Here is a 72,089-nt window from a genome sequence, read left to right on the forward strand (position 1 = left end):
TCTATAACCTAAGAAATGGCTCTCTGCTGTCCCAATTTTCACATGCCATTCTTTCCTTTCATATAAAATATCACTTGCAGTAGGTTTTATTTGTTTAAGACTGTTTATTTTTTGTGCAGTAGTCAAATAGCATTGGCTTCTTGAAAACAAACACACATAATATTTTTCCAGGGCGACTCTTCTCTAAATGATGGTGGCAAGGTCCCACCTCCCATCTTGTGTTTTCTCCAATTCAGCCTTTGGTTTCCAGCTTCATGAACAGGGAACACAGCAGGAGCTGTGGATCTCTAAGGATATTTTAGGACTACATATTCCCTTAGAAGACCTAGTCATATGCCCCTAACAAGCTGGAGAACTGTTCTTACTGTTACTATGTATCCAGCAAGAGGAATGGAGAACACTGAAGATGCTGCCAGCCTGTTCCACTGCTCTATTCATGTTGATTGATAAAGTTTCTCTCTTCCAGGCTCACCTGGAAAAATTAGTGTAGACTAATTTTAAATTTCTGAATATACTCTTAATGTATTTAATTTTTGGATCTTAGTTTAAATAAATAAAATGGTAAAGATATCAGTCATATTAAGGGCTCAGAAAGGAAGGTAGTTAAAACATCAGATATTGGGTGCTTCCTTTTTTATATACGAAAGCTTTGAAGATGCATATTTTATTTTTATTTTGTTTTTTGTGTTCAAACTTTAACTCAGTGTAATAGTTTAAGCAAATAGTATTGAGCTTTAATCCTCTGAATACAAGGAAAGATTACTTTTTTCCTTCACACAGAGAAAAAAAAAGACCGAACCCCCCAGCACACACTGGCATCATTGTCAAAATACAAATTACACTCAGGAGGAAGGTTGCATGCACACAACAGTAATTATATTTGTTTTTCCCTTTAGACCTTTAGAAATACAAAATGACTTTTATTTTCCTTTTCCAAAACCTTGTTCCAGAGTCATTTATCCATATGATAATGTTCAAGGAGGCTATTTAATTCTTGGATTCTTCATTCAGATGGAATACATTATAGATCTTCAAAAAATCGGGCTTCCCTGGTGGCGCAGTGGTTGAGAGTCTGCCTGCCGATGCAGGGGACACGGGTTCGTGCCCCGGTCCGGTAAGATCCCACATGCCACAGAGCAGCTAGGCCCATGAGCCATGGCCGCTGAGCCTGTGCATCCAGAGCCTGTGCTCCGCAACGGGAGAGGTCACAGCAGTGAGAGGCCCGCGTACTGCAAAAAAAAAAAAAAAAAAGTAAAAAAAAAATATATATAGTGAAAGTTGAGGGAGACCTTCAAGATGGTGGAAGAGTAAGACGTGGAGATCAACTTTCTCCCCATAAATACATCAGAAATACAGTTACATGTGGAACAACTCCTACAGAACACCTACTGAATGCTGGCAGAAAACCTCAGACTTCCCAAAAGGCAAGAAACTTCCCACATAACTGGGTAGGGCAAAGAAAAAACAGAAACAAAAGAATAGGGATGGGACCTGCACCTCAGGGAGGGAGCTGTGAAGGAGGAATAGCTTCCACACACTAGGAAGCCCCTTCACTGGTGGAGATGGGGGGTCATGGGGTGGGGGAAGCTTCAGAGCCATGAAGGAGAGCGCAGCAACAGGGGTACAGAGGGCAAAGTGGAGAGATTGCCTCACAGAGGATTGCTGCCAACCAGCACTCACCAGCCTGAGAGGCTTGTCTGCTCACCTGTCAGGAAGCTTGTCTGCTCACCCACCTCGGTGAGTGGTGGCTGGGATCTGAGTCTCTGGCTTGGAGGTCGGATCCCAGGGAAAGGACTCGGGTTGGCTGTGTGAACACAGCCTGAAGGGGGCTAGTGTACCACAGCTAGCCGGGAGGGAGTTGGGAAAAAGTCTGAACCTGCCTAGGAGGCAAGAGAATATTATTTTGGTGTGTGTGAGGAGAGGGGATTCAGAGCACTGCCTAAACAAGCTCCAGATATGGGCAAGAGTCACAGTTATCAACACGGACCCCAGAGACAGGCATGAAATGCTAAGGCTGTTGCTGCAGCCACCAAGAAGCCTGAGTGCAAGCACAGGTCACTCTCCACGCCTCCTCTCCTGGGAGCATGTGCAGCCCATCACTACCTGGGTCCTGTGATCCAGGGACAGCTTTCCTGGGAGAACACCTGGTGACACTCCGGCTGTTGTGACATCATGCCGGCCTCTGCCACCGCAGGCTCAGCCCGCATTCTGTACTCCTTCCTCTCCCCGGATTGAGTGAGCCAGAGACCCCTAACAGCTGCTCCTTTAACTCCATCCTGTCTGGGCAGGAACAGACACCCTCAGGTGACCTACACACAGAGGCAGAGCCAATCCAAAATTGAACCCCAGGAGCTGTGCGAAAAAAGAAGAGAAAGGGAAATTTCTCCCAGCACCCTAAGGAGCAGCGGATTAAATCTCCACAATCAACTTGATGTACCCTGCATCTATGGAATATGTGAATAGAAAATGAATCATCCCAAAATTGAGGTAGTTGACTTTGGGAGCAACTGTAGACTTAGGGTTTGCTGCATATGACTAACTGGTTTCTGGTTTTATGTTTATCTTAGTTTAGTATTTAGAGTTTATTATCATTGGTAGATTTGTTTATTGATTTGGGTGTTCTCTTCCTTTTTTTAATATAGATATACATATTTTTTTTCCTTTTTCTCTTTTTGTGAGTGTTTATGGGCATGCTTCTTTGTGTGCTTTTGTCTGTATAGCTTTATTTTTACCATATGTCTTAGGGTTCTCTGTCCTTTTTTTTTTTTTCTTTTCTTTTTTAGTATAGTTTTTAGTGCTTGTTATCATTGGTGGATTTGATCTTTGGTTTGGTTTCTACCTTCTTTCTTTCTTCTTGCTTTCTTTATTATTACTTTTTAATTTTTAATAATTTTTAATTTTAATAACTATATTTCTTTTTATTTTCTTTCTTTTTTTATTGCTCCCTTTTCTTCTGAGCCGTGTGGCTGACAGGTTCTTTGTGCTCCAGGCAGGTGTCATGACTGCGTCTCTGAGGTGGGAGAGCAGAATTCAGGGCAGTAGTTCACCAGAGACCTCCGGCTCCACATAATATCAAACTGCAGAAGCTCTCCCAGAGATCTCGATCTCAACACTAGGACCCAGCCCCACTCAACAACCAGGAATATAGAGTGTGGACACCCAATACCAAACAACTAGCAAGACGGGAGCACAACCCCACCCATTAGCACAGAGGCTGCCTAAAATCATAATAAGGCCACAGACACCCCAAAACACACCACCAGACACAGTCCTGACCATCAGAAAGACAAGATCCAGCCTCACCCACCAGAATACTAGTCCCCTCCACCAAGAAGCCTACACAACCCACTGAACCAACCTTAGCCAATGGAGACAGACACCAAAAACAACGGAAACCTGCAGCCTGTGAAAAGGAGACCCCAGACACAGTATGTTAAGCAAAACGAGAAGGCAGAGAAACACACAGCAGATGAAGGACCAAGGTAAAAACCCACCAGACCAAACAAATGAAGAGAAATAGGTAGACTACCTGAAAAAGAATTCAGAGTAATGACACTAAAGATGATCCAAAATCTTGGAAATAGAATGGAGAAAATACAAGAAATGTTTAACAAGGACCTAGAAGAACTAAAAAGCAAACAAACAATGATCAACAACACAATAATTGAAATAAAATATTCTCTAGAAGGAATCAAGAGCAGAATAACTGAGGCAGAACAATAGATAAATGACCTGGAAGATAAAGTAGTGGAAATAACTACCGCAGAGCAGAATAAAGAAAAAAATAATTAAAAGAATTGAGGACAGTCTTAGAGACCTCTGGGACAACATTAAACACACCAACATTCAAATTATAAGTGTCCCAGAAGAAGAAGAGAAAAAGAAAGGGACTGTAAAAATATTTGAAGAGATTACAATTGAAAACTTCACTAATATGGGAAAAGAAATAGTCAATCAAGTCCAGGAAGTGCAGAGAGTCCTATACAGGATAAATACCAGGAGAAAAACACCAAGAAACATACTAAACAAACTATCAAAAATTAAATACAAAGAAAAAATAATAAAAGCTGTAAGGAAAAACAACAAATAACATACAAGAGAATCCCCATAAGGTTAACAGCTGATCTTTCAGCAGAAACTCTGCAAGCCAGAAGGGAGAGAAAGGACATATTTAAAGTGATGAAGGAGAAAACCTACAACCAAGATTACTCTACCCAGCAAGGATCTCATTCAGATTTGATGGAGAAATTAAAACCTTTACAGAGAAGCAAAAGCTAAAAGAATTCAGCACCACTAAACCAGCTTTACAACAAATGCTAAAGGAACTTCTCTAGACAGGAAACACAAGATAAAAAAAGACCTACAATAATAAACTCAAAACAATTAAAGAAAACGGTAATAGGAGCATACATATGAATAACTACCTTATATGTAAATTAAATGCTCCAACTAAAAGACATAGACTGGCTGAATGGATACAAATATAAGACCTGTATATATGCTGTCTACAAGATACCCACTTCACACCTAGGGACACATACATACTGAAAGTGAGAGAATGGAAACAGATATTCATTGCAAATGGAAATCAAAAGAAGCTGGAGTAGCAATTCCCATATCAGAAAACATAGACTTTAAAATAAAGACTATTACAAGAGAAAAAGAAGGACACTACATAATGATCAAGGGATTAATCCAAGAAGAAGATATAACAATTGTAAATATCTATGCACCCAACATAGGAGCACCCCAGTAAACAGGCAAATGTAAACAGCCATAAAAGGTGAAATTGACAGTAACACAATAATAGTAGGGGACAATGACACCTCACATACACCAATGGACAGATCTTCCAAAATGAAAATAAATAAGGAAACACAAGCTTTAAATGATACATTAAACAAGATGGACTTGATTGATATTTATAAGACATTACATCCAAAAGAAACAGAATACACTTTCTTCTCAAGTGCTCATGGAACATTCTCCAGAGTAGATCATATCCTGGGTCACAAGTCAAGCCTTGGTAAATTTAAGAAAATTGAAATCATATCAAGTATCTTTTCTGACCACAATGCTATTAGACTAGATGTCAATTACAGGAAAAAAGCTGTAAAATATACAAACACATGGAGGCTAAACAATACACTCCTCAATAACCAAGAAATCACTGAAGAAATCAAAGAGGAAATTAAAAAATATGTAGAAACAAATGACAATGAAAACACGATGACCCAAAACCTACAGGATGCAGCCATAGCAGTTCTAAGAGGGAAATTTATAAATTTAAATCTCCCAACAAACAAAAGCCCAGGACCAGATGGCTTCACATGTGAATTCTATCAAACATTTAGGGAAGAGCTAACACCTATCGTTCTCAAACACTTCCAACATATAACAGAGGGAGGAACATGCCAAAACTCATTCTATGAGGCCACCATCACCCTGATACCAAAACCAGACAAAGATGTCACAAAGAAAGAAAACTACAGGCCAATATCACTGATGAACACATATGCAAAAATCCTCAACAGAATACTAGCAACAGAATCCAACAGCATATTAAAAGGATCATACACCATGATCAAGTGGGGTTTATCCCAGGAATGCAAGGATTCTTCAATATGTGCAAATCAGTGTGGTACACCATATTAACAAGTTGAAGGATTAAAAACCATATGATCATCTCAACAGATGCAGAAAAATCTTTTGACAAAATTCAGAACCATTTATGATATATACCCTCCAGAAAGTAGGCATAGAAGGAACTTACCTCAACATAATAAAGGCCATATATGACAAACCCACAGCCAACATTTTTCTCAATGGTGAAAAACTGAAAGCATTTCCTCTAAGAGAAGGAACAAGACAAGGTTGTCCACTCTCATCACTATAATTCAACATAGTTTTGGAAGTTTTATCCACAGTAATCAGAGAAGAAAAAGAAATAAAAGGAATCCAAAACGGAAAAAAAGAAGTAAAGCTGTCACTGTTTGCAGATGACATGATACTATACATAGAGAATCCTAAAGATGCTACCAGAAAACTACGAGAGCTAATCAGTGAATTTGGTAAAGTAGAAGGGTACAATATTAATGCACAGAAATCTCTTGCATTCGTATACACTAATGATGAAAATTCTGAAAGAGAAATTAAAGAAACTTAAGGAAATCAAGAAAACACTCCCATTTATCATTGCAACAAAAAGAATAAAATGCTTAGGAATAAACCTACCTAAGGAGACAAAATACCTTTATGCAGAAAACTATAAGACACTCACAGGAGTCAGATTGGCCATCACCAAAAAACCTACAAACAACAAATGCTGGAGAGAGTGTGGAGAAAAGGGAACCCTCTTGCACTGTTGGTGAGAATGTAAATTGATATAGCCACTATGGTGAACAGTATGGAGGTTTCTTAAATAACTAAAAATAGAACTACCATATAAAAAATAAAAATAGAACTACCACAAATCCCACTACTGGGCATATATTCTGAGAAAACCATAATTCAAAAAGAGTCATGTACTACAACGTTCATTGCAGCTCTACTTACAATAGCCAGGACATGGAAGCAACCTAAGTGTCCACTGACAGATGAATGGATAAAAAAGATGTCGCACATATATGTGATGGAATGTTACTCAGCCATAAAAAATGAAATGAAATTGAGTTATTTGTAGTGAGGTGGATTGGCCTAGAGACTGTCATACAGAGTGAAGTAAGTCAGAAATAGAAAAATAAATACCGTATGCTGACACATATATATGGAATCTAAAATAATAATGGTTCTGAAGAACCTTAGGGACAGGACAGGAATAAAGACACAGACGTAGAGAATGGACTTGAGGACATTGGGAGGGGGAATGGCAAGCTGGGATGAAGTGAGAGATTGACATGGACTTATATATCTACCAAGTGTAAAATAGATAGCTTGGGGGGAGCAGCCATATAGCACAGGGAGATCAGCTCGGTGCTTTGTGACCACCTAGAGGGGTGGGATAGGGAGTATTGGAGGGAGACTCAAGAGGGAGGAGATATGGGGATATATGTATACGTATAGCTGATTCACTTGTTGTAAAGCAGAAACTAACACACCATTGCAAAACAGTTATACTCTAATAAAGGTGTTAAAAAATAAAATAAAATCCCTCAGTCTAAAAAAATTTTTTTAAATAGTGAAAGTTTATGTCTTTTCTCGGTAAACAAATGGAGTCACATATAAAAAATATTTAAATGGAGTTTCACAAAGTTCAAGGCAATTTGAGGACAGTCCATAACCCACGTATCTAAACTCAATAATTTTTGATTTAGGATGGGAAACTAAACAAGAATAATAACTTTAAATCTTAGTACAATGCATGAAAACAAAAGGAAGAAAATTGCGGAAGTAACCTGTAATCAAAATGTTCAAGCAGTGTTAGCATACATCTCTTGTTTTCAATTAGATCCATTTCTCTGCTCCCATAAATAATTGGGAGTATTCTTCCCACATACAGTCCTTAAAGAAAATAAATCATTGCTCCTTGGCTTCCAGACATATGCTGTATTTTATATCCAAATTTCTGTCCTGTAGTTGTCTGCCTTTCCAAATTTTGTGCTTATTTCTACAAATCCTTTTAACAGAAAAAAAAGTTACAATATTTTGTTTGTTTGTTTTGCTACAGGTTCCCTGATAGAACAATTTTAACAGCTATTTCTTCAGTCAACTTTAACTTTCATCAGTTTTGACATTCTGACTGCCCTGTTCTTGGGAAAGTTGATTACTTCATGCTCTTTGACCTAGAAGTGATATCTTGCTATATTTTTATACATCCATATCCCAGATTTTCTAAATTTTTCTTGGTGCTTTTTATTGTTTTGAACATTTCAGTAAAAACTAGATTGGAAAAAAATTAGCCTTCTTCAAAACACATTAATGAACCATACATTAGGATGATTTCTGTATACGGCAAAAATTGGGAACAGAATACCAGAATAATTTCAGGTATCCATCTTATTGCAGTAAAACATACATTTGTTTATGAAAGTAGTGTGTATGTACATATGTGTACATGTGTGTGTGTATAAGTATATATTTGTTTCCCATTGTTGCCATAACAAATTATCACAAACTTATAGAATTAAAAAAACAAATTTATTAACTGTAGTTCTGTAGGTCTAACTTGAGGCTAAAATCAAGCTGTGGGCAGAGCCATGTTCCTTTGGAGCCCCTATGGGAGAATCCTCTTTCTTGCCTTTTTCCAACCTCTAGAAGCTGTGTGTAGTCTCCTTCCTTCATCTGTAAAGGAAGCAGAGTTGCAGATCTCTGACCCTTCAGTATTACATCTTATTCTGACCACAACTGGGAAATGTTCTCCCGTTTTTAAGGATACATAAGATTAGGTTGGGCTCACTTCGATACTCCTGGATAACCTCCCCATCTCTGGTCCTTAACCTTAATCACAATTGCTAAATTCTTTTGGTCATGTAACATACTCACAGTTTTGTGCGATAATATGTCGACACTTTAGTGTTCATTAATCTACTTACCATATTATAATATTTTGTGATATATGACATACCATATCATATATATAATATGCATATTATATTTTTTATTTTGAAGCATGTCATACATACAAAAGTATATATATAGCTTATATAATAATCATTAAATGGAAACACATTTACCCACTACCTACACTTAAAAAAGGATGAAAAAAAGAATATTTCTGATAGCTTTGAAGCCTCCCCTCCCTGATTTGCTCCCCTCCCATATACATATCCCCTCCTCCTTCCCTACCTCTCCTTCTAGAGAACTTTTATGCTGGTTTTTGTGTTAATTGGTCTGGTAGACATTAATACTGCTCATCAATCCCTTGTGTACTTTTTCTACCTGGACCTTTGAGAGGGAAAATTTTCCATTCCCTTTCCCTATCCAACAGGTAGGCAAGGCTATGTACTACTAAAAACTGAGATATGACTGGCAGTGAAATTTCTTACTTCTCCATGAAGCCATGTTAAATTCTGTGTAGTACTCAATTCTCTTTTGTCTTCTGCTAAGAAAAACTGGTAGGGCACAAGATCAAACAACCTGGATTTGTATTTCACCATATAGATGATGCCCTCATTTGCATTGAACTTTGCATTAGCAAAAAATGGGCTTAAATTTTGTAAAGTTGTTGTGATTTTTTTGCAAGCAAGATACCTAACTTATTTGATTAAAATAATTATTCCTTAATTTTCTTTAGAGTTCTCTCAACTCTGAAAAAATTCCTAAACAATAGGTTATTTAGTTTCCATGTTTCTCAAATTAATACAAATGGCATAAAATTGTATTTCTTTGGTTTACATCTTTTACTCATTTTTTGGATATTTTTCCATGCAAATTTTCACCTATGTATAATATTTCATCATATTAATATACCACATTTTAAAATTTCCATTGCATTTAATGGACATTTGTGTTATAGTAAAAGTTTTGCTGGTATGAATGCCTTTGCATAAGTATTCTTATAAATATCTCCTGGTGCATATGTAACATAATTTCTTTAGAGTATATAGATAAAAAGGAAGGAATATATGATAAAAAGGAATGGTAGGGTATACAAGATACATTAAAATTTTTTTTAACTTCATCTAATTTGTAGTTTCCCCAGTTTTAGTGAGAGTTGACATTCCTATACATCCATAACAATATTTTGTACTGAGAAAACTTTGAATTGTTCCTAGTTTGGTAGATCTGATATTGTTTGTTATGGGCATTCTAATGTACATTTCATAACTAGTAAAGAGGTTGAATATCCTTTCAAATGTTATGGACCACTTGGGATGATTCTTTCTGTTACTTCCTGTCTTTTAACCATTTTCCAAATAGCTTGTTTGTTTCTTATTGATTTATTAGAGTTCTTTATAGATTTTAAATAAAAATCCTTTGTCAATTACATATGCTATAATTTGTTCCATTTTATGGCAGTTTTTATGTCATTAATATGCCTTTTAACTTACAGAATTTATCAATTTTAATGTATGAAACGATTGGCCTGCTTCAATATACATAGCAATTTTTTGTCTTGTCACAAAAATTGTTTCCCATGTCAAGGTCATAAGAATATTATTTCATATTTTCTCTGAAAACATTGTCTTTAATCCATCTGTAGTGCATTTTCAGATGTTGTATAATGTAGAGATCCAGTTTCACTTTTTCTCTTTCTTCGTACCCAAATGCCCTAGCACTAAATATTGAATACTTTCTATACATGTGTAGATCTCTTTCTGGTCTCTCTATTCCATTGGTGTGTCTTCCTGCACTATAACACATCAACTTAATTTCTCAATTTACCTTTTTAGGAATGTCTTGCTTTGGCCTATTTGTGGCTTTTAGCTCTTACATATAAATTTTAGAACCATCTCATTGAATTCCACATTAAACCCTATATCTGACTTTCATGGCTGGCTTTCAAAAATTACCTATGTGAAATCCACTGAATACTTCCCCTGTGGTGAATACAGTCACATGACAATGCCAACTAGACAGAAGTCTAATTGCTGTATCTAGAAATAAGAGGAAATAATTTATATGAACAGCTAGCCAATTTATACCACAATCTTCTCTTCTTGATACCAATTCTTTATTTTAACATTTTCCTGTACATAAAACAACATGCTCATCATTTCCCCAAGGAGACTTTTTAAGGTCCCCTCTACTTATTGCATTCAGCTTAATCTCAGGCTCTCCATCTGATGAAGTCCTCTCTATTACAACCTGACTTGCTTCCCTTGCTCTTGAAACACATGAACTAAAAAGACAAGGTTTCTACTGCCTCTTGACCAATTAACAATGGTGGGAGGGTCCAGGACAATTATAATAAAGACTCATTCATAAAAGGGAAGCATTTGAGATACACAGCAATCATTAGCCATAGTGATTATGAAATTAGGCTAGACTGGCCTTGTGAGATTCCTCTGTTCTGTTACTTCAAAGTACCAATTTCTTTATTTAGCAGGTAGAACAAACAAACCTCACAATCTATAAAAATTTAAATAGCAAAAGGTGTTAGTTCTTGTCTTGTTTATGTAAAGCCCAAAACATATGTTTCTACTTGATGGATGATTCTTATCTAGATAGACTCCTTCCATCTTATGGTTTCACCATTTTATCATATAACTTTTAGATTTGCTGTATTATCTCAAACTTGCAAAAATAACCAGAACATTGAGCATAATGAATGAACATGGGGCATAATGAATTTTATGAGCTTGGCGCTAGAAGGAGACCACATAAATTGTGTTCAATATCTAGTGAAACAGAACTTAGTCTTATGGTAGTTTTAATTTCATAAGAAGCAAAGAAATTTACTCAATTGTTGCCCAAGAAGAAAAGGAAATTAGTTTCACAAACATCTGCTTATAGTTCCTTATATTTGTTCATATTATATAATTTTCCTTGGAGAGCAAATCTGAGATCCATGCCACAGAGAAGCAAAAATGTGAATACAGAACGATACAATTTAAAACATAATATTAATATTACTCTAGATTTTATTCAATTGGTGGTCCCTATGTATCAATAGGTGTGATAAGATATTCAAATGCATAACATTTAATTCTCATGATATCTGAAATAAGTACCTTTGGTATTTACATTTACAAATGAGGAAACTAAAGAGAAAGAAAGTGTCCTGCCCAAATTCACATGCCCAAAAACATGATATTCTGTGTCTTGAACCCTGTTTACCTGATTCATTTAACTGCTAAATGTTGCACGTTATATCCAACAGTCAAGTACAGATGAAGGCATCTGCTGAATAGCAAGGAAAGAATTAAATGGGAGAAAGAGTTATATGTTAGGGATTGAGGAGTGCAGGTATATGCTAAAATATGTAGATCTAGGAAAAAATAACGTTTAAGGTTTCAGCACATGTAAAATAAATTATTATATTGTGCATGATATATCTTCAATAAACATATATTAAAGTTTAATGTGATTTTATTTTACTTTTTTATTGTGATAAAAGATCCCTAACTAAAACTTACCATCTTAACCATCTAAGTGTGCAGTACAGTAGTGTTAAGCATATTCACATTTTTGTTAAATAACTCCCCAGAACGTTTTCATCTTGCAAATCTAAAACTCTACACCCATTAAATAACTCCCCTTTCCTCCCTCCTGATTCCCTCATCCCCTGGTAACCATCATTCTACTATCATGTTTCCAAGCCACTGTAATTTTGGAATTTAAGAGAAATGAAAAGATCAATAAGGAATGATCTTCCTTTATACATGGAAATCAGCTCTGTCTATATTTTCTGTCTATATTCAAAGATTCTCAGTATATCCTTGCATATGAGAAAATACCAGTATTTACCTAGGTTGAAAAAAATGTAGCTATAAACATGGATAATACAGTCTTTGAAAAATGTAAAGTGTTTGGATAGAATCTCAATGATTGACTTACAAGAATAGTGTGTGGATAAGGAGACAGTAAGTTTCTGACTTAGGTGTTGGCAATGTGCCAAAGTAGTGAATGTGTATGCAGGAATTCTTTATACAGGCAATGTCAGTTAGTGGTTAAGAGTATAGATTTTTAGAGTTAGTGGGTCCTGAGTTTAAATCCAGTTTCTAATATAACAACTATTTGTCTTTAAACAAGTTACTTTACCTCTCTGAACCTATTTCTTTTTTATCAAATGGGGTTAATTACAGGACCTATCTCATAGGGTTATTATTATAAAGAAAATCCACTCAATTAGCCTCAAGGAAGTTGTTGTTTATTACTTCCAGTAGCTAGTTAGCTAGAGATCTTAGTTATTAGAGGTGGGAGTGGAAGGGGGAATAGAGATGTGAAAAAGATGTACGAGTAGAGTAAGGAAAAAATAAAAATATCAAGTAGCATGAAAGTTGCAATTCACCTTGAGCCTGGTTAAATAAGATGTTTTCTTGATGTTCTAACATTGTTCTTATCATGCGATTTGGGAATATCCTGGTCTCCCTACAAAAATCCTCCCAAATGATATTTACCTCTTCTATATGCAATCCTATTTTATAAGAGTGAATGTTGAAATATAGTATCACTGAGGTAAAGCAATATAAATAACTGAAATCTAAAGATTATCTAATTTTATCATAGACAAGGCTGTCATATAAATTAAGTAATTTAGCTCACCACAAATTTCCAATGTTGTCTCTTTTCGTATTAAATTTTAAATTTTTCTATTAAATTAAATATTACATATTTATAATTATTTGGCAAAAATGTTAAAATGATTTTTCCTTCAGAGGTTTTTTTTTTTTTTTTTTTTTTTGCGGTACGCGGGCCTCTCACTGCTGTGGCCTCTCCCGTTGCGGAGCACAGGCTCCGGACGCGCAGGCGCAGCGGCCATGGCTCACGGGCCCAGCCGCTCCGCGGCATGTGGGATCCTCCCAGACCAGGGCACGAACCCGTGTCCCCTGCATCGGCAGGCGGACTCCCAACCACTGCGCCACCAGGGAAGCCCCCCTTCAGAGGTTTTATTCAAACTTTAAGTTAATCTGTCTAAACATTGACTGCATTCTTCAAAAAGCAGAGAATTGCAATCTTGCTTCTAAATATACTTTGTATAAAATGGAATGAAGATAGGAGAGATAAGTATCTGTTCAGAAGGAAAAGTTTGAATAATATACAATACATAAATATGCTATACAAAGTTTAAAAATGAAATTATATATATAAAGTAATTTATTAAATGCATATGAAATTTTATAATTACATAATACATTGCATAATGTTATATACTATGCATAGAAAATTACATGTAGGATTAACATACAATTTTAAAATTGTGGAGTATATGACTGCATAGTTATATAATTATATAAACATGCTAAATAAACATATATCACTTTTTGGCCCAGGAATTAGCCAAACAATGTATTTATTATATGTATGTATTATAAACAATACATATAAACAAATACGAGTTTGAATATTTTCTTTGCTGAGACTATACGTTAAGAAACCTTGAAGAAATTCCTTCTCCTCCCAAAACACTCCTTTTCTTTTTTGGATATCTGAGAACTGATTGAACCCATAGTAGAATAGTGCTTACTATATTAATATAATTCTTTTTCTTATTGAATTGTGGAAAAGGCAGAAGTATTTGTGAGGATTTTGTGATAAAATGACTAAGAAGATTTTATGCTTAAGCTCACAGTTACTCAAGCCTTAGTTATCTAGGACTGACTAACAGCAAAAATCTTGTAAACAATACTGAATTTCTGCTGAATAGGGCATTCAGCAACTATTTGAGAAACATGCTAGTTGTCAAAAATGAAAGAATTAAACTAAGTATTCTATCATACTGTTAGGGGAAAGAGGTCATCACTGGCACTTCAAATATGTACTTTGTTTAAAATCAGTGGCTTAGGTTTGACAGTTTTAAGGGAACTAAATACCTCTGCCTAAAATATATGCACTAGTCTTAGTGAGACTTGAGTTCAAATCCAGTTTCTACCACATAACAACTCTATTATTCATTTTTTCCACTGGTTGTAAGCTTACACTCAATACTGAGAAGAGAGATGCTACATCAGTTTCCTCTCCATAATAATGTAAAATGTGATTAAACTTAAAATGTATGATGAGTAGCACATTTTCAAAGAATGACCCCAACACTCCTGCTATATCTCAAAGCATCATTTTTTCTGATAAGGCCTTCGATAAGAATATTGAGTGAACAAATATTCTTTTTTCTGGAGTGAACTGAAAACTTCATACTAGATTCCTTGTCTTTAAAGGATTTTAGAGTTATAAATAAGGAAAATTATATCTTTTTCTGTAATAATAAAATTTTCAATGATCCTTGAACATGTAAATACTTAGAAACTTGGTTGCTGCATGACCCTGACTCTGAATTATGTCACAAATTTCCGGAAAAAAACAGAGGGGTCAGAGACCAAGAGGAATGTATATGAACAACTTCTTAGAAACGTGACTAGAATTGGCATAAAGAACAGCCTGCTGTTGCCACTTACAACACTTTGTGCTCTATGACTTCACTATACTCTTTGAACTCCACTTCATGGTCTGGGCAGCATTCCTAAAAACCACAGGAGAACCTCTCCAGTCTCAGGACTTGAGCATCAGCCTTCACAGACCTCCTTATCACAAACCATCCTGAACTGCCAAGGTGTGAACTCACTTAAACTGACCTATCAGTAGCTTTTGTCTTTGAATCCCATTCTTGCTTTGGTCAGATACTGTCTTCCCATAGGTTGCTCTCCTTCACATACATTTAAATATAAGAAAACAATCAATTCTTCCATAGTCTTAGATTATTCTTTGATGATCAGCCTCAGAGCCCAACCCACAAAGCATGGTTCTTCTGTGTGGAGTCAAGTTTGCCTTGCTTAAGCAGGACTTTCAGCTTAGCAGACACCATGTTTCAAGGCTTTATTACTCAAACCTTCCACACATCAAAAAATACCTGTAAATGCAAGAAAATCACAGGAAAGACTCACAGTTTACAAGGCCCTTAAAAATATTAGGTCAGAAAGAATAAACTGGGAGGTAATTTCTAATGCTAAATGGGACAAAATTCAGAACAAACTGAACAAGTTTCCATTATAACAAAGGTCTTCCAAATAATTACTAGCAGATACTTGGGTACACAGATTCAGAGGTGGATGTGGATATTAAAAGAAAACCATTTTGGAGGAAAATGGGGGAACATGTATCATCTAGTGACTTAACGGAGCCATTCCTATTATTGGGATGTGTTTGACATTTCTCCAGAAGCTGTACACCTGAAAGTAACACAATATTGTAAATCAACTATACTTCAATTAAAAAAAAATCTTGGGGTCAAAAAGTAAATAAATAAAGGACATGAGAACATCAGCTATAAATGAAATATTTTCTTCATACTCCCCGACTATTAAATTAATGAAATATGTCTTGTCAGCTTATACACTCTTATTTTAAAATTCACAGAAATTGAAATCTGGAAGTTTAAGTACTTGCCAAAATGAGAGAGTCTGTCTGTCAGTTCGGCACTTTTTCTAGTATGTAACACCAATAGCATTGGATTTTTAAATTAATCAAAATAAAAACATTTATACACTGTCACGAACACAATTTACGTGTGAATTATACCAGCACATCAGTTTATCTGATTTATGCTTTGCTAAGCACTATCATCTCATTTGGTCCTCACAGCTGGATTATTATCCACCTTTGATACATACAATTATGCAACATTTGACAAATCAGTTAACATCGTGGTGCCAGACCCATCCTCTATAAAATAATGTGACTGAGTGACTATTATCTAGAATTGTTTTTTTCTTTTACATTTTCATACTTTATTTGGCCACTGGAGTTCTCAAGCTATAAAAACCAAAATGACAAACAAAATCTTACTTCCCAATTAGGCACAACTACTCTTCTGTTGTGCACAAGGAACAGAGTAGAAATGCCCCCAGAATTGAGTCTTACAAATGCTGCAATTCATTTCTCTATTTCATCTAGGAATTTAGACTTTTAAAAATGCTCTACATTTTAGAGACAATTGTTAATAGAACAAGTCATATATTTGGGGGGAGTGGATTTATATCCCCTTCTTAATATTCAGTGTCCTATAGGGAATATGCTCAGGATCTGAAATAATAAATTGCAAACTTTGAACAAAAGCCACACAGTCATTGTCCACCAAGTCTGCACATACTCTTCATTTGTCTTGCTCAGTGCTCTATTTGTAAGTAGACCTGACATGTAAAAATAGCTCTAGCAGCAAACCTTTGGTCTCAAAGTGCCTACCATTCCCCATGAGTGCTTTTATAACTATAGCTCACTTTGTAGTAAAGTTGTAATGACAGCTGTCATCAAAAGGCTTTCATGAAGCATTTACTGACCTTTAGATGCCACATGTAACAAGTGCTATTGCAGTCTTCAGGGTCTTGCTTAGGAGTTTCCTACTTCAACATTGTTTTCATATTGTTAACCCTTAGTATACAATATTAAAAATTATATGATATTTAATGTCTGTTATCTCCCTTATGGTTCTCTCATTCCATAAATATTCATTGAGTTCCTCTTATGGAACTCTCCTCTTAATCATTAAGTTCCAGAAAATGTATTAGGTCCTTTATATAAAATGATGAACAACATAATCATGTCCATAACCACTTGAAAATTACCACCTAGGAAGGTTATTAGACAGCAAATAAGCAAACGTACACATAAAAATATTATTATGTTTGATAAAAATCATGAATAAAAGTGTGGGATGCATCGAGAGCAGATGTAGGTGAGGGGACTGTTTTAGAACTAGAAAACAAATAAGTCCAAGACCTTTTGGAGAAGTAGACACCTGAAAGAGGGAAAGAAGCTGCCAAGGTGAGATGCAGGCAGAGGCCACTCTTCGTGTGCAGAGTGGATGGCCAGACACAGAGAAACCAAAGTGAGGAAGATGGGGTGCTTTATAAAACTCAACTTTTTATAGACTTCAGAAATTTGGGTCAGTTTAAATTGTATTCCTATTGATGCTCTTGAAATAAACCTTAACTTTGGTGTTTTTAAATGTTTCAATTCTAAAGATTATGTCAGTTAAATTTTAAAAGATTAGGTTCAGATCTATTGACTGTTTCAGATTTTAATGTTGAGAATAAATCCTAAATATTTACCTCTTAGAAAAGAATCTGCATTTTTCCCCAAGACTGTGTGGCTCTCCAGTCTAGTATTGTAATGAATAAATACATTCTCCAAGAGGCAGAATGATGCTCTCCATTGACATGTTATAATTAAATGTTACTAAAACACTGTTTACTGTCAAGATCACAAAGATCGGGGGGGACCTTGAAGATGGCGGAAGAGTAAGACGCGGAGATCACCTTCCTCCCCACAGATACACCAGAAATACATCTACACGTGGAACAACTCCTACAGAACACCTACTGAAGGCTGGCAGAAGACCTCAGACCTCCCAAAAGGCAAGAAACTCCCCACGTACCTGGGTAGGGCAAAAGAAAAAACAGAGACAAAAGAATAGGGACGGCACCTGCACCAGTGGGAGGGAGCTGTGAAGGAGGAAAAGTTTCCACACACTAGGAAGCCCCTTTGCGGGCGGAGACTGCGGGAGGCGAAGGGGGGAGCTTCGAAGCCGCGGAGGAGTGCACAGCAACGGGTGCGGAGGGCAAAGCGGGGAGATTCCCGCACAGAGGATCGGTGCCGACCGGCACTCACCAGCCCGAGAGGCTTGTCTGCTCACCCGCCGGGGCGGGCGGGGCTGCGAGCTGAGGCTCTGAGGCTCGGGTTTCAGTTTCAGAAGGAGCGCAGGGAGAGGACTGGGGTTGGCGGCTTGAACATAGCCTGAAGGGGTTAGTGCACCACAGCTAGCCGGGAGGGAGTCCGGGGAAAAGTCTGCACCTGCCGAAGAGGCAAGAGACTTTTTCTTCCCTCTTTGTTTCCTGGAGCGTGAGGAGAGGGGTTTAAGAACGCTGCTTAAAGGAACTCCAGAGACGGGCGCGAGCCGCGGCTGAAAGCGCAGACTCCAGAGGCGCGCGGGAGACGTTAAGGTTGCTGCTGCCGCCACCAAGGGGCCTGTGTGCGAGCACAGGTCACTCTCCACACCCCTCTTCCGCGGAGCCTGTGCAGCCCGCCACTGCCAGGTTCCCGGGATCCAGGGACAACTTCCCCGGGAGAACGCACGGCGGGCCTCAGGCTGGTGCAAAGTCACGCCGGACTTTGCCGCCGCAGGCCCGCCCCGCACTCCGTGCCCGTCCCTCCCCGCCGGCCTCAGTGCGCCAGAACCCCCGAATCAGCGGCTCCTTTAACCCCGTCCTGTCTGAGCAAAAAACAGACGCCCTCCAGCGACCTACACGCAGAGGCAGGGCCAAATCCAAAGCTGAGCCCCTGGGAGCTGTGAGAACAAAGAAGAGAAAGGGAAATCTCTCCCAGCATCCTCAGAAGCAGCGGATTAAAGCTCCACAATCAACTTGATATACCCTGCATCTGTGGAATACATGAATAGACAACCAATCATCCCAAATTAAGGAAGTGGACTTTAGGAGCAAGATCTATGATTTTTTCCCCTATTCCTCTTTTTGAGAGTGTGTATGTGTATGCTTCTGTGTGAGATCTTGTCTGTATAGTCTTGCTTCCACCATTTGTCCTAGGGTTCTATCGGTCCATGTTTTTTTCTTAAATTTTTTTTCTTAATAATTAATTTTAATAACGTTATTATACTTTACCTTCGTCCTTTCTTTCTTTCTTTCTTTCTTTCCTTCCTTCCTTCCCTCCTTTAGACAACGAATCATCCCAAATTGAGGAGGTGGTCTCTGACAGCAAGATTTATGATTTTTCCCCCTTTACCTCTTTTAGTGAGGGTGTATGTGTATGCTTCTGTGTAAGATTTTGTCTGTATAGCTTTGCTTCCAACATTTGTCCTAAGGTTCTATCCGTCCTTTTTTTTTTTTCTCTAAATAAGAATTTTTTAATTCAATAACTTTATTATACTTTATTTTATTTTTACTGTATCTTCTTTCTTTCTGTTTTTTCTTCTTTCCCTCCTTCCTTCCTTTCTCCCTCCCTCCCTCCCTCCCTCCTTTCTTTCCTTCTTGCCTTCTTTCCTTCTTTGCTTCTTTCTTTCTTCCTTCCTTCCTTCCTTCCTTCCCTCCTTTCCTTCTTTCTTTCCTCATACTTCTACCAATTCCCTCTACTTTTTCTCCCTTTTATTCTGAGCCGTGTGGATGAAAGGCTCTTGGTGCTCCAGCCAGGAGTCAGGGCTCTGCCTCTGAGGTAGGAGAGCCAACTTCAGGACACTGGTCCGCAAGAGACCTCCCAGCTCCACATAATATCAAACGGCGAAAATCTCCCAGAGACCTCCATCTTAACACCAGCACCCAGCTTCACTCAACGACCAGCAAGCCACAGTGCTGGACAACCTATGCCAAACAACTAGCAAAACAGGAACACAACCCCACACATTAGCAGAGAGGCTGCCTAAAATCATAATAAGGCCACAGACACCCCAAAACACACCACCAGACATGAACCTGCCCACTAGAGAGACAAGATCCAGCTTCATCCACCACAACAGAGGCACTAGTCCCCTCCACCAGGAAGCCTACACAACCCACTGAACCAACCTTAGCCACTGGAGACAGACATCAAAAACAGCGGGAACTACGAACCTGCAGTCTGCAAAAAGGAGACCCCAAACACAGTAAGATAAGCAAAATGAGAAGACAGAAAACCACACAGCAGATGAAGGAGCAAGATAAAAATGCGCCAGACCTAACAAATGAAGAGGAAATAGCCAGTCTACCTGAAAAAGAATTCAGAATAATGATAGTAAGGATGATCCGAAATCTTGGAAATAAAATGGACAAAATGCAAGAATCAGTTAACAAGGACCTAGAAGAAATAAAAATGAAACAAGCAACGATGAACAACACAATAAATGAAATTAAAAGTACTCTAGATGGGATCAATAGCAGAATAACTGAGGCAGAAGAACGGATAAGTGACCTGGAAGATAAAATAGTGGAAATAACTACTGCAGAGCAGAATAAAGAAAAAGGAATGAAAAGAACTGAGGACAGTCTCAGAGACCTCTGGGACAACATTAAATGCACCAACATTCGAATTATAGGGGTTCCAGAAGAAGAAGAGAAAAAGAAATGGACTGAGAAAATATTTGAAGAGATTATAGTTGAAAACTTCCCTAATATGGGAAAGGAAATAGTTAATCAAGTCCAGGAAGCACAGAGAGTCCCATACAGGATAAATACAAGGAGAAATACACCAAGATACATATTAATCAAACTGTCAAAAATTAAATACAAAGAAAGCATATTAAAAGCAGCAAGGGAAAAACACAAATAACACACAAGGGAATCCCCATAAGGTTAACAGCTGATCTTTCAGCAGGAACTCTGCAAGCCAGAAGGGAGTGGCAGGACATACGGAAAGTGATGAAGGAGAAAAACCTGCAACCAAGACTACTCTACTCAGCAAGGATCTCATTCAGATTTGATGAAGAAATTAAAGCCTTTACAGACAAGTGAAAGCTGAGAGAGTTCAGCACCACCAAACCACCTTTACAACAACTGCTAAAGGAACTTCTCTAGAAAAGAAACACAAGAGAAGGAAAAGACCTACAATAACGAACCCAAAACAATTTAGAAAATGGGAATAGGAACATACATATTGATAATTACCTTAAATGTAAATGGACTAAATGCTCCCACCAAAAGACACAGATTAGCTGAATGGATACAAAAACAAAACCCTTATATATGCTGTCTACAAGAGACCCACTTCAGACCTAGAGACACATACAGACTGAAAGTAAGGGGATGGAAAAAGATATTCCATGCAAATGGAAACCAAAAGAAAGCTGGAGTAGCAATTCTCATATCAGACAAAATAGACTTTAAAATAAGGACTATTATAAGAGACAAAGAAGGACACTACATAATGATCAAGGGATCGATCCAAGAAGAAGATATAACAATTGTAAATATTTATGCAACCAACATAGGAGCACCTCAATACATAAGACAAATACTAACAGCCATAAAAGGGGAAATCGACAGTAACACATTCATAGTAGGGGACTTTAACACCCCACTTTCACCCATGGACAGATCATCCAAAATGAAAATAAATAAGGAAACACAAGCTTTAAATGATACATTAAACAAGATGGACTTAATTGATATTTATAGGACACTCCATCCAAAAACAACAGAATACACATTTTTCTCAAGTGCTCATGGAACATTCTCCAGGATAGGTCATATCTTAGGTCACAAATCAAGCCTTGGTAAATTTAAGAAAATTGAAATTGTATCAAGTATCTTTTCTGACCACAACGCCATGAGACTAGATATCAATTACAGGAAAAGATCTGTAAAAAATACAAACACATGGAGGCTAAACAACACACTACTTAATAATGAAGTGATCACTGAAGAAATCAAAGAAGAAATCAAAAAATACCTAGAAACAAATGACAATGGAGACACAACAACCCAAAACCTGTGGGATGCAGCAAAAGCAGTTCTAAGGGGGAATTTTATAGCAATACAAGCCCACCTTAAGAAGCAGGAAACATCTCGAATAAACAACCTAACCTTGCACCTCAAGCAATTAGAGAAAGAAGAACAAAAAGACCCCAAAGCTAGCAGAAGGAAAGAAATCATAAAAATCAGATCAGAAGTAAATGAAAAAGAAATGAAGGAAACAATAGCAAAGATCAATAAAACTAAAAGCTGGTTCTTTGAGAAGATAAACAAAATAGATAAACCACTAGCCAGACTCATCAAGAAAAACAGGGAGAAGACTCAAATCAATAGAATTAGAAATGAAAAAGGAGAGGTAACAACTGACACTGCAGAAATAAAAGAGATCATGAGAGATTACTACAAGCAAATCTATGCCAATAAAATGGACAATCTGGAAGAAATGGACAAATTCTTAGAAATGCACAACCTGCCAAGACTGAATCAGGAAGAAATAGAAAATATGAACAGACCAATCACAAGCACTGAAATTGAAACTGTGATTAAAAATCTTCCAACAAAGAAAAGCCCAGGACCAGATGGCTTCACAGGCGAATTCTATCAAACATTTAGAGAAGAGATAACACCTATCCTTCTCAAACTCTTCCAAAATATAGCAGAGGGAGGAACACTCCCAAACTCCTTCTACGAGGCCACCATCACCTTGATACCAAAACCAGACAAGGATGTCACAAAGAAAGAAAACTACAGGCCAATATCACTGATGAACATAGATGCAAAAATCCTCAACAAAATACTAGCAAACAGAATCCAACAGCACATTAAAAGGATCATACACCATGATCAAGTGGGGTTTATTCCAGGAATGCAAGGATTCTTCAATGTATGCAAATCTATCAATGTGATAAACCATATTAACAAATTGAAGGAGAAAAACCATATGATCATCTCAATCGATGCAGAGAAAGCTTTTGACAAAATTCAACACCCATTTATGATAAAAACCCTGCAGAAAGTAGGCATAGAGGGAACTTTCCTCAACATAATAAAGGCCATATATGACAAGCCCACAGCAAACATCATCCTCAATGGTGAAAAACTGAAAGCATTTCCACTAAGATCAGGACAAGGTTGCCCACTCTCACCACTCTTATTCAACATAGTTTTGGAAGTTTTAGCCACAGCAATCAGAGAAGAAAAGGAAATAAAAGGAATCCAAATTAGAAAAGAAGTAAAGCTGTCACTGTTTGCAGATGACATGATCCTATACATAGAGAATCCTAAAGATGCTACCAGAAAACTACTAGAGCTAATCAATGAATTTGGTAAAGTGGCAGGATACAAAATTAATGCACAGAAATCTCTGGCATTCCTATACACTAATGATGAAAAATCTGAAAGTGAAATCAAGAAAACACTCCTATTTACCATTGCAACATAAAGAATAAAATATCTAGGCATAAACCTACCTAAGGAGACAAAAGACCTGTATGCAGAAAATTATAAGACACTGATGAAAGAAATTAAAGATGATACAAATAGATGGAGAGATATACCATGTTCTTGGATTGGAAGAATCAACATTGTGAAAATGACTCTACTACCCAAAGCAATCTATAGATTCAATGCAATCCCTATCAAACTACCACTGGCATTTTTCACAGAACTAGAACAAAAAATTTTGCAATTTGTATGGAAACACAAAAGACCCTGAATAGCCAAAGCAATCTTGAGAACGAAAGAAGGAACTGGAGGAATCAGGTTCCCTGACTTCAGACTATACTACAAAGCTACAGTTATCAAGACAGTATGGTATTGGCACAAAAACAGAAAGATAGATCAATGGAACAGGATAGAAAGCCCAGAGATAAACCCATGCACATATGGACACCTTATCTTTGATAAAGGTGGCAGTAATGTACAGTGGAGAAAGGACAGCCTCTTCAATAAGTGGTGCTGGGAAAACTGGACAGGTACATGTAAAAGTATGAGATTAGATCACTCCCTAACATCATACGCAAAAATAAGCTCAAAATGGATTAAAGACCTAAATATAAGGCCAGAAACTATCAAACTCTTAGAGGAAAACATAAGCAGAACACTCTATGACATAAATCACAGCAAGATCCTTTCTGACCCACCTCCTAGAGTAATGGAAATAAAACAAAAATAAACAAATGGGACCTAATGAAACTTCAAAGCTTTTGCACAGCAAAGGAAACCATAAACAAGACCAAAAGACAACCCTCAGAATGGGAGAAAATATTTGCAAATGAAGCAACCGACAAAGGATTAATCTCCAAAATTTACAAGCAGCTCCTGCAGCTCAATAACAAAAATCAAACAACCCAATCCAAAAATGGGCAGAAGACCTAAATAGACATTTCTCCAAAGAAGATATACAGACTGCCAACAAACACATGAAAGAATGCTCAACATCATTAATCATTAGAGAAATGCAAATCAAAACTACAATGAGATATCATCTCATACCAGTCAGAATGGCCATCATCAAAAAATCTAGAAACAATAAATGCTGGAGAGGGTGTTGAGAAAAGGGAACACTCTTGCACTGCTGGTGGGAATGTGAATTGGTTCAGCCACTATGGAGAACAGTATGGAGGTTCCTTAAAAAGCTACAAATAGAGCTACCATATGACCCAGCAATCCCACTACTGGGCTTATACCCTGAGAAAACCAAAATTCAAAAAGAGTCATGTACCAAAATGTTCATTGCAGCTCTATTTACAATAGCCCGGAGATGGAAACAACCTAAGTGCCCATCATCGGATGAATGGATAAAGAAGATGTGGCACATATATACAATGGAATATTACTCAGCCATTAAAAGAAACGAAATTGAGCTATTTGTAATGAGGTGGATAGACCTAGAGTCTGTCATACAGAGTGAAGTAAGTCAGAAAGAAAAAGACAAATACCATATGCTAACACATATATATGGAATTTAAGAAAAAAAAATGTCATGAAGAACCTAGGGGTAAGGCAGGAATAAAGACGCAGACCTGCTAGCGAACGGACTTGAGGTTATGGGGAGGGGGAAGGGTGAGCTGTGACAGGGCGAGAGAGAGTCATGGGCATATACACACTAACAAACGTAGTAAGGTAGATAGCTAGTGGGAAGCAGCCGCATGGCACAGGGATATTGGCTCGGTGCTTTGTGACAGCCTGGAGGGGTGGGATAGGGAGGGTGGGAGGGAGGGAGACGCAAGAGGGAAGACATATGGGAACATATGCTTATGTATGACTGATTCACTTTGTTATAAAGCAGAAACTAACACACCATTGTAAAGCAATTATACCCCAATAAAGATGTTAAAAAAAAAAAAGAGCACAAAGACCTCAAGATTGGGTAACAGTAAAAAAGGAAAAATGTAATTCCTCTCCTGTGAGCAACTGTCTGTGTGTGCTGTTTCTCCCACGCTTTCTTTATCAGTTCATGCCTTGACCATATGATATTCCCACACTTCATAGCACCTAATGATTATCAGGATGCATTTAGATTATTTTAATTTGTTTCTCATATCAATAAAATAGTGGTAGAAGAAATAATGTCCCATTAAGTGTAGGTCACTTCTATAGAACATCTATAGATGATAATTTCTAATATGTTCCTTAAATAGCTGGGAGATTCCTTCTCAATTGCTATATCATTATATTGGTATTACTTTCATCTCTATTTTTCAAAAATGTTTAACTTCTCAAGTACCCCAGAGTGATTGGCAACTTGTGTCCACTGCGGGTAGGAGAATCACTAACGTCTGTGGGTAAGAACCAAACAACGGTTAAGAAAATCATGAGTAGGTTGATACGAAATTACATTTTTTTAACAATTTAAAATTTCTGATATCTGTAATCTTAAAAAAAGTTTAAACAGCTTGATAACGTTGATGTCTATAATCTAAACAAGTATGTAAATCGTATTTCAAAGTGCATGTTTGTGTTTGAGCCTGTGTTTTTACACCTACCCTGTGGCATGGTGATCATATAAAGTGTCAATCCTTTATAACTGATACAGTGTTTAGATTTCATCATGTAGTTACTAGAAATACTCAGATAGACATACTAATTTTAAAATTAATTTTCAAGTATTTCCTTTTAATTTCATAAGGTATAAAGTAACACAACAATAGTAACTGTTGAGCAGGGAACTTCATTTTTTATAAGGTATTTTTCCCTTTGGTGAAAGCAGCTCTCTGCCCCTTTCCTGTTTGCAGATTTCTGTTCCCCTCTAACCTTAAAAGAACCTAATCGTAGGAATGAGGTCACTAGGCAATTTAACATAACTCCTAGATAAAAAGAAGAATGAACAATTAAGCAGTTAAAAAAATGGCTAGCTCTCTACCCCAAACAGCCCATTCCTAAGAAATTCTTCAGTCAGATCATTCCGGCAAGATAACATCTGAAAAGAGAGTCAGTCAGTCTGCACACAATGGAGAATGATGCAGAATCCAACCTCCTGCCTCAATGATTTACTGAGTTTCTTTGCCCTCCTCCGGTTTTCTCTTTAAAAACTGTCATGGCTGAGCAGAATCTTCGGAGTTGGCCTCTTGACCTGAGTCCACCATCTCCCCAGATTGCTGGCTTTTCTGATTAAAGCACCTTTCCCTTCTACTAACACTTGCCCCTCAAATTATTGACTTTTGAGCAGAGAGTGGCCGAACCTGGGTTCAGTAACACTGAGAACAGATTTTACCTGGCCACAAGAAAAGATTTTCATAGTAAAGAAAATAATTGTAGGAGAAGAAAACAAGTCAGAAAAGCCTTAGAAAGCTCTGCCAAATTACACTAAAAATATAAATGCAGATAACTGTTATGTTAGTCTAACTATCTTATAAATGATCTATTTAGCCAGATTTTTAAAATATGCCTGAAAAAAATTATGACACATAGGGGAAGTTATATCACCATGTTTTTAACCTAAAGTAAAATGTATATGTCTCTTTGTTTCTGATTTTTCTAATTCCCTTCACCTCAAGTGGCTCATTAGAGAGTTTCCAGGCCTATTTCAGACTTAATCAGTTTCAGCACTACCCAGGCCTCATGTGAACAAATTTGAAAGATTGAAAAAATGAAGCTGCTCAATACAATAGGGGCTCATTGACATTGTTTTAACAAGCCTTAGCTTATTCAAGTCGTTGTCTAACAGGCAGCTTTAATTTGAATCCACACTGCTCAGCGTGGTAATAAGGGCTCTGCTGAATGTCAGTGTTTGTGCATATAAGTGAGCACTCTGCATTTAATGCAATCAAGAAAACAGAAACTTTCAGACTCAAGTATAGTTTGACTTTAGATTAACTATTCTGACAATATTAAAAAGTTCCCTGTTAACTCTAACACACCAAAGAGAGATTAAGAGGACATAATAAAATAATATATGATCAGCATTTACTTTTAAAAAAGAAATATTTAAATTTCTTTTTTGGGGGAGGTCATATTTTCTGTTCCATCACTGTTCATCTGTGGTTTAAGAGAAGGAGCACAGAGCAAGTTATGAATCTGTTTTGCTACATAGAGCCATGTGGCCTTAATGAGTTACTCATGAGTTTTGACATCTGCAAAATATCCCCCTACAATACAATATCTAGGATCAGAAAATAAAATGTACTCTGAATGATTAAAATAAATAACACTAGTTGGTTTTATTCAGAATCAATGGATCTGTGATGTTGCAGCACTAACATTGTACATGATATTTTGAAATATAAATTTTACAAATTATAAATCATGGGAATATTTAAAACTGTTATGCAGGAAAACATAGCTTTCTGGATTATTTTTACTACAATACAAAATATAACATTTTATTAATTCTGAAAATATTTTTAAAAAGAGATTTTTTTAAGAAAATGAATACAATGGTAAATATCTTAGAATATATATTTTTAGGCTTAGAATTATAAAAAGAAATATTTTCTTTTACTGGGAATCCAGTCTACATAGATAAGAATAAAACTCTATTAAGGCAGGCTTTCCTGGTGGTGTAGTAGTTAAGAATCTGCCTGCTAATGCAGGGAACATGAGTTCGAGCCCTGATCAGAGAAGAACCCACATGCCACAGAGCAACTAAGCCCGTGTGCCACGGCTACTGAGCCTGCACTCTACAGCCCACGAGCCACAACTACTGAACCCACGTGCCACAACTACTGAAGCCTGCATGCCTAGAGCCCTTGCTCTGCAAAAAGAGAAGCCACTGCAATGAGAAGCCTGCACACCCCAGCAAAGAGTAGTCCCTGCTCGCCACAACTAGAGAAAGCCCTCACGCAGCAATGAAGACCCAACACAGTCAAAAATACATAAATACGTTTTTTAAAAACTCTATTAAGGAAAAAATAAATCTGAAGTTTTCAACATTTATACCGAAATTTTATCTTTGCCTTTAAATCCCTTAATAATGTATAATATATTATCAAACTATTTGAATGTTTTTCCCTTGCTTATTTGCTGGTGAGCTCAATTATAAATTGTATTCCATACCCCAAGCCAGATTAAAACAATTAATAGGTAAAAGGTACATTCATTTTATTTTCAGCAATTATCATTTTTGCTTAAAAATTTTCAAGACCACCAATTTTATTGAGTCAAAAGCAAAATTTTTATAATGGCCCATGAGCTCCTACCAATTATTCTGTAGTTACCTACCCCACCCCAATAAAGCCCTATGGATTATTCTCTAGTTCTCCAGTTACCTCTCTCACCTCATCCTTTATTTTCTTATTACCCACTGGCTCTATTCAAACTGTCACTGGCTGTTCCCTCTGCCTGGAAAGTTCTTCCACCAGATATCTTCATGGTCAACACTCTTACTCCTTCAATTCTTTGGTCACATGCCATTTTCCCATGAAGCCTATTTTTTTTTAATTGAAGTGTAGTTGATTTACAATGTTGTGTTAGTTTCAGGTGTAAAGCAAAATTTTTCAGATTCTGTTCCCTTATAGGTTATTACAAAACACTGAGTATAGTTCTCTATTGCTATAGAGTAAGTAGGTCCTGGTTGATTCTCTATTTTATATATAGTAGTGCGTATATGTTAATCCCAAGCTCCTAATTTATCTCTCTCACTCTTTTCCCTTTTGGTAATGATAAGTTTGTTTTCCATGTCTGTGGGTCTATTTCTGTTTTGTATATAAGTTCATTTGTATTTTTTTTAAGATTCCATATATAAGTGATATCATATGATATTTGTCTTTGTCTGGCTTACTTTACTTAGTATGATAACCTCTTGGTCTATCCATGTTGCTGCAAATGACATTATTTCATTATTTATCATGGCTGAGTAATATTCCATTTTATATATACTATACTATAATATTATATATATATATATATATATATGCATGAAGCCTATTTTTGAATAGAAATTCAAATTGAATGTCATTTTTCAAATTGAAACTCCTCACCGTGTGACTGTTCTCAGGTCTCCTTTACTTGGTTTTACAATTTTTCCTCTTTTAATTACAGTCATGATTACTATAAAATGTAACTTATTTAGTTATATGTTTAATGAATATATACACTTCACATCCCTAGGTAGAATATAATATTAAATACTACATTAAATAATATACTTATTGACGTGGTAAGTTATTGTTTTCCCAAACAAAAAATAAAAGCTTCCTACAGGCAAAATTTTTTTGTCTTTTATTTACTGCCATATTAATTATATTTTTATACTGAGTCTGTGTACCTTTGTGACTATTGAATTTTCCTCCTGAAAAAATTCCAAAAATCCAATAACAAGTATGTCCTTGAATTTTTAATAGGTTTCTTTAAAATAGATTTTTAACTACCATGTCATTTGGTTCATGTTAGATATTGTATACACTGTGTAAAATTTTTCTATTTTAATCTTTTCAAGCTTAAAGTTAAATCCCATCTCTGAAATTAATGTCTATTTCTTGATTATTATATTGTAGTTACTAAAATCTAGCTGTATACCATATTTGTCCTCATTAAGTCAGTGTGCCCCTTATAATTGGAATGTAGCTGGAGTTGCATCTTTTAAGCTGATCAAATAGCCTCAAATTTAATGGAAGAATTAATGAATTTCCCTTAGACATAATGACTACTATAATTAATATTATTATTTGTATTAACTTTATTTAACTTTGTAATTTATTACTGGTTATATTTTCTTCCTCCCATCCCCATTGGAATTTGTTAAGGTACTTTAGTACTTATTTGGCTTTCATTTAGGGAAGAGTTCTCAATTTTAGAGCTCTTATTTAGAATTTATATTAAAATTTTCTAGATAGTCTGTTGTTACTCATTTTATTTATGAATGTGTACATATATTTAAAATAAATTGAGAGAAGACCTTCAAGATGGTGGAGAAGTAAGACATAGAGATCACCTTCCTCCCCACAAATACATCAGAAATACATCTACATATGGAACAACTCCTACAGAACACCTACTGAATGCTGGCAGAAGACCTCAGACTTCCCAAAAGGCAAGAAACTCCCCATGAAACTGGGTAGAGCAAAAGAAAAAACACTCCCTCCCTCTAAGAGGGAGCTGTGAAGGAAGAAAAGTTTCCACACACTAAGAATCCCCTTCACTGGTGGCGATAGGAGGGTGGCAGGGGGAAACTTCGGAGCCATGGAGGAGAGCATAGCAATAGGGGTGCATAGGGCAAAGTGGAGAGATTCCTGCACAGAGGATCAGTGCTGACCAGCCTGAAAGGCTTGTCTGCTCACCTGCTGGGGTGGGTGGGGGCTGGGAGCTGAGGTCAGGCTTCAGAGATCAGATCCCAGGGAGAGGACTGGGGTTAGCTGCATGAACACAGCCTGAAGGGGGCTAATGTGCCACAGCTTGCTGGGAGGGAGTCCAGGAAAAAGTCTGGACCTGCCTAAGAGGCAAGAGACCATTGTTTTGGGGTGCGTGAGAAGCGGGGATTCAGAGCACTGCCTAAACGAGCTCCAGAAAAGAGCATGAGCTGCGGCTATCAGCACGGACACCAGAGATGGGCAGGAAATCCTTAGACTGCTGCTGCAGCCACCAAGAAGCCTGTGTGCAAGTACAGGTCACTAACCACATCTCCGCTCCCAAGATCCTGTGCGGGCTGCCACTGCGAGTATCCCGTGATCCAGGGACAGCTTCCCTGGGAGAACACCCAGTGACCCTCAGGCTGTTGCAATGTCATGCCGGCCTCTACTGCCTCAGGCTTGCCCTGCATTCCTTACCCCTCCCTCCTCCCAATCTCAGTGAGCCAGAGCCCACTAATCAGCTGCTACTTTAACTCTGTCCTGTCTGAGCAAAGAATAGGTGCTCTCAGGCGACCTACATGCAGAGGTGGGGTCAATACAAAGCTGAACCCCAGGAGCTGTGCGAACAAAGTAGAGAAAGGGAAATTTCCCCCAGCAGCCTCAAGAGAAGGGGATTAAACTTCCACAGTCAACCTGATGTACCCTGCATCTGTGGAATACCTGAATAGAAAACAAATCATCCCAAAATTGAGGCAGTGGATTTTGAGAGCAACTGTAGACCGGGGGTTTGATTTCTGCCTCTAATTGGTTTCTGATTTTATGTTTATCTTAGTTTAGTATTTAGAGTTCATTATCAATGGTAGATTCGCTTATTGATTTGGTTGCTCTCTTCCTTTAATTTTTTCATATATACATTTTTTTTTCTCTTATTCTCTTATTGTGAGTGTAGATGTGTATGCTTCTTTGTGTGATTTCGTATAGCTTTGTTTTTACAATTTGTCCTAGGGTTCTGTCCTTTTTTATTTTATTTTATTAGTATAGTTTTCAGTGCTTGTTATCATTGGTGGATTTAATTTTTGGTTTAGTTGCTCTCTTCTTTCTTTCTTTCTTTTATTTATTATTTTTGTATTTAACGTCTTTATTGGAGTATAATCGCTTTACAATGGTGTGTTAGTTTCTACTCTATAACAAAGTGAATCAGTTATAAATATACATATGTCCCCATATCTCTTCCCTTTTGTGTTTCCTTCCTCCCACGGTCCCTATCCCACCCCTCTAGGTGGTCACAAAGCACTGAGCTGATCTCCCTGTGCTATGCTGTTGCTTCCCACTAGCTATCTATTTTACATTTGGTAGTGTATATATGTCCATGCCACTCTCTAGTTGTCCCAGCTTACCCTTCCCCCTCCCTGCATCCACAAATCCATTCTCTAGTAGGTCTGCATCTTTATTCCTGGTTTGCCCCTAGGTTCTTCATGACCATATTTTTTTTTTTTTTTTAGATTCCATATATATGTGTTAGCATATGGTATTTGTTTTTCTCTGTCTGACTTACTTCACTCTGTATGACAGTCGCTAGGCCCATCCGCTTCACTACAAGTAACTCAGTTTCATTCCTTTTTATGAGCAATATTCCATTGTATATATGTGCCACATCTTCTTTATCCATTCATCTGTTGATGGACACTTAGGTTGATTCCATGTCCTGGCTATTGTATATAGAGCTGCAATGAACATTGTAGTACATGACTCTTTTGGAATTATGGTTTCTCAGAGTATATGCCCAGTAGTGGGATTGCTGGGTTGTATGGTAGTTCTGTTTTTAGTTTTTTAAGGAACCTCCACACTGTTCTCCATAGTGGCTGTATCAATTTACATTCCCACCAACAGTGCAAGAGGGTTCCCTTTTCTCCACACCCTCTCCAGCATTTATTTTTTGTAGATTTTTTGATGATGGCCATTCTGACTGGTATGAGATGATATCTCATTGTAGTTTCGATTTGCAGTTTTCTAATGATTAATGCTGTTGAGCATTCTTTCATGTGTCTGTTGGCAATCTGTATATCTTCTTTGGAGAAATGTCTATTTAGGTCTTCTGAACATTTTTGGATTGGGTTATTTGTTTTTTTGACATTGAGCTGCATGAGCTGCTTGTAAATTTTGGAGATTAATCCCTTGTTAGTTGCTTCATTTACAAAAATTTTCTCCCATTCTGAGAGTTGTCTTTTCGTCTTGTTTATGGTTTCCATTGCAATGCAAAAAAATTTAAGTTTCATTAGGTCCCATTTGTTTATTTTTGTTGTTATTTCCTTTTCTCTAGGAGGTGGGTTGAAAGGATCTTGCTGTGATTTATGTCACAGAGTGTTCTGCCTATGTTATCCTCTAAGAGTTTGATGGTGTCTGGCTTTACATGTAGGTCTTTAATCCATTTTGAGTTTATTTTTGTGTATGGTGTTAAGGACTGCTCTAATTTCATTCTTTTACATGTAGCTGTGCAGTTTTCCCAGCACCATTTATTGAAGAGGCTGTCTTTTCTCCACTGTATATTCTTGCATCCTTTATTGAAGATAAGGTGACCCTATGTGCATAAGCTTATCTCTGATCTTTCTATCCTGTTCCATTGATCTATATTTCTGTTTCTGTGCCAGTACCATACTGTCTTGATTACTGTAGCTTTGTAGTATAGTCTGAAGTCAGGGAGCCTGATTCCTGCACCCCCGTTTTTCTTTCCCAAGATTGCTTTGTCTATTCAGGGTGTTTTGTGTTTCCATACAAATTGTGAATTTTTTGTTCTAGTTCTCTGAAAAATGCCAGTAGTAATTTGATAGGGATTTAACTGAATCTGCAGATTGCTTTGGGTGTAAAGTCATTTTCACAATGTTGATTTTTCCAATCCAGGAACATAGTATATCTCTCCATCTATTTGTATTATCTTTAATTTCTTTCATCAGTGTAATAATTTTCTGCATACAGGTCTTTTGTCTCCTTAGGTAGGTTTATTCCTAGATATTTTATTCTTTTTGTTGCAATGGTAAACGGGAGTGTTTCCTTAATTTCATTTTCAGATTTTTCATCATTAGTGTAAAGGAATGCCAGAGATTTCTGTGCATTAATTTTGTATCCTGCTACATAACCAAATTCATTGATTAGCTCTAGTAGTTTTCTAGTAGCAATTTTAGGATTCTCTATGTAAAGTATCATCTGCAAACAGTGACAGCTTTACTTCTTCTTTTCTGATTTGGATTCCTTTTATTTCTTTTTCTTCTCTGATTGCTGTGGCTAAAACTTCCAAATCTATGATGAATAATAGTGGTGAGAGTGGGCAACCTTGTTTTGTTCCTGATCTTAGTGGAAATGGTTTCAATTTTTGACCACTGAGGACGATGTTGGCTGTGAGTTTGTCATATATGGCTTTTATTATGTTGAAGAAAGTTCCCTCTATGTCTACTTTCTGCAGGGTTTTTATCGTAAAAGGGTGTTGAATTTTGTCAAAACATTTCTCTGCATGTATTTAGATGATCATATGTTTTTTCTCCTTCAATTTGTTAATTTGGTGTATCACGTTGATTTATTTTCATATATTGAAGAATCCTTGCATTCCTGGGATAAACCCCACTTGACCATAGTGTATGATACTTTTAATGTACTGGTGGATTATGTTTGGTAATATTTTGTTGAGGATTTTTGCATCTATGTTCATCAACGATATTGGCCTGTAGTTTTCTTTCTTTGTGACATCTTTGTCTGGTTTTGGTATCAGTGTGGTGGTGGCCTCATAGAATGAGTTTGTCAGTGTTCCTCCCTCTGCTATATTTTGAAAGAGTTTGAGAAGTATAGGTGTTAGCTCTTCTTTAAATGTTTGATAGAATTCACCTGTGAAGCCCTGTGGTCTTGGGCTTTTGTTTGTTCAAAGCTTTTTAATCACAGTTTCAATTACAGTGCTTCTGATTGGTCTGTTCATATTTTCTATTTTTTCCTGGTTCAGTCTTGGAAGGTTGTGTATTTCTCAGAATATGTCTAGTTCTTCCAGGTTGTCTATTTTATTGGTATATACTAGCTTGTAGTAATCTCTCATGATCCTTTGTATTTCTGCAGTGTCAGCTATTACTTCTCCTTTTTCATTTCTAATTCTATTGATTTGAATTAGATCCCTTTTTTTCTTGATAAGTCTGGCTAATGGTTTATCAATTTTGTTTGTCTTCTCAAAGCACCAGCTTGTAGTTTTATTGATCTTTGCTATCATTTCCTTTATTTGTTTTTCATTTATTTCTATTCTGATCTTTATGATTTCTTTCCTTCTGCTAACTTTGTGGGATTTTTGTTCTTCTTTCTCTAATTGCTTTGGATGTAAGTTTAGGTTATTTATTTGAGGTGCTTCTTGTTTCATAAGGTAGGATTGTATTGCTATAAACTTCCCTCTTAGAACTGCTTTTGCTACATCCCATAGGTTTTGGGTTGTTGTGCTTTTATTGTCATTTGTTTTTAGGTATTTTTTGATTTCCTCTTTGATTTCTTCAGTTATCTCTTCGTTATTAAGTAGTGTGTTGTTTAGCCTCCATGTGTTTGGTTTCTTTACATATTTTTTCCTGTAATTGATATCTAATCTCATAGAGTTGTGGTTGGAAAAATACTTGGTATGATTTCAATTTTGTTAAATTTACCAAGGCTTGATTTGTGACCCAAGATATGATCTATCCTGGAGAATGTGCCATAAGCGCTTGAGAAGCACGTATATTCAGTTGTTTTTGGATGGAACGTCCTATAAATATCTCCTAAGTCCATCTTGTTTAATGTATCATTTAAAGCTTGTGCTTCCTTATTTATTTTCATTTGGATGATCTGTCCATTGGTGAATGTGGGGTGTTAAAGTCCCCTACTATGTTTGTGTTACTGTTGATTTCCCCTATTATGGCTGTTAGTATTTGCCTTTTGTATTGAGGTGCTCTTATGTTGGGTGCATAAATATTTACAATTGTTATATCTTCTTCTTGGCTCGATCCCTTGATCATTATGTAGTGTCCTTGTCTCTTGTAATAGTCTTTGTTTTAACGGCTATTTTGTCTGATATGAGAATTGTTACACCAGCTTTCTTTTGATTTCCATTTGCATGGAATATCGTTTTCCATCCCCTCACTTTCAGTCTGTATGTGTCCCTAGGTCTGAAGTGGGTCTCTTGTACACAGCATATATATTTGTCTTGTTTTTGTATCCATTCAGCTAGTCTATGTCTTTTGGTTGGAGCAGTTAATACATTTACATTTAAGGTAGTTATTGATATGTATGTTTCTATTACTGTTTTCCTTAATTGTTTTCTGTGTATTATTATAGGTCATTTTTTCTCTTGTGTTTCCTGCCTAGAGAATTTCCTTGAGCATTTCTTGTAAAGCTGGTTTGGTGGTGTTGAATTCTATTTGTTTTGCTTGTCTTTAAAGGTTTTAATTTCTCCATTGAATCTGAATGAGATCCTTGCTAGGTAGAGTAATCTTGGTTGTAGGTTTTTCTCCTTCATCACTTTAAATATGTCCTGTCACTCCCTTCTGGCTTGCAGAGTTTCTGCTGAATGATCAGCTGTTAACCTTGTGGGGATTCCCTTAAGTTTTATTTGCTGTCTTACCCTTGCTGCTTTTAATATTTGTTCTTTGTATTTAAGTTTTTATTGTTTGATTAATATGTGTCTTGGTGTGTTTCTCCTTGGATTTAATTTGTATGGAACTCTCTGTGCTTCCTGGATTGTTTAACTATTTCCTTTCCCATATTAGGGAAGTTTTCAATTATAATTCTTCAAATATTTTCTCAGTCCGTTTCTTTCTCTCTCCTTCTCCTGGGACCCCTGTAATTTGAATGTTGGTGTGGTTAATATTGTCCCAGAGTTCTCTGAGACTCTCCTCAATTCTTTTCATTCTTTTTTCTTTATTCTGCCCTGCAGTAGTTATTTCCACTATTTTTTCTTCCAGGTCACTTATCCGTTGTTCTGGCTCAGTTATTCTGCTATTGATCCCTTCTAGGGAATTTTTAATTTCATTTATTTTGTTGTTCATCACTGTTTGTTTGCTCTTTAGTTCTTCTTGGTCCTTGTTAAACGTTTCTTTTAATTTCTCTATTCTATTTCCAAATTTTTGGATCCTCTTTACTATCATTATTCTGCATTCTTTTCCAGGGAGACTGCCTATTTCATCTTCATTTGTTTGGTCTTGTGCGTTTTACCCTTGCTCTTTCATCTGCTGTGTGTTTCTCATTTTGCTTAACTTACTGTGTTTGGGTTCCCCTTTTCGCAGGCTGCAGGTTCATAGTTCCTGTTGTTTTCGGTGTCTTTCCCCACTGGCTAAGTTTGGTTCAGTGGGTTGTGTAGGCTTCCTGGTGGAGGTGACTAGTGCCTGTGTTCTGGTGGATGAGGCTGCATCTTGTCTTTCTCATTGTCAGGTCCACGTCTGGTGGTGTGTTTTGGGGTGTCTGTGACCTTATTATGATTTTAGGCAGCCTCTCTGCTAATGGATGGAGTTGTGTTCCTGTCTTGCTAGTTGTTTGGCATAGGGTGTCCAGCACTGTAGCTTTCTTGTCTTTGAGTGGAGCTGCATCTTGGTGTTGAGGTGGAGATATCTGGGAGACTTTTGCCATTTGATATTACATGGAGCTGGGAGGTCTCTTGTGGATCAGTGTCCTGAAGTTGGCTCTCCCACCTCAGTGCCACCTGGCTGGAGCACCAAGATCCTGTCCTTTACACAGATGAGAATAAAAGGGCGAAAAAAAAGAAAGAAGAAGATAAAATAAAGTAAAATAAAATAATTTATTAAAATAAAAACTAAAAAATAATTGTTAAGAAAATTTTTTAAAGTAAAAAAAAAGGACAGACAGAACCCTGGGACAAATGATAAAAGCAAAGTTATACAGACAAAATCACATGCAGAAGCATACACATACACACTTACAAGAAGAGAGAAAGGGAAATATATATATATCGTTGCTCCCAAAGTCCACCTCCTCAACTTGGGATGGTTCATTGTCTATTCAGGTATTCCACAGATGCAGGATACATCATGTTGATTGTGGAGATTTAATCCGCTGCTTCTGAGGCTGCTGGGAGAAATTTACCTTTCTCTTCTTTGTTTGCACAGTTCCCGGGGTTCAGCTTTGGATTTGGCCCCGTCTCTGCATGTAGCTCGCCTGAGGGCCTCTGTTCTTTGCTGAGACATGACAGGGTTAAAGGAGCAGCTGATTCGGGGCTCTGGCTCACTCAGTCAGGGAATAGGGAGGGGTATGGATGTGGGTTGAGACTACAGTGGCAGAGGCCGGCGTGACCTTGCACCAGTCTGAGGCACACCATTTGTTCTCCCAGGGAAGTTGTCCCTGGATCTCGGGACCCTGGCAGTGGTGGATTGCACAGGCTCCCCAGAGGGGAGGTGTGGATAGTGACTTGTACTTGCACACAGGCTTCTTGGTGGTTGCATCAGCAGCCTTAGCATCTGATGCCCGTCTCTTGCATCCATGCTTATAGCTGTGGCTTGCATCCATCTCTGGAGCTCCTTTAAGCAGCCCTCTTAATACCCTCTCCTCATGAGCCAGAAAACAGGCAAGAAAAGGTCTCTTGTCTCCCTGGCAGCTCCAGTCTTTTTCCCGGACTCCTTACTGGCTAGCTGTGGTGCACTAACCCCTTCAGGCTCTGTTCATGAAGATAACCCCAGTCCTCTCCCTGGGATCTGACCTCCAAAACCTGTGCCTCAGCTCCCAGCCCCCACACATTCTGGCGGGGGAGCAGGTAAGCCTCTCGGGCTGGTGAGTGCTGGTCGGCACTGATCCTCTGTGCAGGAATCTCTCTGCTTTGCCCTCCACACCCCTGTTTCTGTGGTCTCCTCCATGGCTCCGAAGCTTCCCTGCTCCACCACCCACAGTCTCTGCCTGAGAAGGGGTTTCCTAGTGTGTGTCAATGTTTCCTCCTTCACAGGTCCCTCTCACTGGTGCAGGTTCCATCCCTATTCTTTTGTACCTGTTTTTTCTTTCACGCTACCCAGGTATGTGGGGAGTTTCTTGCCTTTGGGGAGGTCTTAGATCTTCTGCCAGTGTTCACTAAGGGTTGTTCTGCATGTAGATGTATTTCTGATGTATTTGTTGGGAGGAAGGTGATCTCTGCATCTTACTCTTCCACCATCTTTAAACTCCTCTCTTTTTATTACTTTTTAAATTTTTAGTATTTTTTATTTATTATTTTAATAACTATTTTATTATATTTTTTTCTTTCTTTCTTTTTTCTCCCTTTTCTTCTGAGCTGTGTGGCTCATAGGGTCTTGGCACTCCTGCTGGGTGTCAGGACTATGCCTCTTAGGTGGGAGCGCCCAGTTCAGTACATTGGTCTGCCGGAGACATCCTGGCTACATTTAATATCAAACAGAGAAAGCTCTCCCACAGATCTCCATCTCAACGATAAGACTCAGCTCCACTCAGTGACCAGCAAGCTATAGTGCTGGACACTGTATGCCAAACAACTGGCAAGACAGGAAAACAACCCCACCCATTAGCAGAGAGGTTGCAAAAATCATAATGAGGTCACAAAAAGCCCAAAACACGTCACCAGACGTGGACCTGCCCACCAGAAGACAAGATCCAGCTTCATCCACCAGAACACAGGTACCAGTCCCCTCCATGAGGAAGCCTACACAACCCAGTGAACCAACCTTACCCACTGGGGGCAGACACCAAAAACAACGGGAACTACAAACATGTGGCCTGTGAAAACGAGACACAAAACACAGTAAATTATATAAAATGAGAGAACAGAGAAGCACACAGCAGATGAAGGAACAAGGCAAAAAACCACCAAACCAAACAAATGAAGAGGAAATAGGCAGTTTACCTGAAAAAGAAGACAGAGTAATGATAGTAAAGATGATCCAAAATTATGCAAATAGAATGGAGAAAATATAAGAAACATTTAACAAAGTTCTAGAAGAACTAAAGAGCAAACAAACAATGATCAGCAACACAATAAATGAAATTTAAAATTCTCTAGAAGGGATCAGTAGCAGAAAAAATCAGGCAGAAGAAAGCATAAGTGACCTGGAAGATAAAAGAGTGGAAATAACTAATACAGAGCAAATAAAGAAAAAAGAATGCAAAGAATTGAGGACAGTCTCAGAGACCTCTGGGACAACATTAAACACACCAACATTCGAATTATAGGGGTTCCAGAAGAAGAAGAGAAAAAAGAAAGGGACTGAGAAAATATTTGAAGAGATTATAGTTGAATACTTCCCTAATATGGAAAAGGAAATAGTTAATCAAGTCAAGGAAGCACAGAGAGTCCCATACAGGATAAATCCAAGGAGAAACATGCCAAGACACATATTAATAAAACTAACAAAAATTAGACACTAAGAGAAAATATTAAAAGCAGCAAGGGGAAAAAAACAAATAACACATAAGGGAATCCCCATAAGGTTAACAGGTGATCTTTCAGCAGAAACCCTGCAGGCCAGAAGGGAGTGACAGGACATAGTTAACGTGATGAAAGGGAAAAACCTACACTATAATTACTCTATCCAGCAGGGATCTCATTCAGATTCGATGGAGAAATTAAAACCTTTAGAGACAAGCAAAATCTAAGAGAATTCAGCACCACCAAACCAGCTTTACAACAAATGCTAAAGGAACTTCGCTAGGCAGGAAACAAAAAAGAAGGAAAACACCTACAAAAACAAACACCAAACAATTAATAAAATAGTAATAGGAACCTACATATCGATAACTACCTTAAATGTAAATGGATTAAATGCTCCAAACAAAAGACATAGACTGGCTGAATGGATACAAAAACAAGACCAGTATATATGCTGTCTACAAGAGACCCACTTCTGACCTAGGGAAACATACAGACTGAAAGTAAAGGGAATGAAAAAGATGTTCCATTCAAATGGAAATCAAAAGAAAGCTGGAGTAGCAATTCTCATATCAGCCAAAATAGACTTTAAAATAAAGTCTATTACAAGAGACAAAAAAGGACTCTACATAATGATAAAGGGATCAATCCAAGAAGAAGATAAAACAATTATAAATATTTACGTATGTAACATAGAAGCACCATAATACATAAGACAAATATTAACAGCCTTATGAGGGGAAATTGACAGTAACACAAACATAGTAGCTGACTTTAACACCCCACTTTCACCAATGGGCTGATCATCCAAAATGAAAATAAATAAGGAAACACAAGCTTTAAATGATACATTAAACAAAATGGACTTAATTGATATTCATAGGACATTCCATCCAAAAACAACAGAATACACTTTCTTCTCAAGTGCTCGTAGAACATTCTCCAGGATAGATCGTGGGTCACAAATCAAGCCTTAACAAATTTAAGAAAATTGAAATTGTATCAAGTATCTTTTCTGACTACAATGCTATGAGACTAGATATCAGTTACAGGAAAAAAAATTTGTAAAACTTATAAACACATAGAGGCTTAACAATACACTACTAAATAACTAAGAAATCACTGAAGAAATCAAAGAGGAAATCAAAAATACCTAGAAACAAATGACAATGAAAACCCAATGAGCCAAAACGTATGGGATGCAGCAAAAGCAGATCTAAGAGGGGAGTTCATAGCAATAAAATCCTACCTCAAGAAACAAGAAACATCTCAAATAAACAACCTAACCTTACACCTAAAGCAATTAGAGAAAGAAGAACAAGGAAACCACAAAGTTAGCAGAAAGAAAGAAATCATAAATATCTGACCAGAAATAAATGAAAAAGAAATGAAGAAAATAATAGTAAAGATCAATAAAACTAAAAGCTAGTTCACTGAGATGATAAACAAAATTGATATACCATTAGCCAGACTAATCAAGAAAAAATGGGAGAAGACTCAAATCAATAGAATTAGAAATGAGAAAGGAGAAGTTATATCTGGCACTGAAGAAATATAAAGGATCATGAGAGATTACTAAAAGCAACCATATGCCAATACATTGGACAACCTGGAAGAAATGGACAAATTCTTAGAAAAGCACAACCTTCCGAGACTGAATCAAGAAGAAAGAAAATATGAACAGAGCAATCATAAGCACTGAAATTGAAACTGTGATTAAAAATCTTCTGACAAAGAAAAGCCCAGGACCAGATGGCTTCACAGGTGAACTGTATCAAGTATTTAGAGGAGAGCTAACACCTATCCTTCTCAAACATTTCCGAAATATAGCAGAGGGAGGAAGACTCCTAAACTCATTCTGCAGGACCACCATCACCCTGATACCAAAACCAGACAAAGATATCACAAAGAAAGAAAACTACCATCCCATATCACAAGCCCATATCACAAATCCTCAGCAAATACTAGCAAACAGAATCCAACAGCACATTAAAAGGATCCTACACCATGATCAAGTGGGGTTTATACCAGGAATGTAAGGATTCTTCAATATACAAAAATCAATCAATGTGATACAACATATCAACAAATTGAAGGAGAAAAACCATATGATCGTCTCAATACATGTAGAAAAAACTTTTGACAAAATTCAACACCCATTTATGATAAAAACACTCGAGAAAGTAGGCATGGAGGGAACTTAGCTCAGCATATTAAAGGCCATATATGACAGACCCACAGCCAACATCATTCTCAATGGTGAAAAACTGAACAATTTCCTCTAAGATCAGGAATAAGACAAGGTTGCCCACTCTCACCACTATTATTCAACATACTTTTGGAAGTTTTCCTACAACAAATAGAGAAGAAAAAGGAATCCAAATCAAAAAAGAAGTGAAGCTGTCACTGTTTGCAGATGACATGATACTATACCTAGAGAATCCTAAGGATGCTACCAGAAAACTATTGGAGCTAATCAATGAATTTGGTAAAATAGCAGGATACAAAATTAATGCACAGAAATCACTTGCATTCCTATAACTAATAATGAAATATCTAAAAGGGAAATTAAGGAAACACTCCCATTTACCATTGCAACAGAAAGAATAAAATCCTAGGAATAAACCTACCTAAGGAGACAAAATACCTGTATGCAGAAAACTATAAGACAGTGTTGAAAAAATTAAAGATGATACAAACAGGTGGAGAGATATACCATGTTCTTGGACTGGAAGACTCAACATTGTAAAATTGACTATACTATCCAAAAGCAATCTACAGATTCAATGCAATCCCTATCAAACTACCAATGGCATTTTTCACAGAACTGGAACAAAAAATTACACAATTTGTATGGAAACACAAAAGACCCCGGATAGCCAAAGCAATGTTGAGAAAGAAATGTGGAGCTGGAGGAATCAGGTTCCTGGACTTCAGACTATACTACATAGTTACAGTCATCAAGACAGTATGGTACTGGCACAAAAACAGAAATATAGGTCAATGGAACAGGATAGAAAGCCCAGAGACAGATAAATCCACGCACATATGGTCACCTTTTTTTTTTATAATGGAGGCAAGAATATACAGAAAAGACAGCCTCTTCAATAAATGATGCTGGGAAAACTGGACAGCTAAATGTAAAGGAATGAAATGAGAGCACTCCCTAACACCCTACACAAAAATAAACTCAAAATGGATTAAAAACCTAAATACAAGACCAGACACTATAAAACTCTTAGAGGAAAACATAGGCAGAACACTCTAAGAATTAAATCACAGCAAGATCCTTTTTGACCCACCTCATAGAGAAATGGAAATAAAAATGAAAATAAACAAATGGGACCTAATGAAACTTAAATTTTTTTGCACAACAAAGGAAACCATAAACAATACAAAAAGACAACCCTCAGAATGGGAGAAAATATTTGCAAATGAAGCAACTAACAAAGGAGTGGTCTCCAAAATTTACAAGCTGCTCATGCAGCTCAATATCAAAAAAACAAACAACCCAATCCCAAAATGGACAGAAGGCCTAAAGAGACATTTATCCAAAGAAGATATACAGATTGCCAAAAAACACATGAAAGAATGCTCAACATTTCTAATCATTAGAGAAATGCAAATCAAAACTACAATGAGTTATCACCTCACACCAGTCAGAATGGCCATCATCAAAAAATCTACAAATAATCCTTGCTGGAGAGGGTGTGGAGAAAAGGGAACCCTCTTGCACTGTTGGTGGGAATGTAAATTGATACAACCACTGTGGAGGACAGTATGGAAGTTCCTTTAAAAACTAAAAGTAGAACTACCATATGACCCAGCAATCCCACTACTGGTCATATACTCTGAGAAAACCATAATTCATAAAGAGTCATGTACCACAATGTCCATTGCAGCACTATTTACAAGAGCCAGGACCTGGAAGCAACCGAAGTGTCCATCAACAGATGAATGAAAAGGAGATGTGGCACATATACAATGCAATATTACTCAGCCATGTAAAGAAATAAAATTGAGTTGTATATATATTGCTAGCTATGTCCTCCTCCATTCATCTTCTTCCAAGTTGAGGTAACTGTATAGTGCTTTTTTAAATTTTTAAAATTACTATTTGTGGGGGCTCTGATGTGGTACTAAATTCTTGTATATCCTTAAGATATCCTCACTTTGCCTGGTTACAGCATTTATGAATTGTAATCCTATTCTTTCTTTGGCCTCTTTTCTTGGATCAAGACTGGAAAGGGAGTAACCCAATGCCAGCATGTCTTTTACTCTTTGTATGTAACCTGTACTTTCTCCCTGAAAGCTTATGAGACCATCATTTTTTTTTTCTTTTGAGGTGCAGAATGTTATCAATATATGCATAGAGGCATTTATTTTCTTATAAATCCAGTCTCGAATTTAATAACATATTTTCATTTAAAATATTTTTGGTTAATTGGGTACTTGTGTTTTCTGTTTATGAATTTGCATGAGTTCTTCCCCTTCTTTGTCCTCCTCCTCCTCTTCCTTCTTTTTTTCAAACTGACCAAATTAGTTACTTACAACATTGTAGAGAGGTGATAGAATATGCAGCTAATGTGTTTATTTTGTTTTGCTTCTTGGGATTAGGCACAAAGATGTGAACTTAATGCCATAAAATTAAAAATTAACATTTTTCAGCATCCCCAAATAGTGAAATCCCTCTAATTCAACTTTTATGATAGTGACCATTTCAAAGCATAAATGTAAAAAATACATTTTTCAAAATATAGTGAACTCCTTGTTTTTATGAAAAGCTACCGACCTCAATTTCCAAAATGAAGTGTCTTTTGACGTTTTTCATATTGATGAGTCTAGCAATATACATTTAAAATATGATGCAGCTGTTTAAGAGAACTTCGTAAATTAGAATCATTTGATTATACCAAATCAGAAAGGTTGCATGTAATATACAGAAGTAGTCCCAATGGAATTTTGAATACCAACTGTTCCATTGTCATATTTATATAACTTTTTTATCCCATCTCACAAGACAAATTTGACATAATTTATGATATACCAGTGAAAATCTGTGTTATATTTATTTCCTTTGGAATTTAAAATTAAAAGTTATTACTATGTTGCTTAATACAAAGAAAATATGCAGGTTATTTATTCCCTAAGAGGTTTAATAAAGAAAATGTTTAAACTCTTTGTACTGAATTGTGCTGATAAAATGTTAAAGAAAAAAGTTAAAGCTTACATAATAAAAAATGTAACTCACCCATATGGTTGTCTTGCTTGCATGAATACAGTGCATTAAGTAATTTAAGATACTATGACCTTATGCATATAATGCTGTGGTTTAGTGATGCTTATTGTAAATCATACAAAATATAATATAAAGAGAATTCATTGCCATTCTTGAAAAAATGTAGCTCTATCTTATTAGGTTGAACTGATAGTATTATAGTCACTGGTGACAAGTAGCACATATATTTTTAAAGACATTCTATTAACAATAGACTAAACTTATTTTTTCTTTTAAACTTCCTATTTCTTTTTCCTTTTTCTTTAGCTCTAGGAGGGGAGCATTGGGAAACATAGAATCTTTGTTACCTACAAGTTAGAATGGATCAGGGAAAATGTGGATGAGGAAGAATGATATTTAACTTCCTGTGCTTGGCAAACATTTCCCAGATTGTAAAGATATGTAGTAGATTATATTGTCCAATTTTTAAATATCCACAAATATTAATGAAAAAGTTTGATACCTCTGAAAAATAATATGGCATCTTAAAAAAAAACTTTATTACATCAGCTCTTATTTCACTGCCTGATGTTTAATTCTTAGGTTTTATCTTTTCAGAAGAAACTGAAGCGAAAGTATGGACACTGAATGTTCTGAGGCTTAATATTATAACAAATGTTTTAAAGCCAGAATTATTTACACAGAAAACATTTGCAAATCTATTGCTTGTGTTCCAAATACTATCACATTGTACTTTTTAAAACTTTACTGAAAGTACCAAGCAATTTACAAAAGGAAGCAGTCTACAGAGGAAGATTATTTACGGAGAAGGAAGACAAGTGGTTCTATATTTTCAATTTGAGCTGAACATGAAAATATAAGATAAATTTCCATTTTTAAAATTAAGCATGTATATAGCTAAAGGTAAAACACAATACTGTTGACTCTTGGACAACATGAGGGATGGGGCACCGACCAACTGTACAGTCGAAAATCTGCCTCTAACTTTTGACTCTCCCAAAACATAACTATTAGCAGCCTACTGTTGACTGGAAGCCTTACCAATAACATAAATGGTCAATTAATACATATTTTATATTACATATATTATATACTGTATTCTTACAAAAAGTAAGCCAGAGGAAAGAAAGTGTTATTAAGAAAATCATAAGGAAGAGAAAATACCTTTATGGTATTTATTTTTACCATAAGTTTATGTCATCTATTTATAAGGTGAATTATCTGTCAGTACCTACATCAATATAACAACTTTATATGTATTGCTAACAGTAGACATAAAAAATGAAGAGATAATATGAAAAAGAAATTCATATTTATTTACAGGTTTAACCCTTCATGCATTGATTATGAGGAAGCAGCAATATGATTGTTTTACAGTAGCCTAGTGTAATCAATAGGATTGTTTCAAGGTAACATAACATATGCTAATAAATGAATTGTTATAAAATTTTTTGTGGCATATAGTATTGAAGTGATAATCATAATGCAGCATTAGATACATTGCTACAATTTAAAAAATATTTACCTGAGATGACAGGCTGATATACAGTTTCTCCAATTACAAGAGAGAGGCATACTGTATGATAATGTAATTACTTGAGAGTAAAGTTATAAAACAGTAAGAAAACTAACACATTATTAAGTTTACATTAAATATCACTCCCCTTATGCCTATGTAAGGATAGGTTATGCACTTCAATACAAGTCTTGCACATGATGATTTACATGATGGATACTAGGTGATGACGATGATGGTGATTAGGCAATTATAATGTTTACATAAAAACATCTCATACAGTTCTTGCCATACAGTTATTAGATTTCACATGAAGATACACACACACAGCAGAAAAGTTTATTAACTATATTGTATGATGGTTTTCTACAATTCATTAAGTGGAAGTGGATGATCAAAAATATCTTCATCCTAGTCGTCTTCAAGTTCAGTCAGCCGAGGCAGAGGAGGAGTTGATATTTCTGTCTCAGGGGTGACAGAAGTGGCAGAGATGGAGGATGTGAAAAGGAAGGCAGGAGAGGTAAGCACACGCAATGTAACTTCATGGAGGTACATCATATTATCTGTCTTTTTTTTTTTTTTTGCTTTTTCATTTCTCTAAAGATATTTCTATATGGTACAAATCTTTCCACTGTTTTCTTTAGTTTCAGTGCCCATATCATAGAAAGATCCATATCATAAAAGAAGTGAAAGCAGTCTTGAATAATCAGAACACTTCTGCCAGATTGGCTAATGTCAATTTATTTTCTGAGACTGCTTCTATGTCTTCTTCCTCTTTGTATGGCACTGGTTCAGAAGCAATCATTAAGTTGTCTTCTGTCAATTCGTTGGTGTGCTGTTAGTTCTTCAATTTCTTCAAGATCTAAATTGTGAAACACTTCACCCTCCACCTTTTTTGCTGTATCCATTATTTCTTTCATAATTTCCTTGATTGGCTCTGTCATAAATCCTATGAAGTCATGCACAACATCCGGATACAGTTTTCTTCAGCAGGAATTTATTGTTTCAGGCTTGATGGCTTTCATAGCTTTTTTAACAATGAAGACATCTTCAATGGTGTGATCCTTCCAGACTTCCATGATGTTCCCTCTATGGGGTTTTCTTTCATAGCATTAACCATCCTCTCCATAGAGTACTTACTGTGTGTAATGAGCCTTAGAAGTCCTTATGACCCCCGTATCCAGAGGCTGAATTAGAGACATTGTGCTTGGGGGAAAGCAGACCACTCTGACATCTTTGGTGTTGGCCTCATGGGGTCTGGGAGGCAAGGGGCATTGTCCAATATCAAAATAACATTAAAAAGCAGTATCTTACTGGCAAAGTACTTTCTGATTTCGGGGACAAAGTATGGATGGAACTCTTCCAGAAAATGTGTTCTCATTGTTGTTGTCAAAGTCTTATTGTTGTACAACCAAAAAACTAGCAGCTGGTGTTTATCATTTCCTTTCAAGATTCAGTGTTTAGAAGCTTTATAGATAAGGGCAGTCCTGATTATAAACTAGACTGCATTTGCACAAAACAGTAGAGTTAGTCTATCTCTTTCTGCCTTATATCCTGGGACTCACTTATCTTCCTTACTAATAAATGTCATTTGTGGCTTTTTCTTCCAGAATATGACACTTTCATCTGCATTAAAAACCTCTTCAGGCAGATATTTTTTTCCTCAGTGATTACCTTATTGGTGTTTGGCAAATCATCTGCTACCTCTGGGTAGGCAAAAACTGCTTCTCCCATTATCTTGATATTTTTTAAGCCAAATCTTTTTCTAAAATTATCAAACCATCCTTTACTGGTATTAAATTCTCAAGCTTCCATCACCTTCCATTGGCTTCAAATTGTCATAAAATGACATTATTTTTTCTCAACTCACAGTAGAGTCTATAGGTATCATATTGGTGGTGTTCACATGAATGAATGTATTTATGAAATTAAAAGGGTAAATTTTATTGAATGTAAATTATGTAAATTACAACTAATTAAAAATGGGAAACCATAAGTAACTATGTTGCAGATAGCTGATAACTCTAAGTCTCTTCCATTTTAATTCAAAGCTAATTCTGATTTTTTTTAATTGGGGTATAATTGTTTTACAATGTTGTGTTAGTTTCCAATGTACAGTGAAGTAAAGTGGAGTTCCTTGGGCTATATAGAAGGTTCTTATTAGTTATCCATTTTATACATATTAGTGTATATATATATCAATCCCAATCTCTCAATTCATTCCATCACCACAAGGCACCCCCCTGCTTTCCCACCTTGGGGTCCATACATTTGTTCTCTCCATCTGTGTCTCTATTTCTACCTTGCAAACAGGTTCATTTGTGCCATTTTTCCAGGATCCAGATATATGCGTTCATATACAATATTTGTTTTTCTCTTTCTGACTAACTTCCCTCTGTATGACAGTCTCTAGGTCCATCCACGTCTCTACAAATGACACATTTTCATTCCCTTTTATGACTGGTAATATTCCATTGTATATATGTAACAAATCTTTATCCATTTGTCTGTTGATGGACTTTTAGGTTGCTTCCATGTCCTGGCTATTGTAAATAGTGCTGCAATGAATATTGAGGTGCATGTGGCTATTGTAAATAGTGCTGCAATTAATATTGGAATGCATGTGTCTTTTTGAATTATGGTTTTCTCTGGGTATATGCCCAGTAGTGGGATTGCTGGGTCACATGGTAATTCTATTATCTTTTATTTTAAGGAAACTCCATACTGTTCTCCATAGTGGCTGTATCAATTTACTTTCCCACTAACAGTGTAAGAGGGCTGCCTTTTCTCCACACCCTCTCCAGCAAGGATTGTTTGTAGATTTTTTGATGATGGCCATTCTGACTGGTGTGAGGTGATACATCATTGTAATTTTGATTTGCATTTCTCTAATAATTAGTGACGTTGAACATCTTTTCATGTGCTTGTTGGTCATCTGTATATCTTCTTTGGAGAAATGTCTATTTAAGTCTTCTGCCCATTTTTGATTGGGTTCTTTGTTCTTTTGACATTGAGTTGCATGAGCTGTTTATATATTTTGGAGATTAATCCTTTGTCCACTTATTCATTTGCAAATATTTTCTTGCACAAATATTTTCTTGAGGGTTGTCTTTTCATCTTGTTTATGGTTTCCTTTGTTGTGCAAAAGCTTTTAAGTTTTCTTAGGTCCCATTTGTTTATTTTTGTTTTTATATCCATTACTGTAGGAGGTGGGTCAAAAAAGTTCTTACTGTGATTTATGTCCAAGAGTGTTCTTCCAATGTTTTCCTGTAAGAGTTTATAGTGTCCAGTCTTACATTTAGTACTTTAATCCATTTTGAGTTTATTTTTGTGTATGGTGTTAGGGATTGTTCTAATTTCATTCTGTTACATGGAGCTGTCCAGTTTTCCCAGCACTGCTTATTGAAGAGGCTGTCTTTGCCCCATTGTATATCTTTGCCTATTTTGTCATAGATTAGTTGACCATAGGTGCATGGGTTTATCTCTGGGCTTTCTATCCTGTTCCATTCATCTATATTTCTGTTTTTGTGCCAGTACCATATTGTCTTGATTACTATAAGTGTGTAGTTTATTCTGACATCAGGGAGTCTGATTCCTCCAGCTCCATTTTTCTTCCTCAAGATTGCTTTTTTAATTTGGGGTCTTTTGTGTCTCCATACAAATTTTAAGATTTTTTGTTCAAGTTCTGTGAAAAATGCCAGTGGTAGTTTGATAGGAATTGCACTGAGTCTATAGATCACTTTAGGTAGTATAGTCATTGCCACAATATGGATTTTTCCAATCCAAGTGGATGGTGTATCTCACCATCTGTGTCATTTTTTATTTCTTTCATCAGTGTCTTATAATTTTTTGTGTACATGTATTTTACCTCCTTAGGTAGGTTTATTCCTAGGTATTTTCTTCTTTTTGTTGCAGTGGTGAATGGGATTGTTCCCTTAATTTGTTTTTCAGATATTTTGTTGTTACTGTATAGAAATGCAAGAGATTTCTGTGCATTAATTTTGTATACTGCAAATTTACCAAATTCATTGATTAGCTCTAGTAGTTTTCTGGTAGAATCTTTAGGATTCTCTATGTATAGTATCATGTCATCTGCAAACAGTGACAGTTTTACTTCTTCCCTTCCAATTTATATTCCTTTTATTTCTTTTTCTTCTCCGATTGCCATAGCTAGGACTTCCAAAACTATGTTGAATAATAGTGGCAAGAGTGCACATATTTCTCTTGATGCATATCATAGAGGAAATGTTTTCAATTTTTCACCATGGAGAATGAGGTCTGCTGTTGGTTTGCCATAAATGACCTTTATTATGCTGAGGTAGGTTCCTTCTGTGCTCACTTTCTAGATAGTTTTTATCATAAATGGGTGTTGAATTTTGTCAAAAGCTTTCTCTGCATCTATTGAGATGATAATATGGATTTATTCTTCAGTTTGTTATTGTGGTGTATAACATTGATTGATTTGCATATATTGAAGAATCCTTGCATCCCTGTGATAAATGCCACTTGATCATGGTGTATGATCCTTTTAATGCATTGTTGGATTCTGTTTGCTTAGTATTTTGTTGAGGATTTTTACACCTATATTCATCAGTGATATTGGTCTGTAATTTTCTTTTTAGGTGATATCTTTGTCCGGTTTTAGTATCAGGGTGATGGTGGCCTCATAGAATGAGTTTGGGAGTGTTGCAACCTCTGCACTTTTTTGGAAGAGTAGAGAAAGGTGGGTGCTATCTCTTCACTAAGTTTTTGATAGAATTCACCTGTGAAGACATCTGTTCCTGGGTTTTTGTTTTTGGAAGATTTTTAATCACAGTCTCAATTTCACTGCTTGGTCTGTTCATTTTATCTATTTCTTCCTGTTTCAGGCTTGGAAGATTATTCCTTTCTAAGAATTTGTCCATTTCTTCCAGGCTGTCCATTTTATTGGCATATGGTTGCCTGTAGTAGTTGATTATGATCCTTTGAATTTCTGCAGTGTCCATTGTAACTTATTTTTAATTTCTAATTTTATTGATTTGAGTCCTCTCCCTCTTTTTCTTGATGTGTGTGGCTAAAGGTTTATCAATTCTGTTTATCTTCTCAAAGAACCAGCTTTTAGTTTTATTAATCTCTGCTGTAGTTTTCTTTGTTTATATTTCATTTATTCCTGCTGTAATCTTTATGATTTCTTTCCTTCTACTAACTTTGTTTTTTTGGTTGTTGTTGTTTTTTAATTTTTTTGTTTCTTCTTTCTCTAGTTCTTTTAGGTGTAAGGTTAGGTTGTTTGTTTGAGATTTTTCTTATTTCTTGAGGTAGGATTGTATTGCTGTAAACTTCACTCTTAGAACTGCTTTTTCTGCATCCCATAGGCTGGGGTCATTGGATTTTCATTGTCATTTGTCTCTAGGCATTTTTTGCTTTTCCCTTTGATTTCTTCAGTGATCTCTTGGTTATTTAGTAGCGTATAGTTTAGCATCCATGTGTTTCTGTTTTTTACAGTTTTTTTCTCCTGTAATTTATATCTAATATATTAGTGTTGTGTTTGGAAAAGGTGTTTGATATTATTTCAATTATCTTAAATTTACTGAGGCTTGATTTGTGACCTATCCTGGAGAATGTTCCATGGGCACTTAAGAAGAAAGTGTAATCTGCAGATTTTGGATGGACTGTCCTATAAATATCAATTAAATCTATCTGGTCTATTGTGTCATTTAAAGCTTGTGTTTCCTTATTAATTTTCTGTCTTGATGATCTGTCCATTCGTGTAAGTGAGGTGTTAAAACCCCCCACTATTATCGTGTTACTATTTCCCTTTTAATGGCTGTTAGCATTTGCCTTATGTATTGAGGTGCTCCTTTATTGGGCACATATATATTTATAATTGTTATACCTTCTTCTTGGATTGACCTCTTAATCATTATGTAGTGTTCTTCCTTGTCCCTTATAACATTCTTTATTTTAAAGTCTAATTTATCTGATATGAGTATTTCCACTTCAGCAGTTTTTTTCCATTTTCATTTGATGGAATATCTTTTCCCATCCTCTCACTTTCAGTTTGTATGTGTCCCTAGGTTTGAAGTGGGTCTCTTGTAGACAGTATATATACGGGTTTCCTTTTTGTATCCATGCAGCCAGTCTGCGTCTTTTGGTTGGAGCATTAAATTCATTCACATTTAAGGTAATTATCAATATGTATGTTCATATTACCATTTTCTTAATTGTTTTGCTTTTGTTTTTTAGATCCTTTTCTTCCCTTGTGTTTCCCGATTAGAGAAGTTCCTTTAGCATGTTGTAGAGCTGGTTTGATGGTACTGAATTGTCTTAGCTTTTGCTTGCCTATAAAGCTTTTGATTTCTCTGTCAAAACTGAATGAGGGGGAGGAGCTTCAGGATGGCAGAAGAGTAAGATGCAGAGATCACCTTTATCCCCACAAATACATTAGAAATACATCTACATGTGAAACAGCTGCTATAGAACACCTACTAAACAATGACAGAAGACCTCAGACCTCCCAAAAGGCAAGAAACTCCGCAGGTACCTGGGTAGGGAAAAAGAAAAAAGAAAAAACAGAGACAAAGGAATATGGATGGGACCTGCACCACTGGGAGGGAGCTGTGAAGGAGGAAAGGTTTCCACACACTAGGAAGCCCCTTCACGGGTGGAGACTGTGGGTGCCAAATGGGGGGAGCTTCAGAGCCATAGAGCAGAGCACAGCAACAGGGGTGCAGAGGGCAAAGTGGAGAGATTCCTGCACAGAGGAACTGTGCTAACTAGCACTCACCAGCCCGAGAGACTTGTCTGCTCACCCGCCGGGGCAGGCAGGGGCTGGGAGCTGAGAATCAGGCTTCAGTCGGATCCCAGGGAGAGGACTGGGGTTGGCTGTGTAAACACAGCCTGAAGGGACTACTGCACCACAGCTAGCCGGGAGGAAGTCTGGGAAAAAGTCTGGACCTTCCATAGAGGTAAGAGACTTTTTCTTCCCTCTTTGTTTCCTGGTGTGTGAGGGGAGGGGATTAAGAGTGCCGCTTAAAGGAGCTCTAGAGATGGGCACGAGCCATGTCTATCAGCACAAACTCCAGAAATGGGCATGGGACACTAAGGCTGCTGCAGCTTCCATCAAAACGTCTGTGTGCAAGCACAGGTCACTCTCCACACCTCCCCTCCCAGGATCCTGTGCAGCCCACCACTCCCAGGGTCCCATGATCCAGGGACAACTTCCCCGGGAGAACACATGGCGTGCCTCAGACTATTGCAATGTCATGCTGGCCTCTGCCACCACAGGCTCACCCCACATCCGTACCGCTCCATACCCCCAGCCTGAGTTCCCGAATCAGCTGCTCCTTTAACGCCATCCTGTCTGAGCGAGGAACAGATGAACTCAGGCAACCTACATGCAGGTCCAAATTCAAAGCTGAACCCCGGGAGCTGTGTGAACAAAGAAGAGAAAAGGAAATTTCTCCCAGCAGCCTCAGGGGCAGTGGATTAAATCTCCACAATCAACTTGATGTACCCTGCATCTGTGGAATACCGGAATAGATAATGAATCATCCCAAATTGAGGAGGTGGACTTTGGGAGCCAAGATATATTTTTTCCCCATTTTTCACTTTTTGTGAGTGTGTATGTATATACTTCTGTGTTTGACATTGTATGTATAGCTTAGCTTTTACCATTTGTCTGAGGATACTGTCTGTCCATTTTTTTTTTTTTTTACTTTTTAAAATTTTCTTCTTAATAACTATTCTTTATTTTTTTATTTTATTTTACTTTATTTTATTTCATTTTATCTTCTTTCTTTCTTTCTTTCTTCCTATTTGTTCTCTCTTTTATTCTGAGCCCTGTGGATGAAAGTCTCTTGGTGCTCTGGCCAGGCATGAGGGCTGTGCCTCTGAGATGGGAGAGCCAAGTTCAGGACACTGGTCCACAAGAGACCTCCCAGCTCCATGTAATATCAAATGGCAAAATACTCACAGAGATCTCCATCTCAATGCCAAGACCCAACTTCACTCATTGACCAGCAAGCTACGGTGCTGGACACCTGATGCCAAACAACTAGCAAGATAGGAACACAACCCCATCTATTAACAGAGAGGCTGCCTAAAATCATAACAAGGTCACAGATACCCCAAAACACACCACCAGACGTGGACCTGACCATGAGAAAGACAAGATGCAGACTCATCCACCAGAACACAGGCACTAGTCCCCTCCACCAGGAAGACTACACAACCCACTGAACAAACCTTAGCCACTGGAGACAGACAAAAACAATAGGAACCTTCAGCCTGTGAAAAGGAGAACACAAACACAGTAAGCTAAGCAAAATGAGAAGACAGAGAAACACACAGCAGATGAAGGAGCAAGGTAAAAACTCACCAGACCTAAAAAAGGAAGATGAAACAGGCAGTTTACCTGAAAAAGAATTCAGAATATTGATAGTAAAGACAATCCAAAATCTTGGAAACAGAATAGAGAAAATACAAGAAATGTTTAACAAGGACCTAGAAGAACTAACTAAACAGCAAACACACAATGATGAAAAAAACAACACATTAAAAATTCTCTAAAAGGGTTCAATAGCAGAATAACAGGCAGAAATATGGAAAAATGACCTAGAAGATAAAATACTGGAAAAAACTACTGCAGAGCAGAAAAAAGAATGAAAAGATCTGAGGACAGTCTCAGAGACCTCTGGGACAATATTAAAGTCAGCAACATTCGAATTATATGGGTCTCAGAAGAAGAGAAAAGAAACGAACTGAGAAAATATTTGAAGAGATTATAATTGAAAGCTTCCTTAATATGGGAAAGGAAATAGTTAATCAAGTCCAGGAAATACAGAGACTCCCATACAGGATAAATCCAAGGAGAAACATGCCAAGACACATATTAATCAAGCTATCAAAAATTAAATACAAAGAACAAATATTAAAAAGAAGCAAGGGAAAAAAAACAAATAACACACAAAGAAATCCCCCTAAGGTTAACAGCTTATCTTTCAGGAGAAACTCTGCAAGCCAGGAGGGAGTGGCAGGACATAGTTAACCTGATGAAAGGGAAAAAACTACACCAAGATTACTCTATCCAGCAGGGATCTCATTCAGATTCGATGGAGAAATTAAAAACTTTAGAGACAAGCAAAAGCTAAGAGAATCCAGCACCACAAAACCAGCTTTACAACAAATGATCAAGGAAATCCTCAGGGTAGGAGACAGAAGAGAAGGAAAAGACCTATAATAACAAACCCCAAATAATTAAGAAAATGGTAACAGGAACATATGTCTTAATAACTACCTTAAATGTAAATGGATTAAATGCTCCAACCAAAAGAAATAGACTGGCTGAATGGATACAAAAACAAAACCTGTATATATGCTGTATACAAGAATCACACTTCAAACCTAGGGACACATACAGACTGAAAGTGAGGGGATGGAAAAAGATATTCCATGCAAATGGAAATCAAAAGAAGCCTGGAGTAGCAATTCTCATTTCAGACAAAATAGACTTTAAAATAAAGACTCTTACAAGAGAAAAAGAAGGACAGTACATAATGATCAAAGGGATCAACCCAAGAAGAAGATATAGCAATTGTAAATATTTATGAACCCAATATATGGGACATCTCATTACATAAGGCAAATACTAACAGCCATAAAAGAGGAAATCAGCAGTAACACAATCATAGTAGGGGAATTTAACACCCCACTTTCACCAATGGACAGATGATCCAAAATGAAAATAAATAAGGAAACACAAACCTTAAATGATACATTAAACAAGATGGACTTAATTGATATTTATAGGACATTCCATCCAAAAACTACAGAATATACATTCTTCTCAAGTGCTCATGGAACGTTCTCCAGGATAGACCATATCTAAGGTCACAAATCAAGCCTCGGTAAATTTAAGAAAATTGAAATTGTATCAAGTATCTTTTCTGACCACAATGCTATGTGACTAAATATCAATTACAGGAAAAAATCTGTAAAAAATACAAGCACATGGAGGCTAAACAACACACTACTCAATAACCAAGAGATCACTGAAGAAATCAGAGAGGAAATCAAAAAATTCCTAGAAGCAAATGGCAATGAAAACATGATGACACTAAACCTAAGGGATGCAGCAAAAGCAGTTCTAAGAGGGAAGTTTATAGCAATAAAATACTAACTTGAGAAACTTTCTAGTTTCTACATCTCAAATAAACAACCTAACCTTACACCTAAAGCAATTAAAGAAAGAAGAACAAAAACCCCAATGTTAGCAGAAGGAAAGTAATCATAAAGATCAGATCAGAAATAAATGAAAAAGAAATGAAGGAAATGAGAGCAAAGATCAATAAAACTAAAAGCTGGTTCTTTGAGAAGATAAACATAATTGATAAACCATTAGCCAGACTCATCAAGAATAAAAGGGAGAAGACTCAAATCAATAGAATTAGAAATGAAAAAGGAGAAGTAACAACTGACACTGCAGAAATACAAAAGGATCATGAGAGATTACTACAAGCAACTATATGCCAATAAAATGGACAACCTGGAAGAAATGGACAAATACTTAGAAATGTACAGCCTTCTCAGACTGAACCAGGAAGAAATAGAAAATATGAACAGAACAATCACAAGCACTGAAATTGAAACTGTCATTAAAAATCTTCCAACAAACAAAAGCCAAGGACTAGATGGTTTCACAGGTGAATTCTATCAAACATTTAGTGAAGAGCTAGCACCTATCCTTCTCAAAATCTTCCAAAATATAGCAGAGGGAGGAACACTCCCAACTCATTCTATGAGGCCACCATGACCCTGATACCAAAACCAGCCAAAGACGTCACAAAGAAAAAAAACTACAGGCCAAAATCACTGATGAACATACATGCAAAAATCCTCAACATAATACTAAGAAACAGAATTCACCAGCACATTAAAAGGATCATACACAATGAACAAATAGGGTTTTTCCCAGGAATGCAAGGATTCTCCAGTATATGCAAATCATTGTGATACACCATATTAACAAACTGAAGGAGAAAACCATATGATCATCTCAATTGATGCAGAGAAGGCTTTCAACAAAATTCAACACCCATTTACAATAAAAACCCTGAAGAAAGTAGGCATACAGGGAACTTTCCTCAACATAATAAAGGCCATATATGACAAACCCACAGCCAACATTGTCCTCAATGGAGAAAAACTCTAATAATTTCCAATAAGATCAGGAACAAGACAAGGTTGCCCACTCTCACCACTCTTATTCAACATAGTTTTGGCAGTTTTAGCCACAGCAATCAGAGAAGAAAAGGAAATAAAAGGAATCCAAATCGGAAAAGAAGAAGTAAAGCTGTCACTGTTTGCAGATGACATGATACTATATGTAGAAAATACTAAAGATGCTACCAGAAAGCTACTAGAGCTAATCAATGAACTTGGTAAAGTAGAAGGATACAAAATTAATGCACAGAAGTCTCCAGCATTCTTATACACTAATGATGAAAAATCTGAAAGTGAAATTAAGAAATCATTCCCATTTACCATTGCAACAAAAAGTATAAAATATCTAGGAATAAACCCACCTAAGGAGACAAATGACCTGTATGCAGAAAATTATAAGACACTGATGAAAGAAATTAAAGATGATACAAATAGATGGAGAGATATACCATGTTTTTGGATTGGAAGAATCTACATTGTGAAAATGACTCTACTACCCAAAGCAATCTACAGATTCAATGCAATCCCTATCAAACTACCACTGACATTTTTCACAGAACTAGAATAAAAAACATCATAATATGTATGGAAATGTAAAAGACCCCAAACAACCAAAGCAATCTTGAGAAAGAAAAATTGAGCTTGAGGAATCAAGCTCCCTGACTTCAGACTATACTACAAAGCTACAGTAATGAAGACAGCATGGTACTGGCACAGAAACAGAAATATAGATCAATGGAAGAGGAAAGCCCAGAGACAAACCCACATACATATGGTCACCTTATCTTTGATGAAGGAGGCAAGAATATACAGTGGAGAAAAGACAGCCTCTTCAATAAACGGTGCTGGGAAAACTATACAGCTACATGTAAAAGTATGAAATTAGAACACTCCCTAACACCATATACAAAAATAAACTCAAAATGGATTAAAGACCTAAATATAAGGCCAGACACAATCAAACTCTTAGAGGAAAACATAGGCAGCACACTCTATGACATAAATCACAGTAAGATCCTTTTTGACCCAGCTCCTAAAGAAATGGAAATAAAAATAAAGAAACAGGAGCTAATGAAACTTAAAACCTTTTGCACAGCAAAGGAAACCATAAACAGACCAAAAGACAACCCTCAGAATGGTAGAAAATATTTGCAAATGAAGCAACTGACAAAGGATTAATCTCCAAAATTTACAAGCAGCTCATGCAGCTCAATATCAAAAAAAGCAAACAACCCAATCCAAAAATGTGCAGAAGACCTAAATAGGCATTTCTCCAAAGAAGATATACAGATTGCCAACAAACACATGACAGAGTGCTCAACATCATTAATCATTAGAGAAACGCAAATCAAAACTTCAATGAGATATTATCTCACACTTGTCAGAATGGCCATCATCAAAAAATCTAGAAACAATAAATGCTGGAGATGGTGTGGAGAAAAGGGAACACTCTTGCACTGTTGGTGGGAATGTAAATTGATACAGCGACTATGAAGAACAGTATGGTGGTTCCTTAAAAAACTACAAATAGCACTACCATATGATCCAGCAATCCCACTACTGTGTATATACCCTGAGGAAACCATAATTCAAAAAGAGTCATGTGCCAAAATGTTAATTGCAGCTCTATTTACAATAGCCAGTACATGGAAGCAACCTAAGTGTCCATCAACAGATGAATGGATAATGATGTGGCACATATATACAATGGAATATTACTCAGCCATAAAAAGAAACGAAATTGAGTTTTTTGTAGTGAGGTGGATGGACCAAGAATCTGTCATACAGAGGTAAGTAAGTTAGAAAGAGGAAAACAAATACCATATGCTAACACATATATATGGAATCTAAGAAAAAACACCAAAAAGGGTCCTGAAGAACCTAGGGGAAAGATGGGAATAAAGACACAGACCTACTAGAAAATGGACCTGAGGATATGGGGAGGGGGAAGGGTAAGCTGTGACAAAGTGAGAGAGTGGCATGAATATATATACACTACTAAACATAAAATAGATCACTAGTGGGAAGCAGCCACATAGCACAGGGAGATCAGCTCGGTTCTTTGTGACCTCCTAGAGGGGTGGGATAGGGAGGGTGGGGGGGAGAGAGATGCAAGAGGGAAGAGATATGGGAACATATATATATGTATAAGTGTTTCACTTTGTTATAAAACAGAAACTAACACACCATTGTAAAGCAATTATACTCCAATAAAGATGTTTAAAAAAAAAAAGTGAAAAGATAACCCACACAATGGGAGAAAATATTTGCAAAACATATATCTGATAAAGGGCATGTTTCCAGTATACATAAGTAACTCTTGTAATTCAACAACAAGAGGACAAATAACCCAATTTAAAACTGGGAAATAATTGAATAGTCATCTCTCCAAGGAAGATACACAAGTGGCCAATAAGCACATGAAAAGATGCTCAACATCATTAGTCACTAGGGAAATGCATATCAAAACCACAGTGTGACACCGCTTCACATTCTAGAATGGCTATAATAAAAAAGACAGACAATAATGTTGTGCAGAAATTAGAACCTTCATACATTGTTAGTGGGAATGTAAAATGGTGCAGACATTTTGCAAAAGAGTCTGGCAGTTCCTCCACTGATTAAACATGTATTTACCATATGACCCAGCAATTCTACTTGTAGGCATATATCCAAGAGAAATGAAAATATATGTCCACACAAAAGACTGTATTTGAATGTTCATATCAGCAGGATTCATAAAAACCAAAAGTAGAAACAATCCAAATGGCCACCAACTGATGAATGGATACATAAAATGTTATAAATCCATGTAGTGGACTATTAGTTAACCATAAAAAGGAATGGATTATTGATACATACAACATGGATGAAGCTTGAAAAGATGATGCTATGTGAAAGAAGCCGATCACAAAGGGTCACATGCTATATGATTCCATTTATACAAAATGTCTAGGACAGACAAATCCATACAGACAAAAAGACTGGTAGTTCCTGGCAACTAGGGAGAGGGCAGGGTGAGAAGTGACTGCTACTGTGTCCGAGGTTTCCTTGGGTAGCAATAAAATAGTGGTGATAGTTATACAACTCCTTGAATATACCAAAGACCACTGAATTGTACACTCTAAAAGAGTGAATTTTGTGATCTGTGAATTATTCATCAATAAAGCTGTTAGTAAACAAACAAACAAACAAAAAAAGTGAATGAGATCTTTGCCAGATAGAGTAATCTTTGTTGTAGGCTTTTCCCTTTCATCACTTTAAATATATCCTGCCACTCCCTTCTGGCCTGCAGAGTTTCTGCTGTAAGATCAACTGATAACCTTATGGGGATTCCCTTGCATATTATTTGTCTCTTTTCCCTTGCTGCTTTCAATATTTTTCTTTGTATTTACTTTTTGATAGTTTGATTATTATGTGTCTCAGCATGTTCTCCTTGAGTTTATCCTGTATGTGAGTCACTGCACTTCCTGGACTTGATTGACTATTTCCTTTCCCATGTTAGGCAAGCCATTGACTGTAATCTCTTCAAATGTTTTCTCAGACGCTTTCTCTTTCCTTTCTTCTTCTGGGACCCCTATAATTTGAATGTTGGTGTGTTTAATGTTGTCCCAGAGGTCTCTGAGACTGCCATCAATTGTTTTCATTCTTTTTTTTTTATTTTGCTCCATGGCAGTTTTTTCCACCATTCTGTCTTCCAGCTCACTTTTCTGTTCTTCTGCCTCAGTTCTTCTGCTACTGATTCCTTCTAGAGTATTTTTAATTTCAGTTATTTTGTTGTTCATCACTGTTTGTTTGTTCTTTAGTTCTTCTCTGTTCTCATTAAACATTTTTTGTATTTCTCTATTCTATTTCTGAGGTTTTGGATAATCTTTACTATCATTACTCTGAATTATTTTTCAGATAGACTGTCTATTACCTCTTCATTTGTTTGGTCTTGTGGAGTTTTACCTTGCTCCTTCATCTGCAGCATATTTCTTTGTCTTCTCATTTTGTTTACTTAGTGCATTTGAGGTCTCCTTTCTGCAGGCTGCATGGTCGTAATGCCTGTTACTTCTGGTGTCTGCACCCAGTGGGTGGGTTTTGTCCAGTGGCTTGTGTAGGCTTCCTGGTTGAGGGGATTTGTGCCTGTGTTCTAGGGGTTGGAGCTGGATCTTGTCCCTCTGATGGGCAGGGCCACATGCAGTGGTATGTTTTGGTGTGCCTGTGAGCTTAGTATGACTCTAGGCAGCCTGCCTGCTAATGGATGGGGTTATGTTCTTGTCTTCCTAGTTGTTTGGTGTGAGGCATCCAGCACTGGAACTTGCTGGCCTTTGGTTGGAGCTGGGTCTTAGTGTTGAGAGGGAGACCTCTAGGAGATATCTCACCAATTAATACTCCCTGGGGCTGGTAGTTCTCTGGTGGTCCAACATCCTGGTCTCAGCTCTCTCACCTCAGAGGCTCAGGCCCGGCCCCTTCAAGCTGCACAGTGCAAAAAAAAAAAAGAAAAAGAAAGAAAACAGACAAAATCTCAAGACAAATGGTAAAGGCAAAATCAAACAGACCAAAACACATGAAGAAACGCATCCTCAAAATAAAAAAAAAAAAGAGAGAGAAAACAAAAAGAGCAACCAAACAAATAAATGAACCAAAAAATGAAAACAAACACTAATAACTAGACTAACAAAAAAAAAGAAAACAAAAAGAAATCAAAAGCAGAGCAAACTAAAATAAGGCAAAGGAAGCATAAAAAACCACACAAAACTATCAAAAAAAAAAGATAAAAAGAAAAGAAAACAAAACCAAAGGACAAAACAGCAAAAAAGTAAAGTAAAAATAGAAAAATATAAAAAGAAGATAAAAACAAAGCCATACAAATGAAACAAATGAAAACAACAAAAAAGGAAAAAACACAATATAAGGAAAACGTAAAGTAGAAATAGAAAAAAAATTAAATATTAAAAATAAAAGCAACAGTGAGAGGCCCATGTACCACAAAAAAAAATAAATAAATAAAATAAAATGTACTCTTAAAAATAAATAAATAAAATAAAAGCATAAAAACTAAAAAAAAGAAAAAGTAAATAAAAAATTAAAAGAATAATAAAGAAAGAACAACAGAACAAAATGAAAAAAATATAGTGGTAATAATAGCATTTTCCTGGGCCCTCAGCTGTCAGTGTCCTTGCCTCCACAGTGAGCCACAGTCAATCCCTGCCTCCCCAGAAAGTCCTCTAATACTTCTAGGTAGGCCTCTGGACCTGCTGTTGGCACTGTGGGGCCATCTCATACTCTGATCTGACCTTACTCTTGTGTTTACTTGTCCCCAAAGTCCACAGTTGCCCCCAAAGTCCACAGCCTCAATTGTGGGAACACTCATTGTCTATTCAGGTACTCCACATATGCAGGGTTTACGAAGCCAAATGCAGGGATTTAATCCACTGCTCCTGCTGCTGTACAGAGAGATTTCCCTCCGTCTTTGGTCACACTGCCCATGGAGTTCAGCATTGGTTGTGTCCTAACCTCTGCATGTGGGCCACCCTCACGTGTTTGTTCCCCACACAGGCAAGAGGGGGCAAAAGCAGTGGCTGATTAGGGCTCACTTGCTCACTCAGCCATGAGAGAGGGAGGGTAAGGTAGTCACAACTGGGATGTGTGGGGAGTGCCTGTGGCAGCATAGGCCAACAGAAATTTGCAAAAGCCTGGGGTGCACCTTGTGCTCTCCTGGAGAAGTGGGTCACAGATCACAGGACCCTCAGCACAGGGTCCCAGGAAGGTGTTGGCAGTGACCTTTGCTTGCTCACAGGACCCATGGTGGCAGCAGTGGCAGCGGTAGCCATTGTGCCTGCCTCTGGAGTCCGAGATAAGAACCACTGCTCATGCCAGTCTCCGGAGCTCGTGTAGGCCATTCCCTGCCATCTGTGAGTGCACAGAGCAAGAAGCTCCTGTGGCAGGCCTGCCCCTCTCCTCACGCACACTGCAAAAATGGTTCCTTGCCTCTCTGGCAAGTTCAGGCTTCTTCCTGGACTCCCTCAGCTGTGGCTCACTAGCCCCTTCTGGCTGTCTTCACACAGCCAACCCCAGTGTTTTCCCTGGGGTCTGACATCCAAAACCCAAGCCTCAGCACCCAGAACCCACCTGCCATTGTAGGCAGACAAGCGTCTCAGGCTGGGGTGTGCTGGCCGGCACTGACCTTCTGTGCAGAATTATCTCTGCTTTACCCTCTGCACCCTTATTTCTGTGCTTTCCTCTGAGGTTCTGAAGCTTCCACTGTCCCCGCCAGTGATGGGGCTTCCTAGTGTGCAGAAATTTTTCCTCCTTCACAGCTCCCTCCCAGAGACACAGGTCCCATCCCTTCCCTATTCCTTTGTATCTGTTTTTTTTTTTCCTTCTTTCTTCTTTTGCTCTACCCAGTTATGTGGAGATTTTCTTGCCTTTTTGGAAGTTTGAGGTCTTCCGCCAGTGTTCAGTAGGTGTTCTGTAGGAGCTGTTCCACATGTAGATGTATTTTTGATGTATCTGCGCAGGACCATGCAAACTCCTCTCCACTAATTCTGATTTAACAATAGGCATTAAGATGCTTCTCCTAGATTATGCACCAAATTAATCACTCAATGAGAAAAAAATCTAGCCAATTCTTCTAATGAATTTATTTTGCTATTAGTTTGAAGTATTTTTAATACTTATCATCAATATTCTGTTTCTTAAAAATATCATTTTAACCAAATATATAAAATTAGCTTTTTATAAAAGATTATGATAAAAATAGCTCTTTTATTTAAGGACACAATTGTGAATCTTCCCATTGTTATCTTATGAATAATGACCTAATTGAGTCACATTTATTTTAGGTTACACAGTTTCAATATATTAAAAAAATACAGAGCAAATACTCATATAACCTTTTTAAAGTGATTTGAAGGGTCATATCTTGAAAAATACTTTCTAAAATGTTTATTGTAATTTACATAGGAAAACCTGGTGTGTTGAAAAATATATATTAATAGTCCCATGTTTCAAGGTTTATAATATTTCAAAATAATATTGTAAATGAAGTTTATAATACCTTTACAATGGGAATAAGTAACACATGGAAACATTTGTGTAGACATGTTTTATTCTAACATCAGAGAGCTGTATTCTTTGGATTTTTGCCTTCTGATGCAAAATGTCCCCATTTTTAACTTAAGTGTAGAAAGACATAGAAGGATAGTAAGTAAGCTTGCAAAACTGATCAGATCTATAGCTTTAAAAAATCACAGTAACTATAAAGTGGGTTCTAAAAGTGGAGAATGACTTGGAGCAGAGAAAGAATGGAAACGACAAGTGTGTAGGCTGCCTAATCCAGATGATGGTAGCTTTGACTAGTGAATGGCAGTGGAGATGAAGAAAACCAGAATAATATGATATATTTATTTTATTAGAAAAACTAAATAAAGATAATTGAAATTAATATACAAAACCTCATTGTATCCATTCACCTAATCCTTCAGTCTATGAATTCTTTTGTGCAAACTTCTAATAACCACATATGTAAGCTCAAGGCCCATGGTCTCACCAAGGGGTAATCCCAAAGGTGGTGATATTAACATAAGCCTTCAAATCTTGGTGTCTCTGACTTCCATGTGTTTGACAAGTGGGAAATTCAGTCTTTTATAGAATCTTTCTCCTAACATAGTTCTGAAAATTCACAGAGAATTCAACTTATAAAATGTGAATTTTCAACAAGTAATATGATTTCAAGATCCTGCAATATGGCACATCCAAGAATAGGTTGGTGATTGGAGAGAAAGGAGAGTGAGGGATCTTGGCAGATAGTGGAGACCACTGGAGACTTTGACTGGGGGGCTGCTGGGGAGGTCCCAGAATGTGTGGCATGAGGAGCAGTAGGAAGGGAGGATCAGTGGGTGAGGAGTTTTGTTATGTAGTGAAGAAGAGAAGCAAGAGGCAGGGAGTTAAAGGGGCTAGGGCCAAGAGTTCAGAGTGGGTGAGGAACTAAGAGCAGGGAACTCTCACAAGGATGGGCTCTGTGGGGTGCACAGAGGATGCTCAGCAAGACAGGGTTGGAGGACCAGGTGGATGCTTTCAGGTGCAAGCCCTTGTAAAGGGGTTGCAAGTTTCTAGAGAGACAAGCCAGTGGTGTGAGTAAAGAACCCTCCACACTAGCTTCAGATCTCACTAATCCCAGGACCCTCCTTGGGGTGGCATTTGCTTCCATATTCATTTTTCAGACAAAAACAGTGAGACACAGAGAGGTTAAGTAACTTTCCCAGGGTCACGCAGAGTTGAGTTTGGACAAGAGGGCAAGGTTTGGGAACGAACTGGCTCAGCTGCCAGGAAGGGAAGGACAGTATTCCCTCTGCTTGTCCTGTGGTGACTTTAGCCTTGGAGGTGGTGTAAAGAGCAGCCCTGCCCAGTTGCAGGCCCAGGGAAGAGGGTTTGGGGACAAGGGGGTTACCCACCAAGTTACTCACACATGCAGGATGTCAGACAAGTTGAGTGGGCCTCCAGGTAGTGTAGCACTAAGAAGAAATGAGCTAACAGGCCATGAAGAGACATGAAGGAACCTTAAATAAGCCAATCTGAAAAGGATACATACTATATGATTCTAACTGTATAACATTCTGGAAAAGGCAAATTATGGAGACAGTAAAATGATCAGCAGTTGACAGGAGTGGAAAGGAGGAGAGATGAATAGGTGGAGCACAGAGAATTTTTAGGGTACTGAAATACTCTATAGGATATTGTAATGTCATTATACATCTGTCCAAACCCATAGAATATAAAACACCAAGAGTGAATCCTAAAATAAACTATGGACTTTGGATGATTATTGTGTGTCAGGGTAGGTTCATCTTTGGTAAATAATGTACTATCTTTTAAACTGAGTTATAATTAACATACAATATTATATTAGGTTCAGGTGCACAACATAGTTATTTGCTATTTCTCTGCATTATAAAATATCACTGAAATAAGACCAGTTACTTTCTGTCACCACAAAAGTTGTTACAATATTATTAATTATATTTCTTATATGTACATTACATCCCCCTGACTTTATTTTATTTATAGCTGGAAGTTTGATGAGTGATGCTGATAATGGGGAGGCTATGCATGTGTGGGGGCAGAAGTATATGGGAAATATCTGTACCTTCCTCTCAGTTTTGTTGCAAACCTAAAACTTTCTAAAAAAATAAAGTATTAAAAAAAATCTCTTCATTCCTTCAGTTTCTTAATCTCTAATAGTTAGGAGTTTTAGTCAATAAAAATGAATTGATAATATAAGAATAACAAACTATGAAGTAAAACTTTAGACCTCCCCACACACAGAGAGTATTTGAATTTCATAGCAGTGGATGAAAAATATTTTAAATTTGGTTGAATAATTAATTTCTAGAATTATCTAAAAGGTAATTATAAAATTAACATGAAGTGGAACTATAAAAATAAGATAAAAATCATAAAGTTTTTCACTTGAAATAAGATGTATTTCAAATGAACATTAATATAACTGCTGGCAGAAACAGTGAAGGAAATGTAATTTTATTTTACAGTTTCATAAGGTATCAAATTATATTTGATACTACAGTGATTTTCTAAGTAGGCCACATTTTTATTTTTAAATTATTGGCAAAAAATTTCTAGGACTCACCTGTCAGAAAATGCATTGAAACTCTTAAAAAGCAGTTGTCCCTGAAAGAAAATATCTGGATAAAATGCACTAGAGAAAGTTTACAACACTCAGTAGACCAATTATAATTTGATGTGCAGATGGTCTAAAATGATACCATTTGACATATTGTTTCTAGTTCAAATTGAGTGTCAGAAAAAGAACTTAGGGAATCAATAGAAAATGAAAGGAATGTGACCTAGGTTGTACTGTAATATGTAAAGGTATGTTTTGTATATTTTACCAACAATTTTGTATGATATTAACCTTATATCCAATTTATTTACTTCCTTTGAATGGCATATTGGACATGTTGCACACATTTTCATTATCTTGTGAATGTTCTAATTAGTTTTCATATTTTTTATAAATGATTACAATACTAAACAAGACAAATTATTCATTATAAGTCAATATGCTCCATCAATAATGCAGCTCTTTTCTCTAATCACCATCTCCAGTTCCCACATAATACCTACAAACCGTATCACAACTAAAACCACTGCTGACATCAGTCCATTTTTTATCTTTTTACATAACTTGCTTCTCTGCAACCCAGCCTCATAATTACCTTCCTTTTTTCAGTTAGCTCTTAGTTCTGTCTCCAATGGAAATATTACTGACATTGTTTTCTTTCCTTCATGCTGTGTGTGAATATCAAGACTTATTGACTGATATAGTCCCATACATGCCTATGTTCTCTTAAACACTCAAGTAGCCAACATTTTTGGAAGAAGACGGGTTACACTCATCTTTGGTAGCTTCAATGTATGTTTTACTTCTCCTGGTTCATTCTTGTCATTCTGTTACACTAACTTGACCTGTTCATTGTCATAGTCAGCATTCTATGTAGTTCTTCTTTGAAAATAAGAGTCAAACATCAAGAAAAAGTTATCAATGTAGGGTGCCTCTTACTTTATAACAACCCTACATGTCCAGTAACTAGAGCCAATTCCACCACTGTCACTTCCCAAATCATTGGCTGACCTTCTCCAATTCTTGAAAACTTTAGTGATTAGATATACTCCCTTCTTTCTAACTTTTGACTTTTATTTACTGCAAACCCTTGGCTTTTCAAAAGGGCTATTTCTGTAATGTCTCCAGTGACTGTTGTGGAGTTGGGAAGAGGGTATTGTCAAGTTTTTGTTACCATGCCAAATCATTAAGTCATTTCTATATTCATTGCTACAAGTTCTCAATTAGCTTTCCTACATGATACATGCATCTCCAAATCAATCTTTTTGCATATGACTTTCAGTTATATCCTCTACCTTCTCAAAGAACTTTGAATCACTCTTAGCCAGATTCCACAGCAGGAAATTGTCAGGCTAGTCTATTACACAGTAATAACTAATATGGTAATCACATATTCTGTCTTATTAGAATGACCACTTTTAACACACACTTTAATTTTAATTTCACTAAGTTTTACATAATTTCTCAAGTTATGTTGCTTACTTATGAAATGTATTCTTTTGAATGTTCTTATCTCTTTCTTTAAGGGATATTTAAGAAGATATTTTTCCATGCCCCTTGCCTAATTTATAGGTAATAAGATTTTTTTCCTTTATTTTGTTATTCCTGTTACCATATATATTAATGTTTTATTTTGAACATAATGTGTATGTTAATTTTGAAAAATATCTCTTATATGTGATCCTGGTTTACTTTATTTTCCTTTTTAAAAGTTAAGTATTGGGGCTTCCCTGGTGGCGCAGTGGTTGAGAGACCACCTGCCAATGCAGGGGATACGGCTTCGTGCCCCAGTCCGGGAAGATCCCACATGCCACGGAGCGGCTGGGCCCGTGAGCCATGGCCGCTGAGCCTGCACGTCCGGAGCCTGGGCTCCACAACGGGAGAGGCCACAACAGTGAGAGGCCCGCGTACCACAATAAAAGAAGAAAAAAAAAAAAGCTAAGTATTATATCTATGTATGATGTGGTTATGTATTTATTTTTTTAGTATTTTACTTTTATTTATTAGGTTAGGTCCCAGTTGGAAAACATGGAATCTATATAATTTCTTTTGCATAGCATCTGCAAATAAGTTCAGATTTTTGTCTTATTTTTATTTGGTTAATATATAAATGTAGGTAATATCTGTTGTCATTTTAACCTCTGATTTATACCTTTGAAAATTCATTTTTTTACTCAATTTCAGTAAAAATAACTCTCCACACTGTTACTTTTCCATAGGGAGTGATGGATCAAGGATTTAATTATGCTTGTTACTTTAGTGCTTTTTATATGATTCCTGGGCACAAAATGAGCATTTAATAAATATTTATTGTATGCATTAATAAAGCAGACTACAAAGACTTCAGGATATCAAAAAAATAAAATTGGTTATATAACAATAGTTAGCCAGTTTTAATGAGTTCATTTTTCTCTTCACTGAGAATGACAAGCTTTATATTTTCCTCTGCCTTAAGATCATTGTATTAGCAAAGGGCTTTGTCTCAAGTAGGACCAATATGATCTTAAAATATTGTCTTTAGAAACATACTTTTTTTCTGCTTGAAATACAAAACTTATTGAAAGTCAAAATTAAGTACAAATAGAAATGTTTTATGAAATTCTATAATGGCTTGAAAATGAATTCTGAGAAGAAAGCCCATCACAGGACACTACTAGATGGTAATTGATGAACTACTGACATTTCAGGTTTTAGTCCTTAATGCATAGGAAACCAATCATTATGCAAATGAAAACATATTTCTAAGTCTCTTCTTGCTGAGAAACACATATTCAATCATTCAGCTTTTGACTGTTCTGTGGTTTTCTTTTTGGCCCTACTTATTGTTGTACATTTGTGTGTGCCCACACTGTCATTTGTGCACATGGGAGAAATAAATGATTCATTCTTGATCTGTTGTTTTAAGAAATATACTTCATTTTTTATAAAAAGGCTAGTTGTGCTCCAAATGGTAGTAAGAAATTTAATGGGAAGCAGTAAAATAGTATCTTTTTAAAATGTTATTCTTAAGCAAAAGTCAGGTTGGTTTTTTTAAAAATTTCCCACACTGTACATTTCTTACCCATGGTTCATTTATTTTGCAACTGGAAGTTTGCATCTCTTAATCTCCCTCAACTATTTCTTTCCTCCCCCCACCTCCCCTCTAGCAACCACTTCTTGTTCTCTGTATCTATAACTCTGTTTCTGTTTTGTTTGTCCATTTGTTTTGTCTTTTAGATTCCACATATAAGCGAAATCTTATGGTATCTGTCTTTCTCTGTCTAACTTATTATTAAGTGTATTTCATAATATACTCTAGATCCGTCCATGTTGTCACAAATGGCAAAATTCCATTCATTTTTAATGGTTGAGTGATATTCCATTGTATGCATGTATACAATGCATATATATCACATTTTCTTTATCTATTTATGGGCACTTAGGTTGCTTCCATGTCTTGGCTATTGTAAATAATGCTGAAATGAACATAGGAGTGTATATAACTTTTTAAATTAGTGTTTTCATTTTCTTGGGAAATGGAATGGCATTGGAATCCTCTGGCACAAAACCAAACACAAATGAAATGAACCCACACTAATATGGGCAATTAATCTACAACAAAGGAGGCAAGAATATACAATGAGGAAAGGACAGCATCTTCAATAAATGGTGTTGGGAGAACTAGATGGCTACATGCAAAAGAATCAAACTGGATTACTCTCACACCATGCACAAAATAAATTCAAAAAGAATTAAATGTAATGCCTGAAACCATAAAACTTCTAGAAGAAAACATAATCAGTATGCTCTTTGACATGGGCCTTAGTAACATGTTTTTTGGATATGCTTTCCCAGGCAAGGAAGACAAAAGCAAAAATAAAGAAGTAGGACTACTTCCTACATCAAATAGGAAAAGCTAATAGCCAGAGTCTACAAAATTGTGAGGGAAGGTGAAATGTTTAGGAAGACCTCTTGAGAATAGGAGAGTGTGCACTTTTTAATGAACTGTTTGTGTCTGGATAATCTGTGAGTCATTGTGTGATATTAAAAAAAATCACATAATTGTCTTTTTACATTTTTTAAGTGGCTTTCATTAAGTGCTACATGTTATTATCTTTCAATTACTAGTTAATACTATGTTAAAAATGAATATTATGTAGCTTAAGGCAAAGCCAAACCTATAAAGAAAGACTAAAATTAAGCATGACTACAGTGATATTATAAAGAAAGTTTGCCCTATACCCTGTGAATTTTCTATCAAGAAAAATATATATGTGTACTTAAACTGTCGATGCTGCAATAGTTTAATAATTAATCTTAAAATAAAGTCAGTTTTTTTTAGAAAGGTAATGAAGTGTTTGCTATATTAATTAGGACTCAAGCAGGAAATAGAGTAGACTACTTAAATATAGCATATGGCAAATGGCATAGCACATGGTCTTTTAATGA

The sequence above is a fragment of the Leucopleurus acutus genome (genome assembly GCF_964270905.1).
Source record: "Leucopleurus acutus genome assembly, chromosome: 18".
Taxonomy (NCBI): Eukaryota; Metazoa; Chordata; class Mammalia; order Artiodactyla; family Delphinidae; genus Leucopleurus; species Leucopleurus acutus.